Here is a 65,032-nt window from a genome sequence, read left to right on the forward strand (position 1 = left end):
CTGTTTCTGTTCTCTGGATGTCCGCTCAGCTGCATAGTCTCTGTTTCAGAAACTGAAAGCCTTAGATCAGAAATTAAAATTGCATTACTCCCATACTTTGCTCGTCGTTTCATCTCTGGGTACATATATGCACGAGACGAAGAGAGGAAATTAGGTGCTGCTTGGTTCCACGCTGGGTGCGGGAACGGCGACGCAATCAGCTGCCGGCGGTAGCTGCTGCAGGGAACTTAAAAACGTCTTTTGGTTGGTTGGCTTTGGGAGCGCTTTTTCATTTCCGTGACGCTGCGTCGTCGGTCTTACGGGATGAGATAACGCCGGTTGGGGAGTAGTAACGAGGTTGTATGGCCCAGTATCCGATTACACTGTGATCTGTAGCGGGCCCACAAAAACAAACGGAAAACAATAGAAACTCATGTCGCTGTAAACCAGACGGCAGGCCTACTTCTGGCTGACTCTGCGTCTGTTTAATAAATAGATTAATAATTAATTAATCTACTCCATCAATGGTGTGCTTGACCGCAATTTTTTTTTTTTTTTTGTTGGGGAGCCTAATATAAGCCTCTTGCTCGGGCTAAATTCATACGTTGGGTGAACTCTGTTTCTAGGTATAAACTTGAGCTCTGTTTCTGTTCTCTGGATATCTCTTGTAGTGGCTCCATAGTTGTTACATTGGAATCGTATACATCAGCATTTGCTATAACATGGCACCTATATGCATATATACTGGGTTTCACTTTCATCTCTTCTGGAATAACCATAGTTTACTATGCAGGATGCAGCATAGTTTCTCTGCTTCAGAAACTATATAGGCACCACATCTCTCGTTTGCTTCTCCCTACTTCTTGGCTAACTCTGCATCTGAGCTGCCTCTGTTTTAATTAAATTAGCCCTTATTTAGTTACCCCAAAATCCAAACTTTGGCACTATGTAAAAAGAAGATTCCCCGTCACATCAAACTTGCGGTACATGCATGGAGTACTAAATGTTGACGAAATAAAAAACTAATTGCACTGTTTGGTTGTACTTTGCGAGACGAACGTTTTGACGTTTTGAGTCTAATTAGTCAACGATTGGACAATTATTACCAAATACAAACGAAATGCTACAGTGCTATCCAGTGAACGCCGATTCCGGCGGCGCCAATTCGGCCTGTAACTAAACGGGGCCTTAATTAAACTGGCCTTGGTACGTAGTATTATCCTCGATTGGTGGTGTGCTTGACCGGCAGCCTAGCCTCTTGCTTGGGCTGGAAAAGAGTTTGTTTGGCCCATAAAGATTAAACTACCCAAGAAAAGCCCAGTAGAGACCTTGTGGGATTGTTTGGCCGACCAAAACGCAGAACAACTTAACGCTGTCATGGCCTGATTGTGACGAAAAAACTGAATGTCCCATAACAACAATGGCTATGTTCGTAATGGATAAAAATAAAAAGATTAGTTCCATGAAGAAATAGTAATTAATAAGTTTATCATAACTATATATTGACTATAGAGTATGTATTATGTCTACTATGTCAAAAAATAAACAAAGAGAAAAGATACAATTTAATATAAGTAATTCTTTAGTAGTCGGATGTACTTCCTCCATTCCAAAATATAACAGGTTTTGAGTTTTCTAATTACATAGCTTTGTATACACGTACATGTATAGTCTACATATACAGTAAAAACAATATATTTAGAAAAGCCATAGTGTCTTATAATTTGGAATGAAGGGATAATTAAACAGTACCTAAAACTTATATCTCCTAAAATTCTAGCCCGTGCAAGAGCACGGGTTGATGGACAAGGGCTTTCTAATTGCGCTGGGGATCAATTCAGGAGGAAGCTTTAGGGCAGGCAGACCGAGGCCTGCTTCAAAGACAGATGGATTCGGCCCGTTCCTTCCGTTGCATCTCACCTACTACCCATTTTGCTGCGTGGTCAACACAATTGCTCGGGCCAGAGGCATTGGTACTATCAAGAGAGGCGATTGATAAGGGCATTCTAAGTGAATTTACTGCCAGTCTCATTTCTTAATACCCCTAAACCCCAATCACACATGTATCTATCATTATTAACATCTGTACGTAGTGGACCAAGCACAAGGAGCAAAATAGGATAAGCACAACACCGCACCTTTCTAGTATGATTTAAGCAAAATATGATAACCATGTCACCATGATAACCACAGGGATGTTTCCTCTAAAAAAAAAGATAACCACAAGGATCCATGTAGGACAGCATGAATGTAGGCATCCAAGTTCACTGTCTCATCACAAATGAATTATTGAATGGTTGCTTGACTGCTTATCGTTCAGGGGCCACTACAAATTAATTATTGGTGCCTATTTATTCCACACTGTTATCACTGTGAGCATCAAACTGAGTCAAGCTCTCTCTCTCTCTCTCTCTCTATATATATATATATATATATATATATATATATATATATATATAGGGAGAGGCTATTCAGCAGCCGGCTACAAAATAAGTTATTCTGTAGCCACCTCTATTTACCATAATTTTATATACTAATTTACCATAATGTCAATACATATTTACGATAGTTGGGTTACTATAACACATGGGAATATTTACCATAACGTTATAGTAAACCACTTAGTAAGGAGTTACTGTAAATCTCGTAAATTAACATAGTAATTATCGTAACTCAAAGTGGCTACAGAATAAGTTATTCTGCAGCCAGCTATAGGATAGTAGTTATATATATATATATATATATATATATATATATATATATATATATATATATATATATATATATATATATATATACACACACACACACACACACACACACACACCCCAAGTTGCACAAGCTCTCTCTACTTGTATGTCCCACTTGGTTCAATTCGCATTTTTTCTACATTTATGTCCCACTTGACTGACTTTGCTGGAACACACGTTGTAGGTGGGACCACGTGGCTCAATCAGTCGTTCATGAAGTTACGGACCTAAAGACTTGGCTCCTTAACAAGTCAGTCAAGGTAGTTCGTATGTCGTCATGGACTTAATTAACAATAGGCAATGCTGGATCCACATCCTCGGGTTGGATCATTAACTTTTCCCACTTGTGCAACTATCTATACAGAATGGAGAGTTGGAGACTATACATCGTGGTCAGCTGTATTTTCGTGCAACTTATCAGACAAGAGGGTTGATGGACAGTAACATTCTGAATGGCTTCTACTGTATTTTCGGGGAAGTCGGGTAGGCTTCTACATGATGGGGCTGTCAATGCTGAGTTATTAGAACAAGACAGCGAGAGCATGCATGTACTAGCAAGCAAACAAAAACAGGACCGAAGAAGATTTAAATAACTCCAAGATAGGCCCCTTAAGGCAAATCTTAGCAACTAAAATAAATTTTCTATGAACTTTCAAACATTAAACAAACCAGACTTTTGGATATAGAAAAAAAATGTTTACATAATTCTTTGACAAATCACCTGTATGTTCTCTATTATTTATACGAAGAATGGGCATCGTCGTCGGACGTGAACTCAGTCATGTAGGAAAATTCCCTTTTGCAGTACCACGACCGCAGGGCACCAATAGTACAGTGAACCCATTCGATCAATTGCTGAACAATGCAAGCATCAAACAGTAGCACTATGCCAGATTTGCACATCACTGCCGGCCTCATCAGTGTCGGATTTGTGAGAACCGGCAGTGATGTATCTTCACTGTCGGTTATGAGCTTGAAAATGAAAAAAATGATTGGGGCTGGGCTAAAACCGGCAGTGAAGGACCACATCACTGCCGGTTTGTGGCTTGAACCGGCAGTGTTTTGGCGGCCACTCATCACTGTCGGTTTAAGCCAAGAGCTGACAGTGATTGGGCTCTATCACTGTCGGTTCTAGCTAAGAACCGACGGTGATAAGCCTACAACATAAAAAGGCTGCAGCCGTCCTCTCCTTCCTCCTCTCTTCCATCCCGAGAACAGAGGCGCGCGTTTGGGCCCTTCCCTCCATTATTGCGGCTGCTCTTCACCATGAAGCTAGTGCTTGGATTTTGAAGAATGGCTTGATCTTTTTGCTTTAAGGTTAGTAACAAACATCCGCTCCTTTGATTTTGTTGCTTAATTAGCTTCGTTTTGATGGCTACATTGCTTGATTCTCATTCTAGTTCTTTCTCCATTTTAGAGAGCACTTTTCCAATTGGACATTTGTGCAAGGCTCAAATTGTGGTGAATCGATCATCCAAACGGTTGGTATCTATGAACACATTTAAATTCCTAGCTAATTATTCCATGGTGATCAACATCATCATTGTTAGTATGTGATGCTATAATTAGTTCTTAGAAGTAGAGTAGAATAGATGTTCTTCATTATTGTGTAATTATTGTTTTTTACTACGATTTTCTATTTATAGGGCCGGGGCTACCAATTTCAATTTTTCAATAATTAGTGTACAATAATGTTTTCCAAAAAATGGTACTTTCAAGCTACAATTGTTGTTCATGAAGCTCGATTTCTTATTAATTCTTTGTAATTATTGTCTCAGTATTTTTTTGTGCAGAGATGGATCGAAAGTGGATGCATCAGTCCCGAACGGACAAGCGGTACATGCATGGCGTCAGCCAGTTTATCACCGATGCCAAAGCCCATGCTAGGAATGGGAACCCTGTCTTCTGCCCATGCAAAGATTGCAAGAATCAAAGGAACTTTCATCAAATTGAGTCTATACGATGGCACTTGATTACCAGGGGGTTCATGCCAAACTATACGATATGGACTATACATGGTGAGGTTGGTGTGAATGTTCTGCAGGAAAACGATGATGATGTGGACATGCTTGACATAGCCATCCACGATGCTGACGAGGAACCCGGTGTCAATACAGAACCTATGGCCACAGTTAATAATGTGTTTAGGAACACGCTAGCTGACGACACCGAGGATAACGATGGCATTTCTCAGCTGCTACGTAATGTAGAGACCGGATGTCTTAGTGAAAGACAGCTGAGAAAGCTAGAGAAAATGAGACAAGATGACAAAACGTCATTGTATAGGAATTGTCCAATGAGCAAAATGGAAGCCGACATCATGCTGTTAGAGTTCAAATCGACAAACGGATTGAGCGATAAAGGCTTCGATCAGTTGTTAGGTATAATAAGGAAAATGCTCCCAGAAAAAAACAAGTTGCTAGAAAAGACATACTTGGTCAAGCAAATGATCTGCCCCATCGGACTCGAGGTTGAAAAAATCCACGCGTGTTCTAATGATTGCATATTGTACCGTGGAGAAAAATACAAAGACTTAGACAAGTGCCCCAAGTGTGAAGCTCCACGGTACAAGGAAGGGCCGTCAGATGAGGGTACTAAGACCAGAGGAGGTCCTGTAAAGGTCGTTTGGTATTTCCATATAGCTCCCCGGGTGCATAGACTGTTTGCATGTGCAAAGTCAGCCAAGCTATTGCGCTGGAATGGCTATAGCGTGGGGGCGACAGTGGCCACATTGTGACGTGTCCAATAGGATTCATGAAGCACGGATCCATGTCGGACACCGTGCATGCATGCATCTCGTTTTCTCAAGATTTCAACATTACTTTCACCCCTAAACTTTCCTTCACTCTTCCTCACTCCACACTACTTCTCAAAAGAAATTCAACTATGAGATTTGCTTCTGGATTTTTGAACTGGAGAGCTTGTTTTCAGCTGTGTGAGGCCGAGAGCAAGCAGTTTGGGCTGCCATTTATAGCGGGAGAAGCAACAGGCCGACCGGCATAGTGGTGGGGCCAGCCGGCCCCAATCAGTGGCCAACTGGCCACTCCTTTCATCTGGTGGTTCTTTACTTAGTGCTTAAGCGATTGTTGGTGGCCGTCGGTGGAGAATTGATGGATATGGCCGGTGGAGTGGAGGGTAGTGGAGAATGGAGGTGAAAGTGAAGAGATGGAGGTGATGGGTGGTGGTTGAGTGGGCCCCATGTGTCTGTGGGTCCTGGTGCCCGTATTTCTACCGTATATACTTATAAAAGATGCAATGCAAAACTATATTTTATGATACTATGAAATATAACAAGATGTATGATGGTATTTTTAAATTTTTACGCCTCCACGTTAAATATTTCTTACAGGTTCTTATTCCGTAAAAATTATTTACATGGGGCTTAGATTTTTATAATGCTATGATGAGAATTTTTATTTTATGATGCAGGTATTGAAAAGTAAATATGCTAAGATAAAATGATTAATGCAAGATGAAAAAGTAAATATGCATAACTACCGAGTTACCTCCCGGCGAGGGTTCAGAATTTTGAGTCCACTGAACCGGACTTCTCTGTTCGGGTTTATCCTTCAGGTGCATCCATCGGTCCCGAAGATGAAGACCTTAACGGCTGCACTTGCTTTTCACGCCACTCCAAATTAGAGCATTGTTCCGGTCTTGGCTTGAAGGCGAATCACTCTTCCTTTCCATTGATATGGAATTTAATTTCTCTGGCTCCGACATCAATGTGAGAATTTGTAGTGCTCAGAAAGGGTCTCCCAAGAATGAGGGGTGTCTTCATGTCTTCCGGCATGTCAAGTACTACAAAATCTATGGGAACAAAAAAGTTTCCTATTTTTAACGGAAAATTTTCGGCGATTCCCGCAGGGTAGCGGACCGATTGGTCGGCTAGTTGCAAGCACATTGATGTTGGCATGAGTGTTGAATAGCTAAGCTTGTCGAAGACCTTTTTGGGCATGACACTGACACTTGCTCCAAGATCGCATAATGTATTCTCGAAGTTATGGTTCCCAATCGAGCAATTGATAGTGGGACATCCTGGATCCTTCTTCTTGACGGGTGAAGTTTTCAGGATGGCTGCACTACACTCCTCCGTTAACATGATTACCTCAATGGAAGGCAGTGGTCTTTTGTTGTTGAGGATCTCTCTGAGATACTTCGCGTACGTAGGTACATGTATGTCATCTAGCAACAGAATATTGATATATAACCTTTGAATTACCTCTACGAACTTACCAAATTGCTCATCCATTTTGGTTTTCAGATTTCTACGTGGAAACGGTAGGAGGGTCATGTCATGAAAATCTTGTTGTTACTCTTGCTTTTGTGGTCCAAATTCTTCAACTTTATTGGTTCTCTTCTCTTCCTGCACTACCACTGGTGTCTTACCTGTCCTTGTCGGATATGAAGGATCACGAGTAGACCTACCACCTCTTGTAGTTATGGTGTTTGCCTTCTCAAGGTTAGTAGCAACAAGCAGAGCAGCAGCCAACTAGGCTAATTGAGTTTCTATGTTTTTATTATAGCTAAGTTGGTCTTTTATAGTAGAAGAAAAACTATCCATTTTAGTGTTTATGCTTTTTAGGACCTTATCATTAAAAACAAGCTTCTTAGAAATATTCTCATTAATCCTACCTTGTTCTAAGATCAGGTCTCTCAAGGATGGTTGCTTAGGAGTATTAGAGTAATTACCTGGGTACTTACCTTGGTAAGTCAACCATTGTTGTTGATTCCACCCTTGTCTCTGTTGTTGTGGAGCAGAATTATTGACGATGTTTGCATCCTCCTAATATTCAAGGAATTCTACCCCCAAATATTCTCCACATGCATTCTGAGCATTGAATGCATCTTCAATAGCCTAACGATCTTTCTTGTAATTGGCTCGCTGTTCAAGCCAATTTAACAGTACGTCCATTTTAGTTGAAAGTGCACACACCTCTTCTGGTACTTCTTCACTCTTATTGCATAATTGAATGTTGCATGACGACCAGCCTTGATTAGAGGCTACCTTCTCCAGAAGAGCTTCACCTTTTCCAAGGGTGAGTGACATAAATGATCCTCCAGCAGTGGCATCGAGTTGTTCATGAGCTTTCTGAGTTAATCCATGGTAGAAACTTTACATGAGCCACCAATCTTCTATCCCATGACGAGGACAATCCAAAATGTATTCTTGAAAATGTTGTTGTTGGAAGTTTGAAATCTTTCCTTTTAAGGCATTGGTCTTGCCTATAGGAAAGAACTTTTTTAGAAAGGCCTTTGAACACTTTGCCCATGTGTTGATGTGATCTTTGTTGTTGTAGAACCACTGCTTCGCTCTTCCCACTAGTGAGAATAGAAAGAAGGCAAGTAGTATGATGTCTTGAGCAACGTCCTTGATGACGACTGTGCTGCTAATCTCCAAAAAATTCTAAAGGTGACCACTAGCATCTTCATGTGACTTTCTGCTAAATGGGGTAGCTTGCACCATGTTGATGAGGCTTGGCTTGAGCTCAAATTCAAGGTTGTTGGTTTTGAGTGTTGGTCCAGTGCGGATGTTCTCGGTGCTTGGAGCAAAGAATTCACACGGAGTCTTCTCAGTCATGGCTTCAGGAACGGGAGTTGAGCTTCCTCTTGATTTGGTTGATTCTGATTGATGGAAATTTGGTGAATCACAACCAAGTCTGTAATACCTTGTATAAGATATGAACAAAGACAAAAAGGGTAAGCCTGCTAAAGCAGAGGTTATGATTTTATCAATAAGTATTTATTTGTCTAATTCTCTTAGCCATATGCCCCTCCCCAGCAACGGCGCCAGAAATGCTTATTGGCATTTCTTAGCATCACTTGTTACTAGTTGTCATCCCTAGCATAATGCCAGAAATACGTGGTTGGTAATTATTAAAGACACTTATAAACTTTAGTGAAAATTATATATATTACAGTATCAGCAAGCGCACAGATAATATACCATTGTAGCATTTCACCCGAGAGTATACTAGGTATTGTTATTTATATTTTTACCATAGGGAGGAACTATGGAGTTGTGTTGGCATAGAGATATTGACAAATACATATACTTATGATAAAAATCACTCTCATGCTATGGCAGGGGTAAGTCAAGGGATAAATAAATGATAAGTGTAAGATAATAATGGTATACCGGAGACAAAAATAGAGACTCATAAAATGTAGTAAGGCTAAACAGGAGATTCGTTAAGAGCAAAAGATTCCTAAGTCATTCCTTATCTACTAAGTCTTTTGTACACCCTAATATATACACTCATCTATAGTATAACTAACTTTGGATCTATGCATAAGGAACATTACTAAGGAAGATCAAGAACAGAGCTTGTCTCCCATCGCAACTAGGTTCTACGTGCTCTACAAACAGGGGGTGGACTACAAAGGACTCAATGGGAGTGTCACATCTATGATCTACCACATGACTCATTGTATAGAATGCACCCGCAGGCAAACAATATCTAAGCACCATGCTTACATAGTGTCGACCACTTAACTCACTAGAGTTTTGAGCTAAGCGCTTTGCGAACATATGCATAAACTCATAATCATTCATAACTGTATCAAGCATACAACTAGAGCAAACTTGGAATATAATAAATAGCAACGTAATATTGAAGTAGCACAAAGTCATAAATAGAGATACAATGGCTATACCAGTCTCTAGATGGCATATCTGGAATCCTGGGCAATAGCCCAAACTCTTCTTGAACCTTGCTAGCTAACCTATACTAGAAACTTGAAGAACTAGAGCTCTAATCTCTAGAAACACTAGTTGTTAGTCTAGCCCTGACTTATGGCTTCCTTCTCTGGAGGGGGGGGGTGGGGCTGGTATATATAGCCCAGAGCCTTCAATGTGAACCCTTGGATCAAACTGACTTAAGCAACGGCTTAGATGCATCCTAAGAGGCGGTAGGAAACCAACATTGCGACGAGCCTGATAGGTGGGCCCCTGGGGGGCCGAGTGGCCCCACTTGTCATCCTCTCGGTCTCCGCTTTGGTGACGTGGCTTCTGGAGTCCTCTGGAACCTTCTAGAGTTGGTTTCGCGGTGGAATTCTGAATTTTCCTTTGACGAATAGGTCCCCCTTGACAATTTTCTGAATAAACCCTACTGAAAACACACATTCACCAAAACTCATGGAAATTGTCAGTTTGAATCCCTAAGTCTATGTTGGTGATCATTTTCATGCATTATTTCGGGTTATATTGATGTTTATAATGGTCGGTAACTACCGACAACAATAGTGCATGTGAACTAGACTATAGTTTTCATGTTATAATCATGATATATGAGCAAGCATATAGTTTGGATATCTTGATCTTAACATGTTCAACTTCATGTTTCAACATTCATATGACTTGTATGAGTAGAATTAGAGCTACATTGGTGTGGCGGTTCATTGTTCCTTTGAGTTTGCCTATATCCTTTACCTGTTGATTCGTAGGGTCGAGAACCCGGGGGGTATATGTAGTTTCTTTGTACATGGGTATGGTGCTCGGGTACATGGGAACCTATGTCTATGATGGTATCCTACGATTGAGGGGTAGGTGGCAGGTGGTGACAGCCCTGTCCGTCCCTTGTAATCCCCCACGTTTGGGTATTGTGTAGGAGTCTTAAAGTCTCTTGCGCTTGCTGACAGACCAGTGCTCGGAGATCTCCCCGTCCATCTTAATCGTAGTTCTAACTCTAGTCATATTGTTTGTATGATCATTAACTGTTCTTTGCACGGCTATATTAGAACATGCCGGCTCCATATAGGAATATTCTTTTATTCTTTGTTTTCCTTTTATCCTTGAGGTTGAACCAGATGTGTGTCCACTGTCCTTAAAATACCATTTTTACCCCTGTCATGAACTATGGTCCACTATGCAAGTATGTCATCATGTTTATGTCTATGCTAGAATTTATATACCATGCCCCCCTTTGGGAAAATATAAATAACGATACCCTGAATACTTCCAGGTGAAATGCTACAACGATAGCTCCATACGCTTGCGGATATTGTCGGTAATCTTTAAGGGCTATCGTAGTTGGTGTTTCTTGGCGGCGTTGCTAAGATTAACTCAATCTTAGTAATGGTGTTAAGAAATACCAACAGACATTTCTGGCGCCAAAACCGGTGATGGACTTCAAACCTCCTCACTTGGTGATTGCGTTAAGAAATGCCAACAAGAACTCCATGTGACTACAAAAAGCAGTATAGAATTAGGAAACCAAGCAGTACAAAAAGAAAGATGATGTGCAAATGGTCCATGACAGCTATGAGGTGCAGTCGGCTACCAGATTAGGAGGGATGAAGAGATAAGATGGGCTCTATGAATCAACAATATGGGACTTTGGTTTGGCAATATGGGTACAATGATACATAATTCTCAAAAATAATGTAGTGGTAATATATACAATATAAGAGTATCAAAGTATCAGATATCAGATCAGGGTCCAGATGGGTTAGTGAAGTATAGAATATGCAAATTAAGATTAAAAGCTAAGTGATGGCAGAATTCCAAAGCTTTGATGTCTGATAAAAACAAGTCCTAATCGGTAGCCTTTATTTTCCTATTTGCTATCAATCAACATCGGTAGTTGTTTCATCCTAGAAACCCAGCCTTTGTGTGTTCCTCTCCCCATGTATCACTTACATCACCGTTGTCGACCATCAAGTGCGCTCGATGGTCCTTGTCGTAGTACTTCTCAAGAAGGGGGAAGTGCGGCAGCGCCATGTTGTAATTGTCAAAATGATGGGACAATGTTAGAATATGGAAAAAGTAAATAAAACATGGTATATGCTACAAAAACAATGAACAAATGGGTTTTCTGACAATGTTAGAATATACAAAATATAAAATAAAGACAATGTTAGAATCTACAAAATATGAATGAAACATGTTATATGCTAAAAAACAAGAAACCAATGCATGAATTATATAAGCAAGGCCTATTATAACCTATGTACCTTTATACACTTCAAACCACTACTACTTCTGTTCTATTATGCTTATTTCCTTGCCTTCTTACGCTTGTCATGAGTGGCAGCGGTGTTACCGGTTTTGTGGCATTTGGAGCAACGGACATGACCCGGTGCCTCATCAAAGTCCCCAAAACCATACATATCTTCACCATACCCATTGGATGCGTCCATGACTCCATGGAGCTACTTTTTCTTCCTTCTACCCTTTTTTGTTTTCAGAAGGTCCGAGTCAGGAACATAATCCAACCCATAGTACTCGGGCCATTGTGTCGAATGTAGGTAAGGCTCAAAGCTCGACTCCCACACTTTGAGTGTGTTCGACATGAGGTAAAAAGGAGACATGAACTTCTCACTTTCATGGTTTAGACCCATGCATCTACAAGCTGTAATGACATGCGAGCAAGGCACATGGAGGAGTTGTGGAATGTTACAAGAGCATTCTACTTTTTCAAGGTCCACCCTATAATTCCTACCACCGTACTTCTCGCCAGCCGGGTTCGTCCCTCCGGCTGACCTGATATTGTACACTAACCTCGATGGCCCAAAGGCCTCCCCCACTTGGTTGGAAGCTATCATCTCTGAGACATCCAAGTGTTTTCTACCAGCGCTACCCCATTTGTGTTTGGACGCTTTTGCTATGTGTTTGGACGCTTTCGCTATGTTCCATCGATTGACAAAGTATTCATTGCACTTCCTGAATGAGTACTCCACAATACCTAACACAAGGACTGCATGGATACCCTTGAACACCTTGTTGAACGATTCTGAAGAATAGGTAATCACTACGCCATACCGAAGACCTCCGGCATCAAATGCAAGAGCCCACTTGTCCCTTTGAGGCATCTGATCCTCAAGCCAACTCTTTGCCCTAGCATTGAGGACCTTCTGTAAATCGGCAAGCATCTCTTCAAACTTTTCCTTGGTTTGACACCCACATAGTGACTTCAACTTCTGCACTACCTCCTTTTTCTTCTGCCTCCTCCATATGTTGGCAGCAAAGTACCTCATGTACCACCGATGCTCAAGAGGAGGGCATCCATCTACATGCTCTTTCGCAACTGTCATCAGACCATGATGCTGATCTGAGATCATGCATATGTTCCAACATGAACGGAGCACATTCTTTCTCACAAGCTTCAAGAACCAACTCCAGCTGTCGTCATTCTCGCCCTCAGCCAGAGCGAATGCTAAAGCGACAAGTTGATTGTCTGGATCGACTCCAACGGCAATCATCAATAAACCCTTGTACTTGCCGGTCAGGAATGTACCATCAACAAGTACTAAGGGACGACAATGCTTGAAGGCCCCCGCAGACTGCACAAAACACTAAAAAACTCTCTACAGAACATGCTTCGAAACGCCATCCACATCTGTGACAATGTGACCCATATAAGGATACCACCTAAGGCCTAGATTGTAGTGTTTCATGGCACTTAGAATCATAGTAACTTGGTTGTACACCTCTTTCCAATCACCCCATAGCAAGTCTATAGCATGCTGCTTTGCCCGCCATGCCTTTGAGTAGTTCACTCTATAACCAGTGAACCCAAATATGGTCTCAATCATGCTTGAAATAGATGTGTCACTATTAGCCCTAACCATGCCAACAAGACGATGACCAAGGTAACGGGCTGTGTTTGGGGCACGCACACCCTTCGGCTTCGAAGATCGACACATGTGAGGTTGCTTCACATTGCAAATCTTCCACTTTTCATTTCTCTGCCTCCGAGCCCATAGACCCCATCGACATCCATTCTTGCAATGGACCGTGTACCTCTTGTTCTTGTCCGAGTGGCTCACATAATACAGCCTATGAAACCAAATGGCATAATCCATGAGGAAATACTTCAGATGCTCCAATGTATCAAATACCATTCCCTTCTTGATCGCCACCTCCCCACTATCTGGTACCTCATCAGCCAACAATGACAAACCGGTGTCACATATTGCTTGGTCAACCATACTAATGTCCATGAAATTCGGTACCGAGGGTACCACCACATGGACAGCCTTCAATTGCCTCAATTCGACATCATTGTACTCCATTCTCAATGACCCGTCAGCTAGGACTCCTATTGCGTCTGGAAACCCTCCCTCACAACAATCACTTTCATCGTCGCTACTAGGCTTAGACCTATACTCGTCCTCCAACACATCATCCGAAGCACTTGGCCCCAAAGTAAAGTCATCTTCGTCTGCGGAGGCAACATAAAGCCATCCTCCGATCCTTGGGATATGTCATCCATATCATGTGTTCCATCTCCATTGCCATCGTCCTCATCAAACATTTCTTCATCAAAATCATCATTCAAGGAACCGAGCTCACATACCCTATCAACTTCTCTAACGACAACAGCCTGCAACTCTTCATCTTAAGTAAGGTTCTCTATGGGCTCCACATCCACATTATCATCCATAGCTAGTACAATTTGGCTAGACCCCTTCTCCACAACAACTTCTAAGCACCTAACACTACTACTCTTGACAACCTCTATGTAGTTCTTCCATTCATCCTCACATGACAAACACATCAACACATAATGTGCCCGTTCCTTCCCACAGTCAAATCTGCCTCTCAGACTTAGTGGCCACCCAAATTTAGCTCGGCACTTGCTAACCAAAGCATCAAAGGTAGGAGGTCCAATAAAGAACTTAACATGTACGTGCATACTTTTGAACTTCCCGTTTCCTTTCACTTTGCCACCATGAAACATTTGCACTAACCGATCCATCTACAAAATACGCACCAACACATTAACAACGCATTTCAAAAATAAATCATATCCATTCACTAATATAGTACCTAGGTCCATGTCAACAAAGGCAACACACTAACCTATCCAAATCCCCCATGCATCAACTACCTAGGTCCATGCAACACGTAGTTTACGTTGAATCCACGGGCAATGCTTATCGTAAACCTAATCAACGCAGCAAATTTGAACAATCAACGCTACAAACATTCACAGTCTCCTAAATTTCCTAACCATAGCAACCAAGAAATGAGGTAACAAATCAACAAATAGAGGACACAGAGTTTAACCTAGCAGTCTACTTCACTCCACAGGGCTGGGATGTCCAATGGCCAGTGATGGACAGCCGGCCGGCGGCACCGCCGAGGCCAGGCACTAAGGCCACGGCAAGCCACCTAGGCCGCACCCAATTCCTCCATGGGCGCTGCAGGAACGGAGGGAGATGGACAGGGAGACGGAGAGAGAAGCTCTCCAGACTAGAAGGGGTCAGGTGGCGCGGTGGTGGCTGCTTGGCACGGTCACGGGGCGGTGGTGGTGGGCGGGTTCCTGACCTGGAGGTGAGAGCAAGAGAAAGAGAAGAAATGGGCCAGGCTGGCCAAAACCTAACTCGCCTTGTCGTGCCAGCTAGCCTGGCGCGACAGCGCTGACGTGCCAGACTCGATGGCATAATAGGGCAGGCCCCACAGATCGCCACGCCAACTTAGGTCAATGATGGACGCCACCGTGGCTCGGCTTGCCGCGCCAGTGCATTTGGCGTGGCAGAGTGGTACTGTCGCGCCACGCACGGTGGTGCGACCAAAAGGGTCGGATTTGCAAATTATTTTTTTCAGATTAGTATTAAAATATTATTTAAAATAGGATTACAAATAAAAAAAATTCCTCCCCGCTCCCATGGCATTGGGTCGCCTCGGTCGTCCTCACCTCCGCTTCCCTCCCCATCATTTTGGACACAGAAACTCCTAAGGCCTACCTCCTGGTGAACCTCACTGCCTCCTCCAGCTCCACCACTCCTGACTTCCAAACCCCTTCTGCGCTCGCACCGCTTGCCAATACACCTCCCCAGGCTCCTACTCTACTAGCCTCTCCACCGTGCCAAACCCTCCTCCGTTCTACCACCATTGAACCTTCCCTCACTCGTGGAGATCCACTGCTCTGCTCTCCATCTCCCCCAACCTCGGTCCCTGTTGACCTTTACAAGGTCATAGATGGGTCCCAGTCCTCCCTCCTACTGCCACTATCGTGCTTGCGCCTGCGCGATAGGATCGCGGGACAAACAAGCCAGACCTAGAGGCCCCCTATGTCCGCGACGAGTATGCCTCGGATTCTACTGAGGATGCGCGCGGGCACATGTTGCTCAAGTTCGACTCTAGGGTGGAGTGGGATGCTGTGGTTGACATGGCCCCCATCATCCATTAGTGGGCGAGCGCTCTGAGGAGACCTCCAACCGCTATGTCACTCGCCAGGATTGGCTGGTCGCCGTCGTACGTGGCAACTGGCTTCCCCAACGAACACTAGACTCCCACCGGCATCCTAGCAGCCTTGTGCAAGCTAAGCACGGTAGTCGAGATCGACCCTGACTGCCTCGCGGATGACAACTCATTTTTTCAGGTCGTCGTCGTCGCCCACACTAGGCCTGATGGGATGGATCCCTAACGATCTCTATGTCGGCAATCCTGGGGGCCTCGGCATTGAGCCGATCCGCATCTGCCCACAAGCGAAAAGCTGGATGGGCTAAGTCGACTTCGGCCCTTCTTCCCCATGGCCCAGCTGGTGTTCACAGGCTTCCACCTTTCCGTCCCAAATCACGCCACGCTAGCTATGGGCCTGTGCTTGATGGGCCAAGCTTGGGGGTGCCCATGAGCCATGATTCTCTATATGGGCCAACCCACTACGCCGGCGACGGCTAGCTCCTCAGCGCAGTGAACAGCGTTTCTGTGGGTCACTGAACAACAATCTAAAAAAAGCTCAGCTCCATCAGCTGATTGCCGGTTGAGGTCCCGTGATGGTTTGAATCTGCCTGCTGCCACCCACCAGGCCGACTCGGACTTTTCTACTACTATGTTATTGCAATCTCAGTTTTTCTTTTGTTCAGTTTGGGTTGTCTCCTCATGCTAGTTACACGACAGCCTCGTGTACGTGTGTTGGAGACTTGGAATCCGGCCGAGTCTATGGCTTTTGTCCATGTTGCGTTTTGTGGGAGACTTGGAATCCAGCCTAGTTTATGGCTTTTGCCCATGTTGCGTTTTGTGGCCGCAATCCCCGTTGTGTGCTTTGTGTGCTGCCCCCCACTAGCTTGCCGCGGAATGGCTGGGCACACGATTTTGTATTTCACCGAAATAATATGACAAATGAAATTTCAGAAAAGTTAAAGCTGCTATATCGGAGATCAATGTTCTCTAGAAAAGTTAAAGCTGCTATATCGGCGGTTGCATAAAGCGATTTGTAGAGTCGGTTTTTTTACTTGATTTGTATAGTCGGTTGATAACATATCTCACCTATACAAAATGGATTTCCAGACCCAATTGATAATATGGTCCTCCTCTAAAAATAAAATAAAAACAAAAAAGCACAATGCATGTACGGCCACAGTGGCCGCACACGCTGGCTCCCTGAGGCAGCCATCCCCATGCTATTTGCATTGTATGACACTCTCAAGTCTCTCAATATATGTGGTATTTGCGAATCCTCACCAAGGCAATAAAGATGTTATGCCTTTTCTCTTCCTACTACTAAGGCTTATGTAGAGTTCATAGGTAGGGAGAAAGCTAGAGCATACTTGCAATGTATATATTGTAAAGTCAAACAACAACGGATGCAAAGAGAGTTGAGTTATACAATCAAATCAAGATGTGCATGTGTGTAGATATATGGTGGATATAAATGGTGGCTAACCTAATTCTACTTTGCTCCTTGAAAACATATCTCTCTTTTGAAACTTGAAAACATTTGCTAGAGAGTAGGGGCTATCTTATTTATCTTTTTTTAGGCGGGCATCTAAGTACCTATTGTTTTAGATATCTCGGACACTTGTCCATTTTGTTCTCAATTTCTTTTTTTCCTTTCTTTATTTTTACTTTTGAATAACTTTTGCATAGCCCCATGTCTCTTTTCTGCAATAAAACTTTGAGAGAGATATCAATAAGAACCTAGAGCATTTATTTGGTGGATGGAAAACCTAACAAGCATGTTTTTGGGTTCACTCCTAGTATAGGAGTAGAACATTTTTTGTTGGATCTAGATGGAAGGCATGTTTTTGCGCCTACCCCCAGTGTAGGAGTAGTTGATATGTGGGTGGTGTGTACGTGATCTTGATTTTAATAGCATGACAAATCTATCATAAGGGTCAACAAAGCTTGCCAAAACTTAATGCAAAAGCAAGCAGCATATATGTGCAAGTTTTCCTAGCCTAAATAACATGTATGGCTTTGGTGAGAATTCAAGCTTTGTTATACAGGAACTCATCATATAACATTTTTATGTTTTTTCAAAAGATAAATCTCTGGAACTTTAGTGTCACTTGGAACAGGATAAACAACAGCTCAGACCATCTCATATCATATCCGTCAATTACCTAGACTTAGATCAAGCATATGCTACCCACGAGTTTCAAGTTTAGAGTAAATCCTTATATCAAAACAATCTTATCCAAAACTCGAGAGAATTCAAGGCTAAAAACTAGGTACTTGAAAGGAATTACAACAGAGCAACTTTTTATCATTTCCATCTTAAGAGATTATTCAGAGTTCTCTTTATTTTATTCAACTCTTAAAAATAAATTAAAGCAAACTAGACACACTTTTTTTATTTTATTTTTAATTTTACTAGATCACACATTATTACTATAGATGACTAATGTAAAGATAAATTTTTATTTTATTTTTCATTCATCATTTTTTATCTATCGAAAAGAAACTAAAATTAAAACAAAAGGGGAAAGAATACTTACCTTGATACACGGAGGTGCTTCTCCCCCAAGCTACCTCTTTCGGTGAGGGTTCGGTATTGTAAGTTCTTCAAACCGGACTTCTCCTTGTGAAGTTCATTGATCAAGTACCTTGATTTGCTCTGAAGATGAGAATTATTGAGGTGGTGCCTCTAATGGTGATGTCACATTCTTCCGCCAAACCCCTCTTGATTTTAATTTTTTATTTTGGTTTGACAGGTTTAGGACTTTCACTTGTAGAAATTAGGGAGTCGACTATCTTTCCCTTACACTTTGCTTGAAGTGTGTCCTGCTCATAAGACAAGGTAGAGATCAAGTGCATGGGCTCTGTTGGTGGGAATTCACCAACATAACCAAAACTTTACTTATTCCTCTCTATCCTTAGGTACATTGAACAAGATGAAGTTGATGTTATGTGCTTTGTTCAATTATAACATGGGTGATAAGATCAGAAGATTGGGTATGAATGTAGCATTTAAATACATTTGGCTAAAAGGGTTGAATTTCTTAACCAATGGAAGGATTGTCTATTTCTACATAAATCTTTACATGATTATGACTATCATCTTCCAGAGATAAGATGTGCAAAGTTTTAGCTTATTTGGTTGAGACTATGAGATCAAGAAAGTGGTGCTACGAACAAACTTGAAGAACTAAATATGTTGAGTTAATTGGGTTAGATCAAGGAAGTGTAATTCAATCATGTTTGTTTCTTATTTATATGCATACCAGAATCAAGGAAAAACTTTTTAAGTAATCACCATTTACCTTTGAATGTTACCTTTGTCATTGGAGATGACACCATGTGATGAAGGATAGATGACTTGTGGTGGTCTTTCCCTTTTGCTTGATGTTTTCTCTTGTTCTACTAGCCTCACAGTTTAAACTATTCATGAGCTTCTTGTTTCATAGATCGCACCTTTTATTTCTCATCCTTTTGTTATGCCATCTTTTTGCTTCTTTGATCTTGCCACTTCGTTGGTCCTTCCGCCTCACCCTTTGTTTTATGCGCTCGTCTTCTTCCTCTTTGTTCCATAGCTATAGTGGTGGCTGGGTTTGTGGATTCATGCCAAACCATGAATAGGCATAGCTTATATTCAATTATCCCTACAAAATTTTAGTGGAGACATACCCGAGGGAATACAACAAATTTGAAGCATGGGTCATTGTCCATAAGTTTGGGGAATTACATCTATGCTAATGACAAGATGATTTTAGGATTACTTTAGCGTAGATTTTGTTTATCATGTTTTATACAAGCATGGCTCAAGGCAAAAGTAACTTGTAGCGAAAGACAAAGTGAGTGACATTTGATACTTATAGTTCTTCCATCCATCATGAATGAGCTGTGTCTTCTTTGCGCAATGTTATTGGAGTTCATCATGTGCCTAGCTTCATCTCTGATTTGAATTCATCTCGTGACTTAGCAATATTGAATTAAAAGTTTCCTTCATGGGGTTAGTCCACCAAAACGACCAATATCTACTATAGCATATTCTTGGTTCAAAAAATCAACCTAGACACCACGTCTAATTTAATTTAGAAAGGCACTATAACCTTGGAAGTAAGATCAGCACTCCTAAACTAAGCACCATGCTTAATTTAAAAGATGTATGAACATACTCCAAACCTTAAGCATACTGTAGTAAACAAAGGTAGCATGAAAGCATTATAGAGATTTATTCAATCAGAGATAAAAGAGCATGATTGTTATTGAGCATGATTTTAAAGGTAGAGACAACCAAGATGAATTAACAATATGGCATAGGATTTTTCAGAGAAGGCCATCCCCCAGTCTTGTATTTTTGCAAAGCAATGTCAAGTTTGGATGGATGTGATTCAATGTTGCATGATGATTGGTTGGACATACCTGGTGTTGTCATCCTTCGTTCTTTTTGCTTCAAACCTGGAATGGTTAGTGACAAAAATACCCGAGGGAATATTTTCACAATTATGTTTGTATGATTATTTCACAAGGGTATCATAGCAGAAGGTGAAAGCTCATATTATCTCTCGAAAGTGCTTGTTTTAGGATAGAAGCTTGTCCTTGGTAAACCTTCGAATCGTGTTTCAAATTGGTGAAGTGGTTTCCCGTCCAACACCAACCTTTATGTGCCTATCTCAAAATTTATGCCAACGAGATATGCAATATTTATGATAAACATATGCATCTACAACCACCCTTTCAAAGTCTTTATGAACAGAAAGTATGTGGGGTTGAAGATCTCGTGTGTGGCAATGTTGGAAAGACCTATTGATTCAGGAGATTTCTCATATGAGCTTGGATTTGATGAGGTGTTCATGAAATAACTTCTATGAAATAACGTTCATGAATGTCTATAGGCGAAAACATTGTCTCCATCATTCTATTATTGTCCAAGATTTCCTATGGATTGGTGGCTCTCGGGTTGATCTCATCTAAGGCCTCCTCCAAACTTGGATGAGTCTTGTTTATTAAAGAGATTGATTTAAGCTCACCGTTTGGATCTAAGCCAAGTTTGGATTTTACCCATATGGCTTCGTCCTTATCCATCCATTCTTTGGCAACGGCATATAAGTTCTTAATACATTCCAGCCATTGTCGTTGCTCTTCTTGGTCATCCTTGTAGCCTTTATAACTTCTATACTTTGGGTGTCTTGGTGGATTTCTAGGGTCATCATGAGACTTAGGAGAAAGAGCATAAAAGGCATCATCGGTGTCAAGGATGGGTTGAGAAATGGATTTAGATAAGACATCTAATGTGGTCATAGAAGGTGAGAAGATATGATTGGCTAAATGACTCAGCTCTCCTTCTATAGCACCACTTGACATGCCACCCTTGAAATCTTCCCAATGTTCTGTATGGGAATAAGGACGCTTCCTAAGAGATCTCTTCTTAAAAGGATTTGAATTATATTCACTCGAAGGTCTCTTGTGAAACCGAAAGTTTAAGCTTTTCCCAAAATCATCAAAAAGATCATCCTCATAAGAAATTTCAAAAGGTTGAATTTCTTCTTCCTTTGGAGGATTTGGATTTTGGGGTATAGATGGTTCAGGATTGATAGCTAAACCTTGGGATTGAAGTGGTTGTGATTTCGCTATCAAAACTTCCTCTTCTTGTTTGGGAGATGATTCCTTCTCTTCCTCGAGGAGTTTATTATGATTACTTATGAAGGGAGTTTTTCCACTAATCATATCAAGAATAGACCTTGCTTCACTAGCTGACAGGTGAAGGAAAGCTCCTCTAGAGGCTACATCAAGGGATTCCTTGGAATCCTTGCTAAGACCCATGTAAAAATGTTGAAGGAGCATTGGTTCTAGAATAGCAAGGTCTGGGCCAGTGATGATGATGTCATTAAAATGATCACACGATGTGGAAAGAGATTCTTCTTATTGTTGTCTAAAATTTAGAACCTCTTTTCGAAGGATAACCACTTTAGAGGTGGGAATGAAACTTAAACAGAATTTAGAGCATAGCGTTTCCCAATCTCCTTGCATACTTCCTACGGTTTGACTGTACCATTGTTTAGCTCTTCCCTTAGAAGAGAACAGAAACAACTTCCATCTTAAGGTTTCGTCAGACATGCCAGCAATATGCAAGCATGCACAGGTCTGTTCAAACTCTTGTAGGTGTCGGTATGGGTTTTTGTTGCCTTCTCCCGAGAAGGATTGATCCTGAATCAGTTTTATAAAACACGGGCGTAGCACATAACCAGGTGTAAGGATAGGTTCTACAGATTTTGGTGGCTCCAGGCGCGCGCTCGTAGGTGTAGCATATAGGTAGATAGGAGTGGAATTCAGGATAAAAAGGAAAAGAATAAAAAAAGAAGATAAAAGATAAGAGATTAAGCTAGGCTCGTAGTTAATTCAGCATCCGTTTCACCAGCAATGGCGCCAGAAAGCTTATTGGTATATTTAACGCACATAGATAAATCTGCAAGGGTATGAATACCGCTGTAGCTTTCACCTAGAAGTATTCCAAGTACCACAGGAAAACGTGTGAGACTAACTACGGTCTAACTCTACTAGGGGTAGCAACAAGGTTAAGATAAATAGTAGCGTAGAGAGGAAAACTAAGGTTCTCTAGATCTGACTTAGATAAGCTATGTCTTCTACTATTCAACTGGGGACATTGCTTAAGGAAAGACACCAATAGAGGATGCTTTCCAAAGTAACCGCGTCCTACTTGCCCTACAAACGGGAGGTGGACTACAGAGGATTCAATAAGGCTATAAGAGTCACCCTCGTGAGCTACCACCGATCCGGAATGTAGGATGCATCCACAAGTAACCAGAGTTTAAGCACCACGCTCACACTACAATTACTACTTTACTCTTCCCGGATAAAGAATAAAGCACTCAAACGAGTTGTGAACCTGATGAACAATATAACCAAGAAGCTTACTTAAATTGGAAGTTGATTACCAGAGAAATCTCTGAGCCAAGCTCAGATAGAACTTGGATCCACCAAGGTACAAGCTGGCATCTCCTCCAAACTCTTCCCTCACTCTCCATCTCACTATTATTTACAAGACTAGATCGTATGGAGGACTAATCTTCTCTTGATAACTGGCTCTGATCCTAGAGATATGAATTAGGGTTTCCGGATCTGCTGAGGGAGGGGGGTAGGGGCAGATATATATAGGCCAAAGTGTCAATCCTGAGCCCTCGGATCAAACCGACTTGAATAAACGGCGAAGATTGAATCTCAATGGTGGTGCAAAACTGACTTTCGAAGCGGAGGCTAACTAGTGGGACCCACAGGCCGGCTGCCGGCCCCACATGGCTGCCCCTCGGGGTTTGCTTCTGTGGAGAGCATCCTGGATTCTTCTAGAATCTTCCCACGCTATTTACGTGGCGGAATTCCTTAATTTCCTTTGACGAATAGGTTCCCCTTGATGATTTTCTGGATAAACCCTGATAAAAACACAGATTCACCAAAACTCGTGGAATTTATTAGTTTAAACCCCTATACTTATGTTTGGTGATGGAATTAAGTATAAATAGAGGTTATATTGATGGTTTATAATTGGTGTTAGTGACCATCAACAATCACCATGGAATTTGGGAAACTCCGTCTTCGAAAATTGCGGAGAATGCGAATGAAACTCAGTGCCAGTATGCGTACCCGTGACCGGGCATGGCGGGGGTCCAAGGATCCCCTCGCCCAACACCCGATGATCTTGCACAAGCCGGTGCCCACTGGGCCTGACATCGTCCCCTCCGATGAGCGTGGGGACGGATGGGGCACACGGTTCAATCCGACGCGCCGGGAACGCTTGAGGCAGAGGCAGAACGTGTGAAGAAGGCGGCGGCGGCGGTGGCGGAGGTGGTGGTGGTGGGCGGTGCTCTAGCTAGTTGATTGGGGCCGTCACGGTGTTGGCACGCTCTGCCACGGTGATCGTCTGGTGAAGCAATGCGCCGAACAACTCGTCGGCCGTCATCCGCCACGCCTCCATCCTTCTCCACTTGTCGAGTGATTCCTTCATCATGTCTTGAAAGCTCTGAAACTTGTGGGACAGCAGGTCGAACTTCGTCGTCAAGTCCTCCAGGGAAGACGCCATCGCCTGCTGGATCTTCGACGGTTGGCGCTTGGGCGCCAGGACCAACAGCTACGGCGAGGGATCAGCGCAGCCGAACCTGATATCTGATACCAAATGTCAGATCCCGGATCAAGGACCCAACGGGGACTGGAACTGGATAGGGTTCAGGATGAACCGGATAGAATCTAGAGAGGATTGAAGAAGAATACAGGGAGAAGAAAGAGTTCAGATAGGGGAAGAACAGAGTTCAGGGATGGATTCTGTATTCATTCAATTCATGCCCTTTTGCGGTTACAGGACGGCGCCTTTTATAGACCAAGGCCCAACACCAGACAGCCGGCTTACAGCTAAGCTAATGGAGTCATAACACTCCACACAACCGACTCAAGCTTCGCCTAACTACTGACGGCCATTACACCAACTAACAGCGTGCCCCACTGACGTATACCCTACAACAGCAAGTCCATTCCTTCATCAGAGATTACCCCACCTTGTGCATCTTCTTCCTGAACCCGACAGGTAAGCAGGCCACTACTGTGTCCTTTTGTTTACCAAAAAAAGCATAAACCAGCTAACAATATCATGCGCACAGTTGCTCCACAACAGTAAATAAGATAGTTCCCCAAAAAAAAAACCTGGAAATAAGATCCCACACTAGTAAGATTATAGGACGGATCGATGTCGTACCTGTTCTACATAGAAATTATATATCAAAATAATTACTGTAACCTCTAGCATAAGTCAAGTGTTAATCATCATGAGTTAACATTGCTAAAAAGCCGAACGAGAGCACCGAAACCGGAGTTACATGTAAGCAAGGATCGTGCTGCTTAAGAAGCTGGGCTGGAGCAAGACGTAGCTTCTATCGACATAGCGTCCTCTGAAGAGTTTCTGCAAACCTTCAGGGAACCTCTTTCCCCGGCAGAACAACAGGCCTTGAACGAGCTGTTCAATGGGATATTGGCATAGTCGAATGGCCTCAATGTCGCTGCTTCAGCTGCCGTATCCAGTGACTAGTTATTTGGCTCTTCGGCACTTTGGTCATTTCCTTTGTTGGGGCCTTGGGGGCCTCAATGTCGCTCCTTCAGCTGCCGTACCCAGCAACTGGTTATTTGGCTCTTTGGCTCTTCGGCACTTTGGTCATTTCCTTTGTTGTATAGTCTAGAGTTTTGCAGGATGTTTTTTAAGAAAATCTAATAAACATGCCTTTAAAAGTTGTCATGTGTCCATTTGGTCAGTGGTTTCTACTTTCTAATACATATTTCTTACATTATTATTTGCATCCTTTTAGGTCCGCCGTTCTCGAGCGAAACCACATGGTGTCCTAAATATTGACAATCTCTTTTACAAACTTGTTCAAACATAAGTAAGATATTTTGATTTTTGACAAAAGCCAGAAGGTCACTCTTTACGGGTTGTCACAGATGGTATATGCTTAGAGCGTATCCACAAGATTGATTATCCCTTTTCCTAAAACCAGTAATATAGGGGATTGAAGCAAAAATAAACATACTCCAGCAGATCCCCTTTTCAATACGGTTTCTCTAAATTTCTTTTCAATCCCTCAAAATCTTGCCTCAATCCCTCAATTATAGGGGAGCAAACCACCGGTTAATCTCAATCTCCCCTTTCCTTTTCTTCCCATCACTGACATCCGGGCCGCCGTCTAGATCCGGGCGGGAGCGCGCCGCAGCTGAGGTGCTATGCCGGGATGGCGTCACCGTGCCGTTGTCGGTGCGTCACGCGGGAAAGGGCATGAGCGGGAGCGGGAGCGTGACGTCGTGCCGTCGCCGGGTAACGCACGAGCAGGCAACTGAAGGGTGAGTGTGGTTCTGCGTCACCGCCCTCCTGCAAAAGTGGGCGTGGGGGCCAGCCGCAGGTCCGCTATGTCGAGAAGCCTCGAGAGAGAGGTGGGAGGGAGAGGAAACATAAGAGCATATGCAATGTATCTTGCCGAGTCCGGCAAAAGTGTGGACCCCACATAAGAGGAAACATAAGAGCATATGCTACGTCGGAAGCAGTGATCCTCACATTGTCCATCCGGAAGCTAGTTAGGAGCCGCCAAAAAAAACAGCACCTTATCTCTAGTTGTGAGGATGGAAACGAGGGGATTGAAACAGGCGATTTGGCACCTTACTCACGTCTCTCTACTCTTCGTCCCATAGCTTCAGCAAGTGCGGGATCTTCAACCTCACCAGTCTTCCATCCTGGCGTCGGCATGGATCTTGTGGCCGGGGCAGTGGGCAGCATCCTCACCAAGCTCGGCGAGCTCCTGCACGGGGAGTACAAGCTGCAGAAGGGCCTGCCGGAGCAAATCGAGTATCTGAAAAATGAGCTCGAGAGTGCGCACACGGCTCTCTGCAAGGTGGGCGAGACGCCACCAGAGCATCTGGATCGACAGGTCCGGCTGTGGGCTGGCGACGTCAGAGAGGCGTCCTACGACATGGAGGACATCCTCGACGCCTTCCTCGTCGATGTCGTGGAGGGGGCCGCCCCTGCTGAGACTAAAAGCAAGAAAGGCTTGCTTAAACGTCTCAAGAAGATGGCCAAGTTGTTGAAGGAGAGCAAGGCACGCCACGACATCGCCGGCGCGATCGAGGACATGAAGAAACGACTCCAGGAGGTGTGGGACCGCCGCGAGAGGTACTCCATACCCGTTGCAGTGCCTGCGCCGGCCACCAAACTGGATCCTCGCCTTGTGGACATGCACAAAGAGGCAGCACAGGTTATCGGCATCGAGAGGACGAGGGCGGAGCTCATAGCCATGCTTCAGTCATCGACCCACGGCCATGGAGATGCTGGCGCCTCCAGCAGCAGCAACCGGACCAAGATAGTTTCTGTGGTCGGAGCTGGTGGTCTGGGCAAGACCACTCTTGCCAAGGCGGTTTACGACGAGCTGAGTACGGGATATGACTGTCGAGCCTTTGTTTCGGTTGGCCGCAATCCTGACCTGGTGCAACTCTTCACCAGCATCTTCTTTCGTCTCGACCAAAAAATGTACCAGGCCATTCGTGGTGTAAAGGACCTACAACTCCTCATTGGCGAACTCCGAGAATTCCTTGAAAACAAGAGGTATGCATTAATCAGTTGTCACCAGATTATCTATAGTTTCTCTGTTTCAATTTATGATTATTTATTTATTTGTGTGTGTGTGTGTGTATATATATATATATATGCTACACCGCTTGTGCTGTGTACATACTATTGGGGAGCATACATACGTTTACCATTTAATTTGAAGATGTTTCTTTCTCATTATGTATCGATGATGCAGCTGTGGTACAATTAATACTTCATCTTGCTAGGGAATTTATATTTGATAAACAAATCTAAGATGTTTGTTTTTTTTTATTATGAATCAAAGCTGCAGTTGTGGCACAATACTCCTTTTTTGCTAGGCAATTTATATTTGATAATACAAAGTTATAAAGTACCACTGTCAGATTCTACCTTGAGTAGAGGAATCCGGATTTTCAACCTTTGTCTAAAAATCTATAAAGTACCACTAGTATGTAATTTTCAAAGACAAAATAGTACAGATGTAGTGCCGCTCTTCTTCTCCTTTGTACAGTATAGTATAGTGTAGACGATAGATGCTCCAAGGTTTACTAACTCTGCCTATTCATTTGTACTGTCTTTTTGGTAGGTACTTCATCGTTATTGACGACGTATGGGACATAAATTCCCGACAGGCAATAGGATCAGCTTTGCATCGGAACAATAACGGAAGTAGAGTAGTCAAAACTACTCGAAATCTTGAAGTAGCCTGTGGCGATGAAGTATACAAGCTTGGCCCTCTTTCACATGATAACTCAAAGAAGCTCTTTTATACGAGGCTATATGGCGGTGAAGACAAATGTCCTGCTCATCATCCTGAAGAGGCATCCCAAAAAATTATGCACAAATGTGGTGGTGTGCCATTAGCTATCATCACAATGGCTAGCTTGTTGGTGGGCAAATCAAGAGAGGATTGGTTTGAGGTCTACAGCTCTCTTGGTTTCTATCGTGGCAGAGAGAACAAGCAAGTAGATGATACTGTGTGGATATTGTCCCTTAGCTACTATGATCTGCCTTCTCATCTGAAGACCTGCTTACTGTACCTAAGTGTGTATCCCGAAGACTATGAGATCGAGAAAGATTCTTTGATATGGAAATGGGTAGCAGAAGGCTTTATAGAGAAGAAAACAGGAACAAGCCTATTTCAGCGGGGAGAGGAATACTTCCATCAGCTCATAAACAGAAACATGATCCAAGGGGTAGAGTCAGAAGAGGAAGGCATCATACATTGCTGCCGTGTTCATGACATGGTTCTTGATCTTATTCGTGGTCTGGCAGGCGAAGAAAACTTCATCACTATCTCAAACGAGGATGGAGGAACATCATCACGACACAAGGTGCGCCGGTTAGCTCACCAGAACAGGATACTACCGTTGGATCAATCTCATCTTGACGGTCATAGGGACATGACACAACTGAGGTCATTGGTTGCCCATGGGTGTGATATCCGTGGTTGGGTCTTGCATCCGAGATTTAAACTCTTACGTGTGCTAGCTTTAGAGAGGTGCACATCATCTAATAATGATGAGTATGACAGGCGCTGGCTTGAGCATCTTGGAGAACTAGTCCATTTGAGGTACCTAGGGCTACGAGGTACAAAGGTCAGGGAGCTCCCGGAGGCGATAGGAGCTCTAAAGCTTCTACAGACTCTGGACTTGGAAGATATCAGAGGATATGGTATGCAAGTTCAACTGCCATCAAGCGTTAGCCTGCTAACACGGTTGGTCTGCATAAGATGTGATGTATACACGAAGGTGCCTGATGGCTTCCTCCAGAAGGTGACGTCACTGGAGGAGCTACAGATAAGTTTTCGCATGCAGTCTTTTGAGTCCAAGATGCAATTTTTGAAGGAGCTGGTCAACCAGAGCCTACTGAGGGTGCTCCGTGTGTTTGGCGTAGCCGGGCTGGATGAGAGCGAGCAGGCAGAACTTTTGAAGTCACTAGGCAATCTGCAAGAGCTCGAGCATTTGCGTCTGCTTTCAGAAAGTAGCCCTGCCTCAACAGAGTGGGACAAAGCCATGCTTTCGGAACATCTCCGATATCTGCGTATAGAAGGCATCAGGTTCCCTTGTGTGCCATCATTCATAGATCCCACACTTCTCCCCAACCTTTCCTACTTGGACTTGTGTGTGGATCATATGGACGAGGCAGGTTTGAGAGCCTTGGGTGGGCTGCCAGAACTCCGTTTCTTCCTTATTGTAGCGGCATATTATGGGACGGCTTCTCATAAGCAGGCTGCGGTAGTTAATATTGCTGCCCATGACGTCTTCTTCCCCAAGTTGAGAATCCTCAAGTTGTATGGCTGGATGGTCCAGTTGGCAACCAACGATGACTCGACTAGTGCTTCATTTAGCATCTGGAGGGGAGGACAGGATGCTGCTATGGTATTTGATTCCAAAGTAGAGGACGCGGACCGCAGCAGTAGAGTAGCGCCGCCCCCTGTTGCTGTGATGCCAAACCTCGACGACCTTCGGTTCACTGTCCCAGTCAAGGCTTTCTACAAGGATGGGCACGCTACCCGGAGTGACAATCTCGGCTTGGACTTGAAATGCCTCCCTTCGCTACGCTATGTCAGGGCATATCTTGACTGTAAGGATGCCTTCCCTGATGACGAGGACAAGGCAAAGGCTGAGCTCAGGCGCATAGTACAACTCCATCCCAATAGTTCCGCAATCAGATTCTACGTATTCAAAGTTTTTGAAGATATGATGGCACAACCAATACACAACGACCATGAAGAGGTACGTACCAGCTGCCTAACTTGTTTAATAACCACATTCCATTCCCCATTCCACTAAGGCACTAACACGTACTACTTCTCCATTACTATATTATTATTATAGTAACAATATGCCCAGAAAATCATAGCCCTTGATTTTTACAATTAGTAGGACAATTAAATTTCGTCCAGGGCGTCCTAGCTTCCTGGTTTAATTTCATCTGCCTGTGCTACTGTACATATAAAGTAATTATTATCACTTTTCTATGAAAAATAGATACAGTTAAGTATATACTTGTTACTGTTGTCACGTACGGACTATATGTTTGAGTACGCAAGAACATTAACTTTTAACATGATGTTGGTTGTAAAAGTGACTGACGCCCTTTCTTTTCGAGAACCACATATAAATACTACAAATTCATTCCAGGCAGAGGACAAGGATGAGGCGACTGACGAGGATGTCTCAGAAGCCTCATTGTACGATACAGCAGAGGAGGATGAGATGACATAGGATGTCTCAGAAGCCTCATTGTACGATACAGCAGAGGAGGATGAGATGACAGAGGAGGAGGTCTCAGCAGCTTCACTATCTGGAAGGAAGAGGAAAATGAGGTAACCGACGAGGAGGTTGAGGTCTCAGAAGCCTCGGTGTCTGAAACAGAAGTGGAGGAGCCAAAACACTAGTCGTATCAATAATCCATCAGTTTATATAATCAGTGCCAGTGAAGTGACCATCCTAATATAATCTTTGTTCATGGAGAAATTCGCAAAGGCTTGTGAGTCCAGTGTTTCAGTTTAGTTGACTCAGGTGTGTTATGTCTTGGTGTAGGGCTACAACATATTTATAATTCGTAACAACTCTGTTTTGAGTCGAGTAATAATGTACGTAGACAAATGCATCTGCGTGCCTTCAAAAACCCTGTAATAATAACGGAAAGATTTGTCTTCAAGTCGTTGCGGTGTGTACTCTCAAAACCTTAAGATGCAGAACATTGTATTAATAATTATCCACTTTCGACACTTGTGAGATATTTGCCGCCACGCGATAGGGTTTCTTTTTTTTTTCTTTTCTGTTTCGAGGATGTGCATAGTTTTGCTGCTGGAGTTCTCTCCTGCAGATTGTGTTGCACGTACGAGAAGCACGGGTTCGATGATTTCATTCCGCTGGTTTGCATCTTTTACTGATTGTATGTATGCGCCAAGCTGCCTAATTGTCTTATCTATTACTCCAAATGCCCCTCCCGCGAAAGCCCCCACCCGTCATCGCTGAACCCTGCCCTCTGAATCTGATTCTGAGCCCAACCGTTTCACATGATTTTGTATATACGCAAGAACATTAATTTTTAACATGATGTTGGTTTCAAAAGTGTTGTGCTATGGCTAGTGACAAATAAATCACGTATACCATCAACATGATTTTGCTGTTAAAAATGGATCTACTCATGTTGAAAAGATTATTACGGATAACGTTAGTCGTTCCACATTTAAAAAATTAATTTTACAGGTATATCACTCTTGGTCTTTATTTGTCAGGTTACAAGAAAAGAACATGTTAGTAAAGCAAGATACTTTATATCTCATCCACATGTCACATTATTGCATCAAATACCAAAGTTAGATCATGCGTGCATGTATATTAGATCTATCTAATAAGTAGACGTTTTCTATATTTATTCTGTGTTTCTTCTGTTACCTCTTATAAGAACAGGTAATATGTAATAATTTACAATTAGATTAACGGTTCACACACATTTCGAAGTACCATAGTCTGTTGTTGATTGTTTTAGCCGACTTCATCCATCATTTCCATTGACCTTCATGAATCATCAATGCTAGACTGATAATGCTAATCAAAATTATTTTTCCTTACGATTTTCATTTCAGTCTTCGGAGACTCAGCCTTTTGCCTCTTGATCCTCCATGGGAGGAGTTTGCGGCTTAAGTTGGTGGACCTCAGGATGTTGGCAGCATTTTGGTACTCCTGTCTGCTGTCCCCTATATTGCCGCATGCATGGAGCTGGTGTCAGTCTACTACACGGTCACATATCTCTGTGTGCTTTTGATGGACCTTTGCATGCTTTAAACCGGCCTCTAATAATGTTGATCGACAATGATCATGCCAGTTGCTTAGTATATTTAATTTCTCTCTAGCACTTATTGTTGGCGTACCTGCAAGTATGTTTGGAACATAAATGATATGTGTGTTTATGTTAAATGAGGCTTAAATTTGGTTTTCGTGTGCCTCCGCATGCATGCATGCCTGCCCATCTTCAAGAGCTCCATCGGGGGTCCAGTTTGCTTTGTGGAATTTCTCCAACTGGTGAAGCTAGCACTTTCATTCACTTCCTTGCTATGATCTTGGCTACTGTATTATTGATGTATTTAAATTGTAGTGATGAACGTTGTCACGGCTGTCGTGTCATGGAATTTATTTTAATTTGGGCAGTTACATGTGTTTTTTTCACAATTATTCTATTTCTGTGCCATATATGCACAAGTGTAGTTTCCCTCGCTCGTTACTCCCTCGCCACTTTACCCCAAAGTCACTTCTGAGGAAAAGGAAGAAATAACTCCCTTGTATTCACTCTACCAAAGTTTGAATGTAGTTTTGAGGTCCTAGAGAAGGACCGCGATAAAGCGCCACTGGTCACGCGCTCCGGGAGCACGTGCAACCGTTGTCTTCCTCGTCACGCTTGCGCTTGTCCTCACCCCGCCCCCACCCCTCAACCCTGGCCTCCCCTAACCTCCAGCGCTATGGCTCCGCCAGCATCGTCCTCGCCTTGGCCCCCGCCCCGGCCCCCACTCCCGCCGCCTCGCCTCGCCTCGCCGCGCCACCCACCTAGCCCGCCCCCTGAACCCACTATATGATGGAATTTTGGCATGTTGTAATATTATTACATAGCCTATTTAGCATGAGTCGAATGAGGCCTATAAAATAATTTGACAATTACGTGATGCCTACCAAATATGGGCTATATAAACATTTGGGCCTTAAAGATGAACGAGTTGCCTAATAACAATCAATTAGCACAATGGCTAATTAACAATATTGGGCTCATGCATGGCCCATCCAAGTGTTCTCTCTCACGTGTGGCTTGCTGAGACATCTGAGTAGGGATGAAAACGGTACTGAAATATCCCGTAACGAACCGCATCATTTTCAATATTTTATCCGATCGAATTCGTATTTTTGGATAAATTCGAAATCGGTTAGAAATTCAGAACATCAAATTAGAAATCGGAACAAAATTGGTTTAGCCATTTTCCGACTTATTTCTACTTTTCTACTTGTAATTCGGAATATCCCGAATTCGAAATTCGATTTAAACCGAATTTGGCCCCCTAAATGTCCGACCTTAGAAAAATTGTATCTTTTTCATACGTTCTCGGATGAAGATGATTTTTATATGAAAATTATAGCTCTCGACGAGATCTACAACTTTCTGGTTTTTAGTTTCTTCATTTGAGGTGTTTAAGATGTTAAAAAAATTAAACAAAGCTTCGACAGTATATTAATCTCGTACACGTGCTTGTGCCTTAGAAAAATCATATCTTTCTTATATAGTGTCAAATGGTGAAATGGAGATACTTTTTATGGAAGTTCTAGGACATGTTAAATGTTATTCACTTGGTTATACACTTATTAATTGTTATGCACTTGATTCTATGGGTTAATATTCCGTATTGATTTTTCGTATACAGACCGTGTTCGACATAATTCTACTCGAATTAGCTCGTTTTTGAAATTCTAGATATTCCATAAGTTTGTGTCCGGCTTTCACTACACCACAACATGAAGATTAGCGATGGACGCTCTGACGCTAAAAGTGGCTACAGCGACAGACAATCTGACGCTAAAAAGTTATAGTGACAGACTTCTGCAGACGCTGTAAGTCCTGTCGCTAAAAATCTTTAGCATCAGATAGTGCTTTTAGCGACAGATTGTCCGTTGCCCTGAATTTTTTTAGTGACAGATAGTCTGTTGCTACTCTTCAGCGACAGATAGCGTGCCATTACTCTATAGCGACAGACAATTTGAAGTTACAAATATTTTTAGCCACTGATGGTTTGACGAGATCATTTAAATGCATTTAAAAAAATAAAAGGCCATTTGGTTGCAAATTAATACAAAAGTAACATCATTGTGCACGTTTCTCATATAAATAGATTCATTCATGACCAAGTCCAAACACTCACTAAGACATACATATATGGTCAGGCATTACAAACATGAATCAATGATTCATCAATGATAAGAGATCTCAAGGACTGATGAGTCTCTTGGATTTTTGAATCACAGCAGATAAAGAGCTCTAACTATGCAACTATGGGCAAGAAATAAGCCTGTTTGTTTGGTTCCTTACATCAATTTTCCTACTTCAGTGCCAGATACATTTTGAGGCGGCCACATACAAACCCAAAAGAAACGTGCTCATCAGTATATGGGATAGAGGCAAGAACTAATGCCAAACCAGCCTTTTGTCAAATTCTAGCCAATAAAAGTCAAAATATGTTTGGCAGGATGGATGGAGGAAGGGCCGCCTTACACCAGCACACAAGCGGTCAGTAAACACCCAGATCAAAAACATTACCTTTTTCTTGTCTTCGATTGACAACCTAGCATTAACAGCTACCTAGGAGCTTTCCTAAGCAAGAAGATAAACATGTACAATCTAACTAGGAATTGTCATGCTGAATACAATTCTTGAGTTAGTCAACTTGACGAACTTCAGAACCTGCAAAACCAGCATAAAGTATTTGTGGTTACAGTTGGAATCAACTCATGAAAATAACACAAACAGTTCAATAGAGCAAGCAGGACTAGATTATCACAGTCCTGGAACACAAATAACTCCGAGAAAATTTTACATGAACAATGGAATACTAGCAAAAAGATGTGACAATACAAACAGGAAATAGTAGTGTATTTGCCACTGCTTGAACCTAATGCAGGCTTCTACTCCCTTTGTTCAGAATTAGATGGTGTATTTTCCCTGGGCAAAAAAAAAAATCAACAAGGTAGCTAAATTGACTAAAGTGCCCTTAGTTATTCCTAATTACCATCAGCCAAACAGGGGGTATGCACTAGTTGCAACCACACATGCATGCGTACTGCCCGGTATCAACAAATTGCTTTCTAATAGTATTAAATCAATGTTGTGAGCAGGAAGTAAATAGGGGTGTTTTGGTAGAAAGCATTTAAAACTACGCACTATATTTGCGCAACCAAGGAAGAAGCACACCCAGTAAAATCAAACAGATGGAGTATTATACTCCTAGATAGGCCTGGGCAAAAAAATCAAAGATCGAAGACCGAACCCAAACAGACAGAAAATTCAGTCCTCGGTTCCTTTGGTTGCCCTGTGCTGAAAACCGGGCATTTTTTTTCCTCGAACAAAAACCGGACATTATATCACATACTCAGTCTCTTTCTTCAGGTAACCGATATGACCGAATAGGCAATGGCCCACTAGAATCGGCCCAATGCCCCAGACGGCTAGACCACCAGCCCTGCCTCATATATAAGCGCACGCTCCTTTACTGGAACTCTGGAAAACTCCGACTCCAAGTCCGCCTAACCCTAGCCGCCGCCACACCGACTAACTGAGCAGCAGGCACCAGCAGAGCAAAGCGCAGGCGCACTTGCCGCCCACCAGTCACTGCCACAGATCCACGGGTGCCAGGCCCTCAACACTCCGTCTAGGTGTTGCACATTTGCGCTCCACATGCAGGCATCGACCGCGAGCGACAAGTCCGGGTGTTGTGCTGCCAGATTCTGAAGGAAGGAGTGAGGGAGGAAAACTGGAAGAAGACTGGAAGAAGAAAAGAAGGTATGTGGAAGCTCCATGTAAACTATTTGTGCAATAGAATATTTTGCAGGGAAGTCTAAGTGACACTATTGAGTCTAAGAAAAAACAGATCCTGAAAATGCGATGATATGCCACAAATCCATGCTCAATCGATTGAAATTCCAAAACGGGAACCTTCACATAACAATAGCATTTGAAGATTTGTGTAAAACAAAGCAGAGCTACTAGCTCAAGATCCCTGTGCAGATAGGCTCCATGAATCATTTTAATGCACAGATACTCAATGAATGAAGCATAGGTCATGGGGCATGGAGATTATCATATGAAACAAGCAATGCCAAAGAATCTGACAAACTACATGGATAACCTTTTGTGCATGGATAAATTGTGGTGAGTAATCAGCATTTTTTAGATGTACTTGGAGCATGAGATGTGACAATTAACTTCTATTTAGTATAGACCCACTTCTTTACTAACTAAAAATTCGACTAACCTAAAATGGACAACACGAGTGGTCCACAGGCCACAAGGGGATAAACCCCTCAATAAATAAATTGTCCGTAGAGAAAGAAAGGGGCTATTCAATATGACAAAATTAATTATTCATTCTCAGGAAAATTGCACAAAGTATTATAGCAAGTGCCAAGATATAATTGAAGATGAAACCTAATAAGCTTATATGACAGTTCGGGTACCAGATTGAATAGTTGATTTTTATATAAAATATCAAATACGTTGTTTCTTCCTTTCGAAAGAACAGGTGGTGCAAAAAAAAGAGAAGCAACTTTGCAGACACTGATCACCTAAACAGTTCCTCTACAACACTTATACTTGTTGAGTTATATAACACTAACAACTAGCAATAAGATACTACTCTCACAGAAATAGGAAGGACCTCTCTAACTCACTAACGGAAAGGACAAAAGGATCAAATCCCATATTAAGGGCACACAACAAAATCAGTATGTAATGACACTAATTATGCCTTGTTAACGGGGGCATCTGGTTAAAACAAATAAACCAAGTGTCTTGATTCAAAGCAAAATTGGATTTTTTTTTTGTCACAAACAAAAGTAATGGCTTGATAATGAAAACACATAAATATCCACTAAATGTCTCTTTAGATTGAAGAAATAATAAACAGTGACACTCCTGTTCCTTTACCATAATAGACCATGACATTTCTTATCGTCTTCCTTTACCATAAGATGACACTCATGTTCCTTTCCAAAAACATATCTGCCAATTTCTAATATATATAAAAGCATAATCAATGGAAACTAATCTTTTCCTAAAAAGATCTAAAACATCTGAAATCCAGCACCATGACATTTCATTTGTGCCATGGTTAGATGTGGGTCATATTCAAGCTGCAAGGTAGCAATCCAGGATGGAAGCCATAATTGAATGCCTGGGTGATGGATAAAGGCAGCTGGGGTAGGATTCTAGTGCCACAACGTGCTAGAGGAAGCTGACAAGGCTCTAAGACAACTGGTGGCATAAGGTGAGAAGCAAAGTAATTTTAAACTTATTATCGTGACTCAGTGCAGGACAAACAGTTCAAAGTAAAGATCTGAATGTGACACCACAGAAATCGGAGTGGCCTTGTTTAGGACAGCAAATATCTACTTTTCCACCTTGTTTCATACCAAGCTCACCAAGTGTGTCCCGATAGGACATGGTCTTGTGGATCATTGCCACCAAGTTACAAGTGAGGCCGGGCCAAGTATATGCCACTCAACCTTGATCAGTTGGTTTGCTTCTTCCTCATGCCATCAAGACAAGACTAACAAAGAGGCCGTGTGGCTGAACCCTGGGAAGACTTAAGAACAACAGGAAATCTAAAACCTTGTCCTATTTCATCCAGCAACCATGAAGGTAGTCAACCATGGTTTTATTAAAATACACACTGCATTTCATGAAATATTTAGAGCAAAGAAGTGAGAACTACTTTACTACCATATTGTCTACTATTTCTATTTAGAAATTCCAAGTCCTGCTGGGAGCAAAAGTAACTCAAAAAATATGGAAGCATAAATACAGGTCATGAAATCAAGGTTCATATCAGGGTTTCTTTTCCTTGTACTGATTTTGAAAATAACCATCAGGTTGACCTCATAGCTGGCAATATGCTCTCCAGTATATTCATATCAGATGCTATGGCCTTATGATTGGTCAGTTTAACTATGCAAGGGTAAGTGAACAGATGCCAGCTATAACTTCTTTTACAAAACATTGTATTATACTGTAAATATTTCCAGCATGCATGCTGGTATAAAATAAGGTTAGGTTTAACTTTTGGTATAAAAAAACGGATTTTCCCAATGTAAGAGAGCAAAGATGTGAATGATTGCACTTCAAAAATAAATCATATCCATTCACTAATAAAAAAACGGATTTTCTATATTTATTCTGTGTTTCTTCTGTTACCTCTTATAAGAACAGGTAATATGTAATAATTTACAATTAGATCAACGGTTCACACACATTTCGAAGTACCGTAGTCTGTTGTTGATTGTTTTAGCCGATTTCATCCATCATTTCCATTGACCTTCATGAATCATCAATGCTAGACTGATAATGCTAATCAAAATTATTTTTCCTTACGATTTTCATTTCAGTCTTCGGAGACTCAGCCTTTTGCCTCTTGATCCTCCATGGGAGGAGTTTGCGGCTTAAGTTGGTGGACCTCAGGATGTTGGCAGCATTTTGGTACTCCTGTCTGCTGTCCCCTATATTGCCGCATGCATGGAGCTGGTGTCAGTCTACTACACGGTCACATATCTCTGTGTGCTTTTGATGGACCTTTGCATGCTTTAAACCGGCCTCTAATAATGTTGATCGACAATGATCATGCCAGTTGCTTAGTATATTTAATTTCTCTCTAGCACTTATTGTTGGCGTACCTGCAAGTATGTTTGGAACATAAATGATATGTGTGTTTATGTTAAATGAGGCTTAAATTTGGTTTTCGTGTGCCTCCGCATGCATGCATGCCTGCCCATCTTCAAGAGCTCCATCGGGGGTCCAGTTTGCTTTGTGGAATTTCTCCAACTGGTGAAGCTAGCACTTTCATTCACTTCCTTGCTATGATCTTGGCTACTGTATTATTGATGTATTTAAATTGTAGTGATGAACGTTGTCACGGCTGTCGTGTCATGGAATTTATTTTAATTTGGGCAGTTACATGTGTTTTTTTCACAATTATTCTATTTCTGTGCCATATATGCACAAGTGTAGTTTCCCTCACGCGTTACTCCCTCGCCACTTTACCCCAAAGTCACTTCTGAGGAAAAGGAAGAAATAACTCCCTTGTATTCACTCTACCAAAGTTTGAATGTAGTTTTGAGGTCCTAGAGAAGGACCGCGATAAAGCGCCACTGGTCACGCGCTCCGGGAGCACGTGCAACCGTTGTCTTCCTCGTCATGCTTGCGCTTGTCGTCACCCCGCCCCCACCCCTCAACCCTGGCCTCCCCTAACCTCCAGCGCTATGGCTCCGCCAGCATCGTCCTCGCCTTGGCCCCCGCCCCGGCCCCCACTCCCGCCGCCTCGCCTCGCCTCGCCGCGCCACCCACCTAGCCCGCCCCCTGAACCCACTGTATGATGGAATTTTGGCATGTTGTAATATTATTACATAGCCTATTTAGCATGAGTCGAATGAGGCCTATAAAATAATTTGACAATTACGTGATGCCTACCAAATATGGGCTATATAAACATTTGGGCCTTAAAGATGAACGAGTTGCCTAATAACAATCAATTAGCACAATGGCTAATTAACAATATTGGGCTCATGCATGGCCCATCCAAGTGTTCTCTCTCACGTGTGGCTTGCTGAGACATCTGAGTAGGGATGAAAACGGTACTGAAATATCCCGTAACGAACCGCATCATTTTCAATATTTTATCCGATCGAATTCGTATTTTTGGATAAATTCGAAATCGGTTAGAAATTCAGAACATCAAATTCGAAATCGGAACAAAAATGGTTTAGCCGTTTTCTGACTTATTTCTACTTTTCTACTTGTAATTCGGAATATCCCGAATTCGAAATTCGATTTAAACCGAATTTGGCCCCCTAAATGTCCGACCTTAGAAAAATTGTATCTTTTTCATACGTTATCGGATGAAGATGATTTTTATATGAAAATTATAGCTCTCGACGAGATCTACAACTTTCTGGTTTTTAGTTTCTTCATTTGAGGTCTTTAAGATGTTAAAAAAATTAAACAAAGCTTCGACAGTATATTAATCGCGTACACGTGCTTGTGCCTTAGAAAAATCATATCTTTCTTATATAGTGTCAAATGGTGAAATGGAGATACTTTTTATGGAAGTTCTAGGACATGTTAAATGTTATTCACTTGGTTATGCACTTATTAATTGTTATGCACTTGATTCTATGGGTTAATATTCCGTATTGATTTTTCGTATACAGACCGTGTTCGACATAATTCTACTCGAATTAGCTCGTTTTCGAAATTCTAGATATTCCATAAGTTTGTGTCCGGCTTTCACTACACCACAACATGAAGATTAGCGATGGACGCTCTGACGCTAAAAGTGGCTACAGCGACAGACAATCTGACGCTAAAAAGTTATAGTGACAGACTTGTCCTGTCGCTAAAAATCTTTAGTATCAGATAGTACTTTTAGCGACAGATTGTCCGTTGCCCTGAATTTTTTTAGTGACAGATAGTCTGTTGCTACTCTTCAGCGACAGATAGCGTGCCATTACTCTATAGCGACAGACAATTTGAAGTTACAAATATTTTTAGCCACTGATGGTTTGACGAGATCATTTAAATGCATTTAAAAAAATAAAAGGCCATTTGGTTGCAAATTAATACAAAAGTAACATCATTGTGCACGTTTCTCATATAAATAGATTCATTCATGACCAAGTCCAAACACTCACTAAGACATACATATATGGTCAGGCATTACAAACATGAATCAATGATTCATCAATGATAAGAGATCTCAAGGACTGATGAGTCTCTTGGATTTTTGAATCACAGCAGATAAAGAGCTCTAACTATGCAACTATGGGCAAGAAATAAGCCTGTTTGTTTGGTTCCTTACATCAATTTTCCTACTTCAGTGCCAGATACATTTTGAGGCGGCCGCATACAAACCCAAAAGAAACGTGCTCATCAGTATATGGGATAGAGGCAAGAACTAATGCCAAACCAGCCTTTTGTCAAATTCTAGCCAATAAAAGTCAAAATATGTTTGGCAGGATGGATGGAGGAAGGGCCGCCTTACACCAGCACACAAGCGGTCAGTAAACACCCAGATCAAAAACATTACCTTTTTCTTGTCTTCGATTGACAACCTAGCATTAACAGCTACCTAGGAGCTTTCCTAAGCAAGAAGATAAACATGTACAATCTAACTAGGAATTGTCATGCTGAATACAATTCTTGAGTTAGTCAACTTGACGAACTTCAGAACCTGCAAAACCAGCATAAAGTATTTGTGGTTACAGTTGGAATCAACTCATGAAAATAACACAAACAGTTCAATAGAGCAAGCAGGACTAGATTATCACAGTCCTGGAACACAAATAACTCCGAGAAAATTTTACATGAACAATGGAATACTAGCAAAAAGATGTGACAATACAAACAGGAAATAGTAGTGTATTTGCCACTGCTTGAACCTAATGCAGGCTTCTACTCCCTTTGTTCAGAATTAGATGGTGTATTTTCCCTGGGCAAAAAAAAATCAACAAGGTAGCTAAATTGACTAAAGTGCCCTTAGTTATTCCTAATTACCATCAGCCAAACAGGGGGTATGCACTAGTTGCAAGCACACATGCATGCGTACTGCCCGGTATCAACAAATTGCTTTCTAGTAGTATTAAATCAATGTTGTGAGCAGGAAGTAAATAGGGGTGTTTTGGTAGAAAGCATTTAAAACTACGCACTATATTTGCGCAACCAAGGAAGAAGCACACCCAGTAAAATCAAACAGATGGAGTATTATACTCCTAGATAGGCCTGGGCAAAAAAATCAAAGATCGAAGACCAAACCCAAACAGACAGAAAATTCAGTCCTCGGTTCCTTTGGTTGCCCTGTGCTGAAAACCGGGCATTTTTTTTCCTCGAACAAAAACCGGACATTATATCACATACTCAGTCTCTTTCTTCAGGTAACCGATATGACCGAATAGGCAATGGCCCACTAGAATTGGCCCAATGCCCCAGACGGCTAGACCACCAGCCCTGCCTCATATATAAGCGCACGCTCCTTTACTGGAACTCTGGAAAACTCCGACTCCAAGTCCGCCTAACCCTAGCCGCCACCACACCGACTAACTGAGCAGCAGGCACCAGCAGAGCAAAGCGCAGGCGCACTTGCCGCCCACCAGTCACTGCCACAGATCCACGGGTGCCAGGCCCTCAACACTCCGTCTAGGTGTTGCACATTTGCGCTCCACATGCAGGCATCGACCGCGAGCGGCAAGTCCGGGTGCTGTGCTGCCAGATTCTGAAGGAAGGAGTGAGGGAGGAAAACTGGAAGAAGACTGGAAGAAGAAAAGAAGGTATGTGGAAGCTCCATGTAAACTATTTGTGCAATAGAATATTTTGCAGGGAAGTCTAAGTAACACTATTGAGTCTAAGAAAAAACAGATCCTGAAAATGCGATGATATGCCACAAATCCATGCTCAATCGATTGAAATTCCAAAACGGGAACCTTCACATAACAATAGCATTTGAAGATTTGTGTAAAACAAAGCAGAGCTACTAGCTCAAGATCCCTGTGCAGATAGGCTCCATGAATCATTTTAATGCACAGATACTCAATGAATGAAGCATAGGTCATGGGGCATGGAGATTATCATATGAAACAAGCAATGCCAAAGAATCTGACAAACTACATGGATAACCTTTTGTGCATGGATAAATTGTGGTGAGTAATCAGCATTTTTTAGATGTACTTGGAGCATGAGATGTGACAATTAACTTCTATTTAGTATAGACCCACTTCTTTACTAACTAAAAATTCGACTAACCTAAAATGGACAACACGAGTGGTCCACAGGCCACAAGGGGATAAACCCCTCAATAAATAAATTGTCCGTAGAGAAAGAAAGGGGCTATTCAATATGACAAAATTAATTATTCATTCTCAGGAAAATTGCACAAAGTATTATAGCAAGTGCCAAGATATAATTGAAGATGAAACCTAATAAGCTTATATGACAGTTCGGGTACCAGATTGAATAGTTGATTTTTATATAAAATATCAAATACGTTGTTTCTTCCTTTCGAAAGAACAGGTGGTGCAAAAAAAAGAGAAGCAACTTTGCAGACACTGATCACCTAAACAGTTAATCTACAACACTTATACTTGTTGAGTTATATAACACTAACAACTAGCAATAAGATACTACTCTCACAGAAATAGGAAGGACCTCTCTAACTCACTAACAGAAAGGACAAAAGGATCAAATCCCGTATTAAGGGCACACAACAAAATCAGTATGTAATGACGCTAATTATGCCTTGTTAACGGGGGCATCTGGTTAAAACAAATAAACCAAGTGTCTTGATTCAAAGCAAAATTGGATTTTTTTTTGTCACAAACAAAAGTAATGGCTTGATAATGAAAACACATAAATATCCACTAAATGTCTCTTTAGATTGAAGAAATAATAAACAGTGACACTCCTGTTCCTTTACCATAATAGACCATGACATTTCTTATCGTCTTCCTTTACCATAAGATGACACTCATGTTCCTTTCCAAAAACATATCTGCCAATTTCTAATATATATAAAAGCATAATCAATGGAAACTAATCTTTTCCTAAAAAGATCTAAAACATCTGAAATCCAGCACCATGACATTTCATTTGTGCCATGGTTAGATGTGGGTCATATTCAAGCTGCAAGGTAGCAATCTAGGATGGAAGCCATAATTGAATGCCTGGGTGATGGATAAAGGCAGCTGGGGTAGGATTCTAGTGCCACAACGTGCTAGAGGAAGCTGACAAGGCTCTAAGACAACTGGTGGCATAAGGTGAGAAGCAAAGTAATTTTAAACTTATTATCGTGACTCAGTGCAGGACAAACAGTTCAAAGTAAAGATCTGAATGTGACACCACAGAAATCGGAGTGGCCTTGTTTAGGACAGCAAATATCTACTTTTCCACCTTGTTTCATACCAAGCTCACCAAGTGTGTCCCGATAGGACATGGTCTTGTGGATCATTGCCACCAAGTTACAAGTGAGGCCTGTCCAAGTATATGCCACTCAACCTTGATCAGTTGGTTTGCTTCTTCCTCATGCCATCAAGACAAGACTAACAAAGAGGCCATGTGGCTGAACCCTGGGAAGACTTAAGAACAACAGGAAATCTAAAACCTTGTCCTATTTCATCTAGCAACCATGAAGGTAGTCAACCATGGTTTTATTAAAATACACACTGCATTTCATGAAATGTTTAGAGCAAAGAAGTGAGAACTACTTTACTACCATATTGTCTACTATTTCTATTTAGAAATTCCAAGTCCTGCTGGGAGCAAAAGTAACTCAAAAAATATGGAAGCATAAATACAGGTCATGAAATCAAGGTTCATATCAGGGTTTCTTTTCCTTGTACTGATTTTGAAAATAACCATCAGGTTGACCTCATAGCTGGCAATATGCTCTCCAGTATATTCATATCAGATGCTATGGCCTTATGATTGGTCAGTTTAACTATGCAAGGGTAAGTGAACAGATGCCAGCTATAACTTCTTTTACAAAACATTGTATTATACTGTAAATATTTCCAGCATGCATGCTGGTATAAAATAAGGTTAGGTTTAACTTTTGGTATAAAAAAACGGATTTTCCCAATGTAAGAGAGCAAAGATGTGAATGATTGCATTCCAAAAATAAATCATATCCATTCACTAATACAGTACCTAGATCCATGTCAACAAAGGCAACACACTAACCTATCCAAATCCGCCATGCATCAACTACCTAGGTCCATGCAACACGTAGTTTACGTTGAATCCACGGGCAATGCTTATCGTAAACCTAATCAACGCAGCAAATTTGAACAATCAACGCTACAAACATTCACAGTCTCCTAAATTTCCTAACCATAGCAACCAAGAAATGAGGTAACAAATCAACAAATAGAGGACACAGAGTTTAACCTAGCAGTCTACTTCACTCCACAGGGCTGGGATGTCCAATGGCCAGTGATGGACAGCCGGCCGGCGGCACCGCCGAGGCCAGGCACTAAGGCCACGGCAAGCCACCCAGTCCGCACCCAATTCCTCCATGGGCGCCGCAGGAACGGAGGGAGATGGACAGGGAGACGGAGAGAGAAGCTCTCCAGACTAGAAGGGGTCGGGTGGCGTGGTGGTGGCTGCTTGGCACGGTCACGGGGCGGCGGTGGCGGGCGGGTTCCTGACCTGGAGGTGAGAGCAAGAGAAAGAGAAGAAATGGGCCAGGCTGGCCAAAACCTAACTCGCCTTGTCGTGCCAGCTAGCCTGGTGCGACAGCGCTGACGTGCCAGACTCGATGGCATAACAGGGCAGGCCCCACAGATCGCCACGCCAACTTAGGTCAATGATGGACGCCACCATGGCTTGGCTTGCCGCGCCAGTGCATTTGGCATGGCAGAGTGGTACTGTCGCGCCACGCACGGTGGTGCGACCAAAAGGGTCGGATTTGCAAATTATTTTTTTCAGATTAGTATTAAAATATTATTTAAAATAGGATTAAAAATAAAAAAAATTCCTCCCCGCTCCCATGGCATTGGGTCGCCTCGGTCGTCCTCACCTCCGCTTCCCTCCCCATCATTTTGGACACAGAAACTCCTAAGGCCTACCTCCTGGTGAACCTCACTGCCTCCTCCAGCTCCACCACTCCTGACTTCCAAACCCCTTCTGCGCTCGCACCGCCTGCCAATACACCTCCCCAAGCTCCTACTCTACTAGCCTCTCCACCGCGCCAAACCCTCCTCCGTTCTACCACCATTGAACCTTCCCTCGCTCGTGGAGATCCACTGCTCTGCTCTCCATCTCCCCCAACCTCGGTCCCTGTTGACCTTTACAAGGTCATAGATGGGTCCCAGTCCTCCCTCCTACTGCCACTATCGTGCTTGCGCCTGCGCGATAGGATCGCGGGACAAACAAGCCAGACCTAGAGGCCCCCTATGTCCGCGACGAGTATGCCTCGGATTCTACTGAGGATGCGCGCGGGCACATGTTGCTCAAGTTGGACTCTAGGGTGGAGTGGGATGCTGTGGTTGACATGGCCCCCATCATCCATTGTAGTGGGCGAGCGCTCTGAGGAGACCTCCAACCGCTATGTCACTCGCTAGGATTGGCTGGTCGCCGTCGTACGTGGCAACTGGCTTCCCCAACGAACACTAGACTCCCACCGGCATCCTAGCAGCCTTGTGCAAGCTAAGCACGGTAGTCGAGATCGACCCTGACTGCCTCGCGGACGACAACTCATTTTTTCAGGTCATCGTCGTCGCCCACACTAGGCCTGATGGGATGGATCCCTAACGATCTCTATGTCGGCAATCCTGGGGGCCTCGGCATTGAGCCGATCCGCATCTGCCCACAAGCGAGAAGCTGGATGGGCTAAGTCGACTTCGGCCCTTCTTCCCCAAGGCCCAGCTGGTGTTCATAGGCTTCCACCTTTCCGTCCCAAATCACGCCACGCTAGCTATGGGCCTGTGCTTGATGGGCCAAGCTTGGGGGTGCCCATGAGCCATGATTCTCTATATGGGCCAACCCACTACGCCGGCGATGGCTAGCTCCTCAGCGCAGTGAACAGCGTTTCTGTGGGTCACTGAACAACAATCTAGAAAAAGCTCAGCTCCATCAGCTGATTGCTGGTTGAGGTCCCGTGATGGTTTGAATCTGCCTGCTGCCACCCACCAGGCCGACTCGGACTTTTCTACTACTATGTTATTGCAATCTCAGTTTTTCTTTTGTTCGGTTTGGGTTGTCTCCTCATGCTAGTTACACGACAGCCTCGTGTACGTGTGTTGGAGACTTGGAATCTAGCCGAGTCTATGGCTTTTGTCCATGTTGCGTTTTGTGGGAGACTTGGAATCCGGCCGAGTCTATGGCTTTTGCCCATGTTGCGTTTTGTGGCCGCAATCCCCGTTGTGTGCTTTGTGTGCTGCCCCCCACTAGCTTGCCGCGGAATGGCTGGGCACACGATTTTGTATTTCACCGAAATAAAATGACAAATGAAATTTCAGAAAAGTTAAAGCTGCTATATCGGAGATCAATGTTCTCTAGAAAAGTTAAAGTTGCTATATCGGCGGTTGCATAAAGCGATTTGTAGAGTCAGTTTTTTTACTTGATTTGTATAGTCGGTTGATAACATATCTCACCTATACAAAATGGATTTCCAGACCCAATTGATAATATGGTCCTCCTCTAAAAATAAAATAAAAGCAAAAAAGCACAATGCATGTACGGCCACAGTGGCCGCACACGCTGGCTCCCTGAGGCAGCCATCCCCATGCTATTTGCATTGTATGACACTCTCAAGTCTCTCAATATATGTGGTATTTGCGGATCCTCACCAAGGCAATAAAGATGTTATGCCTTTTCTCTTCCTACTACTAAGGCTTATGTAGAGTTCATAGGTAGGGAGAAAGCTAGAGCATACTTGCAATGTATATATTGTAAAGTCAAACAACAACGGATGCAAAGAGAGTTGAGTTATACAATCAAATCAAGATGTGCATGTGTGTAGATATATGGTGGATATAAATGGTGGCTAACCTAATTCTACTTTGCTCCTTGAAAACATATCTCTCTTTTGAAACTTGAAAACATTTGCTAGAGAGTAGGGGCTATCTTATTTATCTTTTTTTAGGCGGGCATCTAAGTACCTATTGTTTTAGATATCTTGGACACTTGTCCATTTTGTTCTCAATTTCTTTTTTTCCTTTCTTTATTTTTACTTTTGAATAACTTTTGCATAGCCCCATGTCTCTTTTCTGCAATAAAACTTTGAGAGAGATATCAATAAGAACCTAGAGCATTTATTTGGTGGATGGAAAACCTAACAAGCATGTTTTTGGGTTCACTCCTAGTATAGGAGTAGAACATTTTTTGTTGGATCTAGATGGAAGGCATGTTTTTGCGCCTACCCCCAGTGTAGGAGTAGTTGATATGTGGGTGGTGTGTACGTGATCTTGATTTTAATAGCATGACAAATCTATCATAAGGGTCAACAAAGCTTGCCAAAACTTAATGCAAAAGCAAGCAGCATATATGTGCATGTTTTCCTAGCCTAAATAACATGTATGGCTTTGGTGGGAATTCAAGCTTTGTTATACAGGAACTCATCATATAACATTTTTGTGTTTTTTCAAAAGATAAATCTCTGGAACTTTAGTGTCACTTGGAACAGGATAAACAACAGCTCAGACCATCTCATATCATATCCGTCAATTACCTAGACTTAGATCAAGCATATGCTACCCATGAGTTTCAAGTTTAGAGTAAATCCTTATATCAAAATAATCTTATCCAAAACTCGAGAGAATTCAAGGCTAAAAACTAGGTACTTGAAAGGAATTACAACAGAGCAACTTTTTATCATTTCCATCTTAAGAGATTATTCAGAGTTCTCTTTATTTTATTCAACTCTTAAAAATAAATTAAAGCAAACTAGACACACTTTTTTTATTTTATTTTTAATTTTACTAGATCACACATTATTACTATAGATGACTAATGTAAAGATAAATTTTTATTTTATTTTTCATTCATCATTTTTTATCTATCGAAAAGAAACTAAAATTAAAACAAAAGGAGAAAGAATACTTACCTTGATACACGGAGGTGCTTCTCCCCCAAGCTACCTCTTTCGGTGAGGGTTCGGTATTGTAAGTTCTTCAAACCGGACTTCTCCTTGTGAAGTTCATTGATCAAGTACCTTGATTTGCTCTGAAGATGAGAATTATTGAGGTGGTGCCTCTAATGGTGATGTCACATTCTTCCGCCAAACCCCTCTTGATTTTAATTTTTTATTTTGGTTTGACAGGTTTAGGACTTTCACTTGTAGAAATTAGGGAGTCGACTATCTTTCCCTTACACTTTGCTTGAAGTGTGTCCTGCTCATAAGACAAGGTAGAGATCAAGTGCATGGGCTCTGTTGGTGGGAATTCACAACAGAACCAAAACTTTACTTATTCCTCTCTATCCTTAGGTACATTGAACAAGATGAAGTTGATGTTATGTGCTTTGTTCAATTATAACATGGGTGATAAGATCAGAAGATTGGGTATGAATGTAGCATTTAAATACATTTGGCTAAAAGGGTTGAATTTCTTAACCAATGGAAGGATTGTCTATTTCTACATAAATCTTTACATGATTATGACTATCATCTTCCAGAGATAAGATGTGCAAAGTTTTAGCTCATTTGGTTGAGACTATGAGATCAAGAAAGTGGTGCTACGAACAAACTTGAAGAACTAAATATGTTGAGTTAATCGGGTTAGATCAAGGAAGTGTAATTCAATCATGTTTGTTTCTTATTTATATGCATACCAGAATCAAGGAAAAACTTTTTAAGTAATCACCATTTACCTTTGAATGTTACCTTTGTCATTGGAGATGACACCATGTGATGAAGGATAGATGACTTGTGGTGGTCTTTCCCTTTTGCTTGAAGTTTTCTCTTGTTCTACTAGCTTCACAGTTTAAACTGTTCATGAGCTTCTTGTTTCATAGATTGCACCTTTTATTTCTCATCCTTTTGTCATGCCATCTTTTTGCTTCTTTGATCTTGCCACTTCGTTGGTCCTTCCGCCTCACCCTTTGTTTTATGCGCTCGTCTTCTTCCTCTTTGTTCCATAGCTGTAGTGGTGGCTGGGTTTGTGGATTCATGCCAAACCATGAATAGGCATAGCTTATATTCAATTATCCCTACAAAATTTTAGTGGAGACATACCCGAGGGAATACAACAAATTTGAAGCATGGGTCATTGTCCATAAGTTTGGGGAATTACATCTATGCTAATGACAAGATGATTTTAGGATTACTTTAGCGTAGATTTTGTTTATCATGTTTTATACAAGCATGGCTCAAGGCAAAAGTAACTTGTAGCGAAAGACAAAGTGAGTGACCTTTGATACTTATAGTTCTTCCATCCATCATGAATGAGCTGTGTCTTCTTTGCGCAATGTTATTGGAGTTCATCATCTGCCTAGCTTCATCTCCGATTTGAATTCATCTCGTGACTTAGCAATATTGAATTAAAAGTTTCCTTCATGGGGTTAGTCCAACAAAACAACCAATATCTACTATAGCATATTCTTGGTTCAAAAAATCAACCTAGACACCACGTCTAATTTAATTTAGAAAGGCACTATAACCTTGGAAGTAAGATCAGCACTCCTAAACTAAGCACCAAGCTTAATTTAAAAGATGTATGAACATACTCCAAACCTTAAGCATACTATAGTAAACAAAGGTAGCATGAAAGCATTATAGAGATTTATTCAATCAGAGATAAAAGAGCATGATTGTTATTGAGCATGATTTTAAAGGTAGAGACAACCAAGATGAATTAACAATATGGCATAGGATTTTTCAGAGAAGCCCATCCCCCAGTCTTTATAACTTCTATACTTTGGGTGTCTTGGTGGATTTCTAGGGTCATCATGAGACTTAGGAGAAAGAGCATAAAAGGCATCATCGGTGTCAAGGATGGGTTGAGAAATGGATTTAGATAAGACATCTAATGTGGTCATAGAAGGTGAGAAGATAGGATTGGCTAAATGACTCAGCTCTCCTTCTATAGCACCACTTGACATGCCACCCTTGAAATCTTCCCAATGTTCTGTATGGGAATAAGGACGCTTCCTAAGAGATCTCTTCTTAAAAGGATTTGAATTATATTCACTCGAAGGTCTCTTGTGAAACCGAAAGTTTAAGCTTTTCCCAAAATCATCAAAAAGATCATCCTCATAAGAAATTTCAAAAGGTTGAATTTCTTCTTCCTTTGGAGGATTTGGATTTTGGGGTATAGATGGTTCAGGATTGATAGCTAAACCTTGGGATTGAAGTGGTTGTGATTTCGCTATCAAAACTTCCTCTTCTTGTTTGGGAGATGATTCCTTCTCTTCCTCGAGGAGTTTATTATGATTACTTATGAAGGGAGTTTTTCCACTAATCATATCAAGAATAGACCTTGCTTCACTAGCTGACAGGTGAAGGAAAGCTCCTCTAGAGGCTACATCAAGGGATTCCTTGGAATCCTTGCTAAGACCCATGTAAAAATGTTGAAGGAGCATTGGTTCTAGAATAGCAAGGTCTGGGCCAGTGATGATGATGTCATTAAAATGATCACACGATGTGGAAAGAGATTCTTCTTATTGTTGTCTAAAATTTAGAACCTCTTTTCGAAGGATAACCACTTTAGAGGTGGGAATGAAACTTAAACAGAATTTAGAGCATAGCGTTTCCCAATCTCCTTGCATACTTCCTACGGTTTGACTGTACCATTGTTTAGCTCTTCCCTTAGAAGAGAACAGAAACAACTTCCATCTTAAGGTTTCGTCAGACATGCCAGCAATATGCAAGCATGCACAGGTCTGTTCAAACTCTTGTAGGTGTCGGTATGGGTTTTTGTTGCCTTCTCCCGAGAAGGATTGATCCTGAATCAGTTTTATAAAACACGGGCGTAGCACATAACCAGGTGTAAGGATAGGTTCTACAGATTTTGGTGGCTCCAGGCGCGCGCTCGTAGGTGTAGCATATAGGTAGATAGGAGTGGAATTCAGGATAAAAAGGAAAAGAATAAAAAAAGAAGATAAAAGATAAGAGATTAAGCTAGGCTCGTAGTTAATTCAGCATCCGTTTCACCAGCAATGGCGCCAGAAAGCTTATTGGTATATTTAACGCACATAGATAAATCTGCAAGGGTATGAATACCGCTGTAGCTTTCACCTAGAAGTATTCCAAGTACCACAGGAAAACGTGTGAGACTAACTACGGTCTAACTCTACTAGGGGTAGCAACAAGGTTAAGATAAATAGTAGCGTAGAGAGGAAAACTAAGGTTCTCTAGATCTGACTTAGATAAGCTATGTCTTCTACTATTCAACTGGGGACATTGCTTAAGGAAAGACACCAATAGAGGATGCTTTCCAAAGTAACCGCGTCCTACTTGCCCTACAAACGGGAGGTGGACTACAGAGGATTCAATAAGGCTATAAGAGTCACCCTCGTGAGCTACCACCGATCCGGAATGTAGGATGCATCCACAAGTAACCAGAGTTTAAGCACCACGCTCACACTACAATTACTACTTTACTCTTCCCGGATAAAGAATAAAGCACTCAAACGAGTTGTGAACCTGATGAACAATATAACCAAGAAGCTTACTTAAATTGGAAGTTGATTACCAGAGAAATCTCTGAGCCAAGCTCAGATAGAACTTGGATCCACCAAGGTACAAGCTGGCATCTCCTCCAAACTCTTCCCTCACTCTCCATCTCACTATTATTTACAAGACTAGATCGTATGGAGGACTAATCTTCTCTTGATAACTGGCTCTGATCCTAGAGATATGAATTAGGGTTTCCGGATCTGCTGAGGGAGGGGGGTAGGGGCAGATATATATAGGCCAAAGTGTCAATCCTGAGCCCTCGGATCAAACCGACTTGAATAAACGGCGAAGATTGAATCTCAATGGTGGTGCAAAACTGACTTTCGAAGCGGAGGCTAACTAGTGGGACCCACAGGCCGGCTGCCGGCCCCACATGGCTGCCCCTCGGGGTTTGCTTCTGTGGAGAGCATCCTGGATTCTTCTAGAATCTTCCCACGCTATTTACGTGGCGGAATTCCTTAATTTCCTTTGACGAATAGGTTCCCCTTGATGATTTTCTGGATAAACCCTGATAAAAACACAGATTCACCAAAACTCGTGGAATTTATTAGTTTAAACCCCTATACTTATGTTTGGTGATGTAATTAAGTATAAATAGAGGTTATATTGATGGTTTATAATTGGTGTTAGTGACCATCAACAATCACCATGGAATTTGGGAAACTCCGTCTTCGAAAATTGCGGAGAATGCGAATGAAACTCAGTGCCAGTATGCGTACCCGTGACCGGGCATGGCGGGGGTCCAAGGATCCCCTCGCCCAACACCCGATGATCTTGCACAAGCCGGTGCCCACTGGGCCTGACATCGTCCCCTCCGATGAGCGTGGGGACGGATGGGGCACACGGTTCAATCCGACGCGCCGGGAACGCTTGAGGCAGAGGCAGAACGTGTGAAGAAGGCGGCGGCGGCGGTGGCGGAGGTGGTGGTGGTGGGCGGTGCTCTAGCTAGTTGATTGGGGCCGTCACGGTGTTGGCACGCTCTGCCACGGTGATCGTCTGGTGAAGCAATGCGCCGAACAACTCGTCGGCCGTCATCCGCCACGCCTCCATCCTTCTCCACTTGTCGAGTGATTCCTTCATCATGTCTTGAAAGCTCTGAAACTTGTGGGACAGCAGGTCGAACTTCGTCGTCAAGTCCTCCAGGGAAGACGCCATCGCCTGCTGGATCTTCGACGGTTGGCGCTTGGGCGCCAGGACCAACAGCTACGGCGAGGGATCAGCGCAGCCGAACCTGATATCTGATACCAAATGTCAGATCCCGGATCAAGGACCCAACGGGGACTGGAACTGGATAGGGTTCAGGATGAACCGGATAGAATCTAGAGAGGATTGAAGAAGAATACAGGGAGAAGAAAGAGTTCAGATAGGGGAAGAACAGAGTTCAGGGATGGATTCTGTATTCATTCAATTCATGCCCTTTTGCGGTTACAGGACGGCGCCTTTTATAGACCAAGGCCCAACACCAGACAGCCGGCTTACAGCTAAGCTAATGGAGTCATAACACTCCACACAACCGACTCAAGCTTCGCCTAACTACTGACGGCCATTACACCAACTAACAGCGTGCCCCACTGACGTATACCCTACAACAGCAAGTCCATTCCTTCATCAGAGATTACCCCACCTTGTGCATCTTCTTCCTGAACCCGACAGGTAAGCAGGCCACTACTGTGTCCTTTTGTTTACCAAAAAAAGCATAAACCAGCTAACAATATCATGCGCACAGTTGCTCCACAACAGTAAATAAGATAGTTCCCCAAAAAAAAAAACCTGGAAATAAGATCCCACACTAGTAAGATTATAGGACGGATCGATGTCGTACCTGTTCTACATAGAAATTATATATCAAAATAATTACTGTAACCTCTAGCATAAGTCAAGTGTTAATCATCATGAGTTAACATTGCTAAAAAGCCGAACGAGAGCACCGAAACCGGAGTTACATGTAAGCAAGGATCGTGCTGCTTAAGAAGCTGGGCTGGAGCAAGACGTAGCTTCTATCGACATAGCGTCCTCTGAAGAGTTTCTGCAAACCTTCAGGGAACCTCTTTCCCCGGCAGAACAACAGGCCTTGAACGAGCTGTTCAATGGGATATTGGCATAGTCGAATGGCCTCAATGTCGCTGCTTCAGCTGCCGTATCCAGTGACTAGTTATTTGGCTCTTCGGCACTTTGGTCATTTCCTTTGTTGGGGCCTTGGGGGCCTCAATGTCGCTCCTTCAGCTGCCGTACCCAGCAACTGGTTATTTGGCTCTTTGGCTCTTCGGCACTTTGGTCATTTCCTTTGTTGTATAGTCTAGAGTTTTGCAGGATGTTTTTTAAGAAAATCTAATAAACATGCCTTTAAAAGTTGTCATGTGTCCATTTGGTCAGTGGTTTCTACTTTCTAATACATATTTCTTACATTATTATTTGCATCCTTTTAGGTCCGCCGTTCTCGAGCGAAACCACATGGTGTCCTAAATATTGACAATCTCTTTTACAAACTTGTTCAAACATAAGTAAGATATTTTGATTTTTGACAAAAGCCAGAAGGTCACTCTTTACGGGTTGTCACAGATGGTATATGCTTAGAGCGTATCCACAAGATTGATTATCCCTTTTCCTAAAACCAGTAATATAGGGGATTGAAGCAAAAATAAACATACTCCAGCAGATCCCCTTTTCAATACGGTTTCTCTAAATTTCTTTTCAATCCCTCAAAATCTTGCCTCAATCCCTCAATTATAGGGGAGCAAACCACCGGTTAATCTCAATCTCCCCTTTCCTTTTCTTCCCATCACTGACATCCGGGCCGCCGTCTAGATCCGGGCGGGAGCGCGCCGCAGCTGAGGTGCTATGCCGGGATGGCGTCACCGTGCCGTTGTCGGTGCGTCACGCGGGAAAGGGCATGAGCGGGAGCGGGAGCGTGACGTCGTGCCGTCGCCGGGTAACGCACGAGCAGGCAACTGAAGGGTGAGTGTGGTTCTGCGTCACCGCCCTCCTGCAAAAGTGGGCGTGGGGGCCAGCCGCAGGTCCGCTATGTCGAGAAGCCTCGAGAGAGAGGTGGGAGGGAGAGGAAACATAAGAGCATATGCAATGTATCTTGCCGAGTCCGGCAAAAGTGTGGACCCCACATAAGAGGAAACATAAGAGCATATGCTACGTCGGAAGCAGTGATCCTCACATTGTCCATCCGGAAGCTAGTTAGGAGCCGCCAAAAAAAACAGCACCTTATCTCTAGTTGTGAGGATGGAAACGAGGGGATTGAAACAGGCGATTTGGCACCTTACTCACGTCTCTCTACTCTTCGTCCCATAGCTTCAGCAAGTGCGGGATCTTCAACCTCACCAGTCTTCCATCCTGGCGTCGGCATGGATCTTGTGGCCGGGGCAGTGGGCAGCATCCTCACCAAGCTCGGCGAGCTCCTGCACGGGGAGTACAAGCTGCAGAAGGGCCTGCCGGAGCAAATCGAGTATCTGAAAAATGAGCTCGAGAGTGCGCACACGGCTCTCTGCAAGGTGGGCGAGACGCCACCAGAGCATCTGGATCGACAGGTCCGGCTGTGGGCTGGCGACGTCAGAGAGGCGTCCTACGACATGGAGGACATCCTCGACGCCTTCCTCGTCGATGTCGTGGAGGGGGCCGCCCCTGCTGAGACTAAAAGCAAGAAAGGCTTGCTTAAACGTCTCAAGAAGATGGCCAAGTTGTTGAAGGAGAGCAAGGCACGCCACGACATCGCCGGCGCGATCGAGGACATGAAGAAACGACTCCAGGAGGTGTGGGACCGCCGCGAGAGGTACTCCATACCCGTTGCAGTGCCTGCGCCGGCCACCAAACTGGATCCTCGCCTTGTGGACATGCACAAAGAGGCAGCACAGGTTATCGGCATCGAGAGGACGAGGGCGGAGCTCATAGCCATGCTTCAGTCATCGACCCACGGCCATGGAGATGCTGGCGCCTCCAGCAGCAGCAACCGGACCAAGATAGTTTCTGTGGTCGGAGCTGGTGGTCTGGGCAAGACCACTCTTGCCAAGGCGGTTTACGACGAGCTGAGTACGGGATATGACTGTCGAGCCTTTGTTTCGGTTGGCCGCAATCCTGACCTGGTGCAACTCTTCACCAGCATCTTCTTTCGTCTCGACCAAAAAATGTACCAGGCCATTCGTGGTGTAAAGGACCTACAACTCCTCATTGGCGAACTCCGAGAATTCCTTGAAAACAAGAGGTATGCATTAATCAGTTGTCACCAGATTATCTATAGTTTCTCTGTTTCAATTTATGATTATTTATTTATTTGTGTGTGTGTGTGTGTGTATATATATATATATATGCTACACCGCTTGTGCTGTGTACATACTATTGGGGAGCATACATACGTTTACCATTTAATTTGAAGATGTTTCTTTCTCATTATGTATCGATGATGCAGCTGTGGTACAATTAATACTTCATCTTGCTAGGGAATTTATATTTGATAAACAAATCTAAGATGTTTGTTTTTTTTTATTATGAATCAAAGCTGCAGTTGTGGCACAATACTCCTTTTTTGCTAGGCAATTTATATTTGATAATACAAAGTTATAAAGTACCACTGTCAGATTCTACCTTGAGTAGAGGAATCCGGATTTTCAACCTTTGTCTAAAAATCTATAAAGTACCACTAGTATGTAATTTTCAAAGACAAAATAGTACAGATGTAGTGCCGCTCTTCTTCTCCTTTGTACAGTATAGTATAGTGTAGACGATAGATGCTCCAAGGTTTACTAACTCTGCCTATTCATTTGTACTGTCTTTTTGGTAGGTACTTCATCGTTATTGACGACGTATGGGACATAAATTCCCGACAGGCAATAGGATCAGCTTTGCATCGGAACAATAACGGAAGTAGAGTAGTCAAAACTACTCGAAATCTTGAAGTAGCCTGTGGCGATGAAGTATACAAGCTTGGCCCTCTTTCACATGATAACTCAAAGAAGCTCTTTTATACGAGGCTATATGGCGGTGAAGACAAATGTCCTGCTCATCATCCTGAAGAGGCATCCCAAAAAATTATGCACAAATGTGGTGGTGTGCCATTAGCTATCATCACAATGGCTAGCTTGTTGGTGGGCAAATCAAGAGAGGATTGGTTTGAGGTCTACAGCTCTCTTGGTTTCTATCGTGGCAGAGAGAACAAGCAAGTAGATGATACTGTGTGGATATTGTCCCTTAGCTACTATGATCTGCCTTCTCATCTGAAGACCTGCTTACTGTACATAAGTGTGTATCCCGAAGACTATGAGATCGAGAAAGATTCTTTGATATGGAAATGGGTAGCAGAAGGCTTTATAGAGAAGAAAACAGGAACAAGCCTATTTCAGCGGGGAGAGGAATACTTCCATCAGCTCATAAACAGAAACATGATCCAAGGGGTAGAGTCAGAAGAGGAAGGCATCATACATTGCTGCCGTGTTCATGACATGGTTCTTGATCTTATTCGTGGTCTGGCAGGCGAAGAAAACTTCATCACTATCTCAAACGAGGATGGAGGAACATCATCACGACACAAGGTGCGCCGGTTAGCTCACCAGAACAGGATACTACCGTTGGATCAATCTCATCTTGACGGTCATAGGGACATGACACAACTGAGGTCATTGGTTGCCCATGGGTGTGATATCCGTGGTTGGGTCTTGCATCCGAGATTTAAACTCTTACGTGTGCTAGCTTTAGAGAGGTGCACATCATCTAATAATGATGAGTATGACAGGTGCTGGCTTGAGCATCTTGGAGAACTAGTCCATTTGAGGTACCTAGGGCTACGAGGTACAAAGGTCAGGGAGCTCCCGGAGGCGATAGGAGCTCTAAAGCTTCTACAGACTCTGGACTTGGAAGATATCAGAGGATATGGTATGCAAGTTCAACTGCCATCAAGCGTTAGCCTGCTAACACGGTTGGTCTGCATAAGATGTGATGTATACACGAAGGTGCCCGATGGCTTCCTCCAGAAGGTGACGTCACTGGAGGAGCTACAGATAAGTTTTCGCATGCAGTCTTTTGAGTCCAAGATGCAATTTTTGAAGGAGCTGGTCAACCAGAGCCTACTGAGGGTGCTCCGTGTGTTTGGCATAGCCGGGCTGGATGAGAGCGAGCAGGCAGAACTTTTGAAGTCACTAGGCAATCTGCAAGAGCTCGAGCATTTGCGTCTGCTTTCAGAAAGTAGCCCTGCCTCAACAGAGTGGGACAAAGCCATGCTTTCGGAACATCTCCGATATCTGCGTATAGAAGGCATCAGGTTCCCTTGTGTGCCATCATTCATAGATCCCACGCTTCTCCCCAACCTTTCCTACTTGGACTTGTGTGTGGATCATATGGACGAGGCAGGTCTGAGAGCCTTGGGTGGGCTGCCAGAACTCCGTTTCTTCCTTATTGTAGCGGCATATTATGGGACGGCTTCTCATAAGCATGCTGCGGTAGTTAATATTGCTGCCCATGATGTCTTCTTCCCCAAGTTGAGAATCCTCAAGTTGTATGGCTGGATGGTCCAGTTGGCAACCAACGATGACTCGACTAGTGCTTCATTTAGCATCTGGAGGGGAGGACAGGATGCTGCTATGGTATTTGATTCCAAAGTAGAGGACGCGGACCGCAGCAGTAGAGTAGCGCCGCCCCCTGTTGCTGTGATGCCAAACCTCGACGACCTTCGGTTCACTGTCCCAGTCAAGGCTTTCTACAAGGATGGGCACGCTACCCGGAGTGACAATCTCGGCTTGGACTTGGAATGCCTCCCTTCGCTACGCTATGTCAGGGCATATCTTGACTGTAAGGATGCCTTCCCTGATGACGAGGACAAGGCAAAGGCTGAGCTCCGACGCATAGTACAACTCCATCCCAATAGTTCCGCACTCAGATTCTACGTATTCAAAGTTTTTGAAGATATGATGGCACAACCAATACACAACGACCATGAAGAGGTACGTACCAGCTGCCTAACTTGTTTAATAACCACATTCCATTCCCCATTCCACTAAGGCACTAACATGTACTACTTCTCCATTACTATATTATTATTATAGTAACAATATGCCCAGAAAATCATAGCCCTTGATTTTTACAATTAGTAGGACAATTAAATTTCGTCCAGGGCGTCCTAGCTTCCTGGTTTAATTTCATCTGCCTGTGCTACTGTACATATAAAGTAATTATTATCACTTTTCTATGAAAAATAGATATAGTTAAGTATATACTTGTTACTGTTGTCACGTACGGACTATATGTTTGAGTACGCAAGAACATTAACTTTTAACATGATGTTGGTTGTAAAAGTGACTGACGCCCCTTCTTTTCGAGAACCATATATAAATACTACAAATTCATTCCAGGCAGAGGACAAGGATGAGGCGACTGACGAGGATGTCTCAGAAGCCTCATTGTACGATACAGCAGAGGAGGATGAGATGACAGAGGATGTCTCAGAAGCCTCATTGTACGATACAGCAGAGGAGGATGAGATGACAGAGGAGGAGGTCTCAGCAGCTTCACTATCTGGAAGGAAGAGGAAAATGAGGTAACCGACGAGGAGGTTGAGGTCTCAGAAGCCTCGGTGTCTGAAACAGAAGTGGAGGAGCCAAAACACTAGTCGTATCAATAATCCATCAGTTTATATAATCAGTGCCAGTGAAGTGACCATCCTAATATAATCTTTGTTCATGGAGAAATTCGCAAAGGCTTGTGAGTCCAGTGTTTCAGTTTAGTTGACTCAGGTGTGTTATGTCTTGGTGTAGGGCTACAACATATTTATAATTCGTAACAACTCTGTTTTGAGTCGAGTAATAATGTACGTAGACATATGCATCTGCGTGCCTTCAAAAACCCTGTAATAATAACGGAAAGATTTGTCTTCAAGTCGTTGCGGTGTGTACTCTCAAAACCTTAAGATGCAGAACATTGTATTAATAATTATCCACTTTCGACACTTGTGAGATATTTGCCGCCACGCCATAGGGTTTCTTTTTTTTTCTTTTCTGTTTCGAGGATGTGCATAGTTTTGCTGCTGGAGTTCTCTCCTGCAGATTGTGTTGCACGTACGAGAAGCACGGGTTCGATGATTTCATTCCGCTGGTTTGCATCTTTTACTGATTGTATGTATGCGCCAAGCTGCCTAATTGTCTTATCTATTACTCCGAATGCCCCTCCCGCGAAAGCCCCCACCCGTCATCGCTGAACCCTGCCCTCTGAATCTGATTCTGAGCCCAACCGTTTCACATGATTTTGTATATACGCAAGAACATTAATTTTTAACATGATGTTGGTTTCAAAAGTGTTGTGCTATGGCTAGTGACAAATAAATCACGTATACCATCAACATGATTTTGCTGTTAAAATAGATCTACTCATGTTGAAAAGATTATTACGGATAACGTTAGTCGTTCCACATTTAAAAAATTAATTTTACAGGTATATCACTCTTGGTCTTTATTTGTCAGGTTACAAGAAAAGAACATGTTAGTAAAGCAAGATACTTTATATCTCATCCACATGTCACATTATTGCATCAAATACCAAAGTTAGATCATGCGTGCATGTATATTAGATCTATCTAATAAGTAGACGTTTTCTATATTTATTCTGTGTTTCTTCTGTTACCTCTTATAAGAACAGGTAATATGTAATAATTTACAATTAGATCAACGGTTCACACACATTTCAAAGTACCGTAGTCTGTTGTTGATTGTTTTAGCCGACTTCATCCATCATTTCCATTGACCTTCATGAATCATCAATGCTAGACTGATAATGCTAATCAAAATTATTTTTCCTTACGATTTTCATTTCAGTCTTCGGAAACTCAGCCTTTTGCCTCTTGATCCTCCATGGGAGGAGTTTGCGGCTTAAGTTGGTGGACCTCAGGTTGTTGGCAGCATTTTGGTACTCCTGTCTGCTGTCCCCTATATTGCCGCATGCATGGAGCTGGTGTCAGTCTACTACACGGTCACATATCTCTGTGTGCTTTTGATGGACCTTTGCATGCTTTAAACCGGCCTCTAATAATGTTGATCGACAATGATCATGCCAGTTGCTTAGTATATTTAATTTCTCTCTAGCACTTATTGTTGGCGTACCTGCAAGTATGTTTGGAACATAAATGATATGTGTGTTTATGTTAAATGAGGCTTAAATTTGGTTTTCGTGTGCCTCCGCATGCATGCATGCCTGCCCATCTTCAAGAGCTCCATCGGGGGTCCAGTTTGCTTTGTGGAATTTCTCCAACCGGTGAAGCTAGCACTTTCATTCACTTCCTTGCTATGATCTTGGCTACTGTATTATTGATGTATTTAAATTGTAGTGATGAACGTTGTCACGGCTGTCGTGTCATGGAATTTATTTTAATTTGGGCAGTTACATGTGTTTTTTTCACAATTATTCTATTTCTGTGCCATATATGCACAAGTGTAGTTTCCCTCGCGCGTTACTCCCTCACCACTTTACCCCAAAGTCACTTCTGAGGAAAAGGAAGAAATAACTCCCTTGTATTCACTCTACCAAAGTTTGAATGTAGTTTTGAGGTCCTAGAGAAGGACCGCGATAAAGCGCCACTGGTCACGCGCTCCGGGAGCACGTGCGACCGTTGTCTTCCTCGTCACGCTTGCGCTTGTCCTCACCCTGCCCCCACCCCTCAACCCTGGCCTCCCCTAACCTCCAGCGCTATGGCTCCGCCAGCATCGTCCTCGCCTTGGCCCCCGCCCCGGCCCCCACTCCCGCCGCCTCGCCTCGCCGCGCCACCCACCTAGCCCGCCCCCTGAACCCACTGTATGATGGAATTTTGGCATGTTGTAATATTATTACATAGCCTATTTAGCATGAGTCGAATGAGGCCTATAAAATAATTTGACAATTACGTGATGCCTACCAAATATGGGCTATATAAACATTTGGGCCTTAAAGATGAACGAGTTGCCTAATAACAATCAATTAGCACAATGGCGAATTAACAATATTGGGCTCATGCATGGCCCATCCAAGTGTTCTCTCTCACGTGTGGCTTGCTGAGACATCTGAGTAGAGACGAAAACGGTACTGAAATATCCCGTAACGAACCGCATCATTTTCAATATTTTATCCGATCGAATTCGTATTTTTGGATAAATTCGAATTCGGTTAGAAATTCAGAACATCAAATTCGAAATCGGAACAAAAATGGTTTAGCCGTTTTTCCGACTTATTTCTACTTTTCTACTTGTAATTCGGAATATCCCGAATTCGAAATTCGATTTTTTAAACCGAATTTGGCCCCCTAAATGTCCGACCTTAGAAAAATTGTATCTTTTTCATACGTTCTCGGATATGAAGATGATTTTTATATGAAAATTGTAGCTCTCGACGAGATCTACAACTTTCTGGTTTTTAGTTTTCTTCATTTGAGGTCTTTAAGATGTTAAAAAAATTAAACAAAGCTCGACAGTATATTAATCGCGTACACGTGGCTTGTTGCCTTAGAAAAATCATATCTTTCTTATATAGTGTCAAATGGTGAAATGGAGATACTTTTTTATGGAAGTTCTAGGACATGTTAAATGTTATTCACTTGGTTATGCACTTATTAATTGTTATGCACTTGATTCTATGGGTTAATATTCCGTATTGATTTTTCGTATACAGACCTGTGTGTTTGACATAATTCTACTCGAATTAGCTCGTTTTTTGAAATTCTAGATATTCCATAAGTTCGTGTCCGGCTTTCACTACACCACAACATGAAGATTAGCGATGGACGCTCTGACGCTAAAAGTGGCTACAGCGACAGACAATCTGACGCTAAAAGTTATAGTGACAGGACTTCTGCAGACGCTGTAAGTCCTGTCGCTAAAAATCTTTAGCATCAGATAGTACTTTTAGCGACAGATTGTCCGTTGCCCTGAATTTTTTTAGTGACAGATAGTCTGTTGCTACTCTTCAGCGACAGAGTAGCGTGCCATTACTCTATAGCGACAGACAATTTGAAGTTACAAATATTTTTAGCCACTGATGGTTTGACGAGATCATTTAAATGCATTTAAAAAAATAAAAGGCCATTTGGTTGCAAATTAATACAAAAGTAACATCATTGTGCACGTTTCTCATATAAATAGATTCATTCATGACCAAGTCCAAACACTCACTAAGACATACATATATGGTCAGGCATTACAAACATGAATCAATGATTCATCAATGATAAGAGATCTCAAGGACTGATGAGTCTCTTGGATTTTTGAATCACAGCAGAATAAAGAGCTCTAACTATGCAACTATGGGCAAGAAATAAGCCTGTTTGTTTGGTTCCTTACATCAATTTTCCTACTTCAGTGTCAGATACATTTTGAGGCGGCCACATACAAACCCAAAAGAAACGTGCTCATCAGTATATGGGATGGAGGCAAGAACTAATGCCAAACCAGCCTTTTGTCAATTCTAGCCAATAAAAGTCAAAATATGTTGGCAGGATGGATGGAGGAAGGGCCGCCTTACACCAGCACACACGCGGTCAGTAAACACCCAGATCAAAACATTACCTTTTTTCTTGTCTTCGATTGACAACCTAGCATTCACAGCTCCCTAGGAGCTTTCCTAAGCAAGAACGATAAAACTGTACAATCTAACTAGGAATTGTCATGCTGAATACAATTCTTGAGTTAGTCAACTTGACGAACTTCAGAACCGGCAAAATCAGCATAAAGTATTTGTGGTTTACAGTTGGAATCAACTACATGAAAAATAAACACAAACAGTTCATATAGAGCAAGAAGGACTAGATATCACAGTCTGGAACACAAATAACTCCGAGAAAATTTTACATGAACAATGGAATACTAGCAAAAAGATAGTAATGTTGGACAATACAAACAGGAAATAGTTGTGTATTTGCCACTGCTTGAACCTAATGCAGGCTTCTACTCCCTTTGTTCAGAATTAGATGGTGTATTTTCCCTTGGCAAAAAAAAAATCAACAAGGTAGCTAAATTGACTAAAGTGCCCTTAGTTATTCCTAATTACCATCAGCCAAACAGGGGGTATGCACTAGTTGCAAGCACACATGCATGCGTACTGCCCGGTATCAACAAATTGCTTTCTAGTAGTATTAAATCAATGTTGTGAGCAGGAAGTAAATAGGGGTGTTTTGGTAGAAAGCATTTAAAACTACGCACTATATTTGCGCAACCAAGGAAGAAGCACACCCAGTAAAATCAAACAGATGGAGTATTATACTCCTAGATAGGCCTGGGCAAAAAAATCAAAGATCGAAGACCGAACCCAAACAGACAGAAAATTCAGTCCTCGGTTCCTTTGGTTGCCCTGTGCTGAAAACCGGGCATTTTTTTTCCTCGAACAAAAACCGGACATTATATCACGTACTCAGTCTCTTTCTTCAGGTAACCGATATGACCGAATAGGCAATGGCCCACTAGAATCGGCCCAATGCCCCAGACGGCTAGACCACCAGCCCTGCCTCATATATAAGCGCACGCTCCTTTACTGGAACTCTGGAAAACTCCAAGTCCGCCTAACCCTAGCCGCCGCCACACCGACTAACTGAGCAGCAGGCACCAGCAGAGCAAAGCGTAGGCGCACTTGCCGCCCACCAGTCACTGCCACAGATCCACGGGTGCCAGGCCCTCAACACTCCGTCTAGGTGTTGCACATTTGCGCTCCACATGCAGGCATCGACCGCGAGCGGCAAGTCCGGGTGCTGTGCTGCCAGATTCTGAAGGAAGGAGTGAGGGAGGAAAACTGGAAGAAGACTGGAAGAAGAAAAGAAGGTATGTGGAAGCTCCATGTAAACTATTTGTGCAATAGAATATTTTGCAGGGAAGTCTAAGTAACACTATTGAGTCTAAGAAAAAACAGATCCTGAAAATGCGATGATATGCCACAAATCCATGCTCAATCGATTGAAATTCCAAAACGGGAACCTTCACATAACAATAGCATTTGAAGATTTGTGTAAAACAAAGCAGAGCTACTAGCTCAAGATCCCTGTGCAGATAGGCTCCATGAATCATTTTAATGCACAGATACTCAATGAATGAAGCATAGGTCATGGGGCATGGAGATTATCATATAAAAAGCAATGCCAAAGAATCTGACAAACTACATGGATAACCTTTTGTGCATGGATAAATTGTGGTGAGTAATCA

General features: G+C 42.6%; 2 protein-coding genes across 3 annotated transcripts; both read left to right on the forward strand.

The window, feature by feature from the left end:
* Positions 1-25,923: 25,923 nt before the first annotated feature.
* LOC136484172 (putative disease resistance RPP13-like protein 3) lies at positions 25,924-30,718 on the forward strand. The gene is made up of 3 exons (XM_066481383.1): positions 25,924-26,989; positions 27,564-29,715; positions 30,124-30,718. Exons 1-3 carry the CDS (start codon positions 26,136-26,138, stop codon positions 30,205-30,207), a joined length of 3,090 nt encoding a protein of 1,029 aa, XP_066337480.1. The 5' UTR covers positions 25,924-26,135; the 3' UTR covers positions 30,208-30,718.
* A 24,283-nt stretch (positions 30,719-55,001) lies between these two features.
* On the forward strand, positions 55,002-59,829 carry LOC136482763 (putative disease resistance RPP13-like protein 3). 2 transcript variants are annotated; one of them, XM_066479971.1, is made up of 4 exons: positions 55,002-56,103; positions 56,680-58,831; positions 59,240-59,300; positions 59,373-59,829. In XM_066479971.1, exons 1-4 carry the CDS (start codon positions 55,250-55,252, stop codon positions 59,426-59,428), a joined length of 3,123 nt encoding a protein of 1,040 aa, XP_066336068.1. In that variant the 5' UTR covers positions 55,002-55,249; the 3' UTR covers positions 59,429-59,829. The 2 variants fall into 2 exon arrangements, with proteins under 2 accessions (XP_066336068.1, XP_066336067.1); XM_066479970.1 differs by having other exon boundaries at positions 59,240-59,829.
* The last annotated feature ends 5,203 nt before the right edge of the window (positions 59,830-65,032 follow it).

This window comes from Miscanthus floridulus, chromosome 9 (genome assembly GCF_019320115.1).
Source record: "Miscanthus floridulus cultivar M001 chromosome 9, ASM1932011v1, whole genome shotgun sequence".
Lineage (NCBI taxonomy): Eukaryota > Viridiplantae > Streptophyta > Magnoliopsida > Poales > Poaceae > Miscanthus > Miscanthus floridulus.

Bases quoted from the DNA above. Each gene is read 5' to 3' on its own strand.
- LOC136484172 (XM_066481383.1), top strand. From the start codon at position 26,136: ATGGATCTTGTGGCCGGGGCAGTGGGCAGCATCCTCACCAAGCTCGGC. The intron at 26,990-27,563 runs GTATGCATTAAT...TCTTTTTGGTAG, and splicing joins GAATTCCTTGAAAACAAGAG to GTACTTCATCGTTATTGACG. The intron at 29,716-30,123 runs GTACGTACCAGC...AATTCATTCCAG, and splicing joins TACACAACGACCATGAAGAG to GCAGAGGACAAGGATGAGGC.
- LOC136482763 (XM_066479970.1), top strand. From the start codon at position 55,250: ATGGATCTTGTGGCCGGGGCAGTGGGCAGCATCCTCACCAAGCTCGGC. The intron at 56,104-56,679 runs GTATGCATTAAT...TCTTTTTGGTAG, and splicing joins GAATTCCTTGAAAACAAGAG to GTACTTCATCGTTATTGACG. The intron at 58,832-59,239 runs GTACGTACCAGC...AATTCATTCCAG, and splicing joins TACACAACGACCATGAAGAG to GCAGAGGACAAGGATGAGGC.